The sequence below is a fragment of the Arachis hypogaea genome, chromosome 14 (genome assembly GCF_003086295.3).
Source record: "Arachis hypogaea cultivar Tifrunner chromosome 14, arahy.Tifrunner.gnm2.J5K5, whole genome shotgun sequence".
NCBI classification, from domain to species: domain Eukaryota; kingdom Viridiplantae; phylum Streptophyta; class Magnoliopsida; order Fabales; family Fabaceae; genus Arachis; species Arachis hypogaea.
Window position 1 is genome coordinate 108,881,756 of NC_092049.1, and position 72,089 is coordinate 108,953,844.

General features: G+C 38.5%; 1 protein-coding gene and 1 non-coding gene across 4 annotated transcripts; one reads left to right on the top strand and one right to left on the bottom strand.

Moving 5' to 3' along the window:
• The first annotated feature begins 25,825 nt into the window (after positions 1 to 25,825).
• Positions 25,826 to 25,933, top strand: LOC112745481 (small nucleolar RNA R71). The gene has a single exon (XR_003173408.1). It is a non-coding gene; the product is annotated as a small nucleolar RNA R71 (small nucleolar RNA).
• A 17,568-nt stretch (positions 25,934 to 43,501) lies between these two features.
• LOC112743659 (uncharacterized) lies at positions 43,502 to 48,149 on the bottom strand. Of its 3 annotated transcripts, XM_029292163.2 has the most exons (9): positions 47,718 to 48,069; positions 46,349 to 46,606; positions 45,461 to 45,675; positions 45,201 to 45,293; positions 44,918 to 45,062; positions 44,710 to 44,820; positions 44,532 to 44,614; positions 44,392 to 44,449; positions 43,502 to 43,806 (listed from the first exon to the last, which is right to left on the bottom strand). In XM_029292163.2, exons 3-9 carry the CDS (start codon positions 45,668 to 45,670, stop codon positions 43,727 to 43,729), a joined length of 780 nt encoding a protein of 259 aa, XP_029147996.1. In that variant the 5' UTR covers positions 45,671 to 45,675; positions 46,349 to 46,606; positions 47,718 to 48,069; the 3' UTR covers positions 43,502 to 43,726. The 3 variants fall into 3 exon arrangements, with proteins under 3 accessions (XP_029147996.1, XP_072070599.1, XP_072070600.1); XM_072214498.1 differs by lacking the exon at positions 46,349 to 46,606 and having other exon boundaries at positions 47,718 to 48,149; XM_072214499.1 differs by lacking the exons at positions 44,710 to 44,820; positions 46,349 to 46,606 and having other exon boundaries at positions 47,718 to 48,104.
• Between the last annotated feature and the right edge of the window lie 23,940 nt (positions 48,150 to 72,089).

Genomic DNA, 72,089 nt, shown 5'->3' on the forward strand with positions numbered 1-72,089 from the left:
CACACCCACCAATGATACTAAAACAGTGCTGAAGTTCCTCCAGAAATATATCTTCAGCAGGTTTGGGGTCCCTAGAGTACTAATCAGTGATGGGGGCACTCACTTCTGCAACAAACAGCTTTACTCTGCAATGGTCCGGTATGGGATTCGCCACAAGGTGGCAACTCCATATCATCCACAAACTAATGGGCAAGCTAAAGTCTCTAACAGAGAGCTAAAAAGAATCCTAGAACGGACTGTAAATACCCGTAGAAAGGATTGGGCAAGAAGCTTGGATGATGCTCTGTGGGCATACAGAACAGCATTCAAGACTCCTATAGGGACCTCTCCATACCAACTTGTATATGGTAAGGCATGTCACCTGCCCGTGGAACTGGAACATAAAGCTTACTGGGCAACCAGATTCCTGAACTTTGATGCCAAATTAGCTGGAGAAAAAAGATTGCTTCAGCTAAATGAGCTAGAGGAATTCAGATTCACTACTTTCGAAAATGCCAAGCTTTATAAAGAGAAATAAAAAAAGTGGCATGACAGAAAGCTGTCATCTAGAATCTTTGAACCAGGACAGAAGGTTCTGTTGTTTAACTCTAGACTCAGGCTATTCCCCGGGAAACTGAAATCCCGGTGGAGGGGACCATATGTGATTACAAGTGTATCACCATATGGTTATGTGGAACTTCAAGATATTGATTCTGATAAGAAGTTCATTGTTAATGGACAGAGAATCAAGCACTATCTTGAAGGCAATATTGAGCAAGAGTGCTCAAGGCTGAAGCTAAATTAAAACCTCAGCAAAGTCCAGCTAAAGACAATAAAGAAGCGCTTGCTGGGAGGCAACCCAGCCATGGGGCATCACTTCCTCTAAGCATTTTGCCCTATTCTTGATTTTATTTGTTCATATAAAGTTCATTGATACTAAGGTAAAGAGTCAATTACATAAGTTCACAGGGTTACAGAAGAAATCTGCACACAAAACAGAGAAAAAGAGCTCACTGGCAAGAAAACGCCAGTAAGAGTCTGTTTTGGGCGTTCAACACCCAAAAGAAGCATCCATTGGGCGTTGAACGCCAGTAAGGATAGCCATCTGGGCGTTGAACGCCAGAAAGAAGCTCCTTCTGGGCATTTAACGCCAGATTTACAGCGTCCTGGGCGTTCAGAAAAACGCCCAGTGACAAAGGAGTTCCTGGCGTTCAACGCTAGAAAGAAGCAACAGCTGGGCGTTGAACGCCCAGGAGAGGCAGCATTTGGGCGTTGAACGCCCAAAACATGCAGCATTTGGGCGTTCAAACGCCAGGATGGTGGGGAGGAGGTGAATTCGTTTTTACTTCATATTTTTCATTCTAATTTTAATTTTCATGTTTCAATTCATGATTTCTTGCATAAACATGTTAAGAACCCTGATTTCTAAAATTCCTAATTTCTAAAAACCCTACCTTAAAAATATCAAATGTATCTTAATCCATAAACACAAATTCTTCTTTTCAATCCAATTCAACTCTTTTTCAAATTTTCAAAACAAATCTATATCTTTTCATTCTAAAATCTTTTTAACTAATATCTTTTTCAAATCTCCACATTATCTTTTTCAAAATCTAAATTTATCTTTTTCAAATATCCTTCATATCTTTTTAATCTTAAATCACATCTTTTCATATCATACTTTTTAAATCATATCTTCTATCTTATCTTTTTTAATATTTTCGAAAATCCCACCCCCCTCCCTTTTAAAAACACATTCGGCCCCCCTCCTCAAATCCACTATTCGACACTAGCTCTCCTTCTATTCCTCTCCTTTCTTTTATTTTGCTTGAGGACAAGAAAACCTCTAAGTTTGGTGTGTTTATCCGTGATCACTAAACCATACCCACTAAGATCATGGCTCCTAAAGGAAAACAACCCACTCCAAGAGGCAAGAAAGAGAGTGTTCCAAAACTACTTTGGAATCAAGGGAAGTTCTTAACTAAAGAACATTCAGACCATTATTACAAAATAATGGGTCTAAGATCAGTGATCCCGGAAGTTAGATTCGATCTGAAAGAAGACGAATATCCGGAGATCCAGGAGCAAATTCGAATCAGGAACTGGGAGATCCTAGCTAATCCTGAAACAAAAGTGGGAAGGAATATGGTCCAGGAGTTCTATGCTAATATGTGGCAAACAGACAAGCAAAGACTATCTGGATCTGCTCTCTATGACTATCGGACCTTGGTCAGAGGAAAGATTGTTCATACCCACCCTGACAAGATCAGGGAGATCTTAAAGCTACCTCAGCTGAAAGATGATCCAGACTCCTTCAATAGGAGAATGATGAGAACAGACAAGGGCCTGGATAAGATTCTAGAGGATATATGTATCCCTGGAGCCAGACGGACCACCAGCACAAAGGGTGTCCCAAATCAACTCAAAAGAGAAGATCTCAAACCAATCGCCAAAGGATGGCTGGACTTCATTGGGCATTCTCTGCTGCCCACTAGCAACCGTTCTGAAGTCACTATTAGAAGAGCAGTGATGATCCATTGCATCATGATAGGAAAAGAAGTGGAAGTTCATCAACTGATTTCAACTGAATTTTACAAAATTGCAAACAAAAACTCCAAAGATGCCAGGTTGGCTTATCCAAGCTTGATTTATATGCTCTGCAAGGACGCTGGAGTAAGGATGGGAATAACTGAGTATATCTCAGTTGAGCGGCCAATCACCAAAGCATCAATGGAAAAACAACAAGCACAGGATGACCCCATCAAGAAAAGAACACAGGAAATTCTCCCAGAAATCCCTCAATCTGAATACTGGGAGTATCTTGAAACATCTATTACCAAGATGCAAGAAGCTATGGAACAAATAAAGAAAGAACAGAAGGAACAAAGTAGCATTCTTTGCTATTTGCTTAAAGAGCAGGAGGAGCAAGGGCGTGATTTAAGGGAATTGAAGCGCCAGAAATTATCTCTTGAAGGACCAAGCACCCCGCATATTAGAGGAACATCCACTTCCCAGAACAAAGGTTGTTAAATTCCAATTTTTGCTTTAACTCTGTGATAGTTGTCATTATAGGAGTTTACCTTAGAAAGTAGATATAAGTAGTAGTAATTAGCATACCTATTTTGATCTTAATTTCAATTAAGTTATAATTTATTTTTCTCATCATCAGCAAACATGAATAAAATAGTAAATCTTTAGAATAAGAGGCAATAAATTTCGAGTTTTTAACAAGAAAAATTCTAATTATTTATATGTGGTGGCAATGCTTTCTGTCTCCTGAATGAATGCTTGAATAGTGCATATGTCTTTTGAATTTGATGTTTAAGACTGTTAAATATGTTGGCTCTTGAAAGAATGATGAACATGAGACATGTTATTGATAATCTGAAAAATCATAAAAATGATTCTTGAAGCAAGAAAAAGCAGTGAATACAAAAGCTTGCAAAAAAAATAAATAAAAAAATAAAAAAATAAAAATAAAAAAAATAGAGAAAGAAAAAGAAAAAGCAAGCAGAAAAAGCCAAAGCTCTTAAAACCAAAAGGCAAGAGCAAAAAGCCAATAACCCTTAAAACCAAAAGGCAAGGGTAATAAAAAGGATCCAAGGCTTTGAGCATCAGTGGATAGGAGGGCCTAAAGGAATAAAATCCTGGCCTAAGCGGCTAAACCAAGCTGTCCCTAACCATGTGCTTGTGGCGTGAAGGTGTCAAGTGAAAACTTGAGACTGAGCGGTTAAAGTCAATGTCCAAAGCAAAAAGAAGAGTGTGCTTAAGAACTCTGGACACCTCTAATTGGGGACTTTAGCAAAGCTGAGTCACAATCTGAAAAGGTTCACCCAATTATGTGTCTGTGACATTTATGTATCCGGTGGTAATACTGGAAAACAAAGTGCTTAGGGCCACGGCCAAGACTCATAAAGTAGCTGTGTTCAAGAATCATCATACTGAAATAGGAGAATCAATAACACTATCTGAATTCTAAGTTCCTATAGATGCCAATCACTCTGAGCTTCAATGGATAAAGTGAGGTGCCAAAACTGTTCGGAAGCAAAAAGCTACTAGTCCCGCTCATCTAATTAGAATCTGAGCTTCACTCAAAAACTCTAAGATATTATTGCTTCTTAACTTATTAGTAGTCTATTTTATTTATCTAGTTGCTTGGGGACAAGCAACAGTTTAAGTTTGGTATTGTGATGAGCGGATATTTTATATGCTTTTTGGGGTTAATTTCATATAGTTTTTAGTATATTTTAGTTAGTTTTTAGTTTATTTTCATTAGTTTCTAGGCAAAATTCATATTTCTGGACTTTACTATGAGTTTGTGTATTTTTCTGTAATTTCAGGTATTTTCTGGCTGAAATTGAGGGAGCTGAGCAAAAATCTGATTCAGGCTGAAAAAGGACTGCTGATGCTGTTGGATTCTGACCTCTCTGCACTCGGAATGGAATTTCTGGAGCTACAGGAGTCCAAATGGCGCGCTTCCAATTGCGTTGGAAAGTAGACATCCAGGGCTTTCCAGCAATATATAATAGTCCATACTTTGTGTAAAACCCGGTTAATTAACGGCTAATTAACCCATAAATGAGAATTTATTCTAGAAAGCCAAAAATGTTATTTTTATGGCTAAATGTGATAGAGGAGATTGAGACGAGAATTTCGGTACCAATTTTATAGAAATCGGACCAAGATTGGACCGAACGGGCCAAACCGGTCCAACCGGACCCAAAGTGGGCCCTTGGCCCAACTAAACTAAACCAAAACCCTAGTTTTCAGCACTCTCTCTCCTCATAACACACAAACACACGCTGAAAATTAAGATGGAGGGAGGAAGAACACTCTCTCAAGTTCTCTCCCTTGGTTGATCTTCAAACCACCATAACTTTTGATCTAGAGCTCCGATTGCCGCTTCGTTTGCGGCCACAAGTTCACCGCAGAGAGTTCTACAAAACCCATACAATCAATCTTGAGGTAAGCCACGTTTTACTGTTCGAAATTCCAGCCCTTGATTTCGAGTTTCATGAGCAAAAATGTTGAGATTTTGGGTTCTTTGATGTTATAGGACCCAACTCTCTTGAAGGAGAAGGTTAATCTTGTCTCCTTGGACCTTGGGTGTGGTAAGATTCTCAACCCTAGTATAATTTGTTGTTCCATGTGGTTTGGGTATTGAGATGTTGTGTATGGGTATGAAGATTGTGGCTTAGGTTGTGTATATGTGAATATTGGAGCTTGATTGGTGATTTTGGAAAGCTTGGAAGAGGGTTTTGTGTGATAAAATCTGTTCTTGGAGGTGTTGATACCTTGAGAGCTTGTGGACAAGTGGTTTGGAAGTGCTCCGGTTGAGTTTGGGAAATCGGCTAAGGTATGGTTTCGGTTTCCCGTATCTAATATGTAATGTGGTAGGAAATACTTAGGCTAGAGGCCCTAAGATAGGCATTGAATTGATGATGTTGTTGAATGGTTGAGATATATGATGTGATCATATATGTGATTATGAATATTGATGCCTTGATTGTGTGATATATGAGAAAATGCATGTTGTGATATATGCTTGATGAATGATTGAGGTTGAATTGATGGGTGGTACCATATTGTTGGTGAGTATGATGATGATTATGTATAATGATGGTTGATTGGAAATTGATATTATTGGAAATTGGGATGAGAAGGATGTATGACATGATATTGTGTTTGTCCTTTAGCCATTGATTGAGAAGTGTTAGAATGGTTGGATGTGGTTTTGGGAATTTTGGTAAAATATCAATGTGTGAGTTGAGGATGGCTTGATGTTGATTTTGGTACATTTTGATTGATTTCAAAGAAAAGGGATGAAATTGGCATGTTTTGATTGATTTTGAAAAGAGTTGAAAGTGGCTTGTTTTGAAAATGGCACTTTATGGTTTTGTATGAAAACATGGTTTTTGGGTATACTTTGATGGGACATAACTTGGACTACGGATCTCTGCTTAGTGCCAAATCTGTTTAGAAATGAAATTGGATCCGGGATGTCCATGTCGTTCGAAGAACGGGTGAAAAACGATTTAAAATGAGAAAGTTATGTCCGTCGGAAGATTGGGGGTTGAATCTGTAAATTCTGCAGCTTTTAACTTAGAAAATTTTTTAGCAGAATGACCCTCCGCGCGTAGGCGCACTTGGCGCGTATGCGCCGTTCTTCGAGAAAGCACCATCCACGCGTGCGCGTGGTGTGCGCGAGTGCGTCGATGCGCTGCACCAAATGCCCAGCCAATTTCCAGAGAGTTGTGCCAGTTTTGTGCCTGGGGCGCAAGAGCACCCACGCGTACGCGTGGTTGACGCTTGCGCGTCGTTTGGCTAATTTTCAATCCGTGCGTTCGCGCATATGACGCTTGCGCGTCGATGAGTTTTAAGGCCATCCACGTGTGCGCGTGGAGTGCGCGTTCGCGTGGCCCTGTTTTCTTCCCAAAGTTGATTTTTGAGTTTTAAAAGCCAAATTTCATACTTCTAAACCTCCGATCTCACCACTTATGTCTTGAATCATTATGATATACCTAGCTATGAGATAAAGAGCTAGTGAATGTGGTAACTTGCGAGTGAAGCAAGGGAAAAATGAATGATCAATGAGGATCAAAGATGATTATGTGAGATGTGGAGGATGGCGGTGGAAGTGCTTGTTATGCCATGGGCCGAAGGGCCGTAATTGTAAATAAATTGGCTGGTTATGGATTTAACCGTGAGCCGGATGGCTAGATTATTGCCGTGTTACGGCGGAGCCATGATTATGGCTAAGTATAAATGCATATATGTTGTTGAATGAATTGTGAATGTTTGCACTTCCACCATCGGAGATGAGGGTTTCCCTGGGAGGAAGTAGTGGCTAGCCACCACGTGCTCCAGGTTGAGACTCGAAGCTCTTTTGACCCTATGTCATAAGTGTGGCCGGGCACTGTGAAAGACTCGGATGAGCTCGCCCCCGTAAATATTCACCAGTGAGGGTGATGGATATGGATCATGATTATGATCAAGTTTATGACGAGTATAACTCGAGTTGGGGATGCGCGACAGAGGGACAGTCCAATGGTTAGCTACCAGGACTTGTCGGGTTGGCTCTATAACCGACAGATGATATCATCAGCCACTAGGGACAGGCATTCATCATATGCATACTATATGAATTGTTTGAGATTGCCTATTTGACTGCATATTACTTGCTATTTGTCTAAATGCCTTAATTGTTCTTATTTGTATATCTCTTGTCTGATATAACTGTGTTTGCTATATTACACTCCTACTGGTGGTTGGGAGGTCTGAAGGAATTGGAAAGGGAAGTATTAGTTAGACTGAAGAATCTTTAGTCAGTTGCCACTTACGGTTTAGCTTGTTTATAAGCTTTGATATTATCTGGAGGAAGTTCTAGTATTGCCTTCGGCTTTCCTCTATTATTATGTATTATATATGTGGAAGCTGTTACCATGCTGGGAACCTCTGGTTCTCACCCATGCGGATTTTGTGGTTTTCAGATGCAGGACGCGAGGCTTCTCGTTGAGGCATGCTGGAGACTTCTGGATTAGCGAAGATCCTTCGTTCTCGGGATTCTGTTTTGGGTTATATATCTTGTTTAGATACTCTTATCTCCATTAAATAATACAAACTGTGATGACTCCTCTTATGGGAGGTTTTGGAGAATAGGTTTCTGTAATTGTGTCCCTTTGGGTTTTTCTTGGGGTTTTCCTTATTTTATTATATGTATATATTGCTATGCTCGGACCGGTTATCTTCGCAGCCAGGTTTTGAGTCTTGATATTCCCGTTTTTGACACTCTTTATATATATGATCTCGCGTTGGCTTATCCTTGTTCGTTACGTTATCGATCGAAGTGTTGCGCGTTCGAGTTACGGTTTTTGTTTACCCCTTTTTCTATAAAGGCTCCTAGTTATAATTAATTATTCATACTACTATACGTACTAAAATTTTGTTTTTAGAGGTCGTAATACCTTGCCATCTCTGAATTATGACTTAAGCATAAGTCTCTGTATGGTAGGGTGTTACATTATGGTATCAGAGCAGTTCGTTTCTATAGAGCCTGAGGAATGGACTGACTATGCTTCTGTGCATTCTCTATGTGTGCTATGTGCTATTTGTATATCTGCTTGATATAATTGGCATAAACGTTCATGAGCATGCATTTGGGACTTTGAAGCACTAGACTTCTGATATTGAGAATGATCAACTTAATATCGATTGTTTGGTGTGTATAGGGACCAGATGGCGCCTCGTGTACGCGGTAGAGGTCGTGGGAGAGGTCGTACTAATGCTCGTGTGCCGGAGACTAACCCTAATGACCCGGTGAACTTTATGACTGCGTTGGAGAACATGGCTGCTGCTATGCAAGCCACTGCTGAGGCTCTTGGCCAACAGATGAACAACCATGGTAATGACGGAGGTGGAGTTCAGGGCCCGATGACACTGGCGAACTTTTTGAAGGTTAATCCCCCGAAGTTCAAGGGAACTACTAGCCCGACTAAGGCCGATACATGGTTTCAGGCCATGGAACGAGCACTGCAAGCGCAGGTGGTATCTGAAGGGCAGCGTGTGGAGTTCGCTACCTATTTGCTCACTGGTGAAGCGTCGCATTGGTGGCAAGGAATCCGACGCCTCCTACAGCAGGGTGATGATTATATCACCTGGGACGTCTTTCAAGAGGAGTTCTATAAGAAGTACTTTCCGACTTCTGTCAGGACAGCCAAGGAGCTTGAATTGTTGCAGCTGAAGCAGGGTACTATGTCCGTATCGAAGTATACTGACAAGTTTGAGGAGCTGTTCAGATTCTCTCGTATGTGTCAAGGGACTCCGGTGGAATATGAGGAATGGAAGTGTGTTAAGTACGAAGGAGGACTCCGGAGCGATATTTTCAGTTCAGTGGGACCAATGGAGATTAGGACTTTCTCCGAATTGGTGAACAAGTGTAGGGTTGCTGAGGAGTGTGTGAAGAGGGCAACCACTGAGAAAGTGAGTCACAAAGGATCATTTCCACAAAACTGAGGGAAGAGCTTTGCACCTAGAGGTCCGCCCTTCAAGAGGGGAGGTTCTTTTAGGAGGCCCAACAACAACTACTCCCAAGGGAAAAGGTTTGGGAAACAGCCTCAGAATGATCAAGCTTGTACTAGGTGTGGAAGTCACCATCCGGGAGCACCATGCAAGGCCGGATGGGGTTTGTGCTACAATTATGGAAAGGCGGGGCATAAAGCCGCAAGTTGTCCGGAGAAGCAAAAGCAAGGTGCTGGGAAAGCACAACAGACTGGTCGGGTGTTCACCACCTCAGCTGTGGGTGCAGAGGGATCCGAGACACTCATTCGAGGTAACTGTGAAATGGCTGGTCAAACTTTAAATGCTTTATTTGATTCGGGAGCATCGCATTCATTCATTGTATTTGAGAAAGCCCATGAGTTAGGATTGAAGATCGTAACCTTAGGTTATGACTTAAAAGTGTATAATGCTACCCATGAGGCCATGGTAACTAGGCTAGGATGCCCGAAAGTTTCATTTAGGTTCAAGCAGCGTGATTTTGTCCATAATTTAATCTGCTTACCGATGATCGGTATTGACCTTATCTTGGGATTGGACTGGTTATCTGAGAACCATGTCCTGCTTGATTGCTCTACAAAGTCGGTGTACTTTATGCCGAAAGATACAGAAGGGCCGGTCGTGGTGAATAATTATTACTTGAATTCGATGATGGTGAACTATTCTGGAATCAAATGTCAGGGTATCCTGTTGTTAACCGCTGGTGTTTCGGGTGATGATCAAAGGTTGGATCAGATTCCGGTAGTGTGTGAGTTTCCGAAAGTGTTTCCCGATGATATTGAGGAATTTCCACCTAACCGAGAGGTCGAGTTTGCTATTGAGTTGGTGCCTGGGGCGGGACCAATCTCAAGTGCTCCTTATAGGATGTCACCGTTAGAGATGGCCGAGCTAAAGTCTCAGTTAGAGGGATTGTTGGGTAAGAACTTTATCCGACCAAGTGTTTCCCCGTGGGGTGCTCCAATGTTACTGGTAAAGAAGAAAGATGGAAGTATGCGACTTTGTGTGGATTACAGGCAGCTGAACAAGGTCACCATAAAGAATAAGTACCCATTGCCGAGGATTGATGATCTCATGGATCAGTTACAAGGAGCTGGGGTTTTCTCTAAGATCGATTTGCGATCCGGTTATCACCAGATAAGGGTGAGGGGTGAGGATATCCCTAAGACCGCTTTCAGGACTCGTTATGGTCATTACGAGTATACTGTAATGTTTTTTGGGTTGACGAACACTTCTGCAGTGTTTATGGATTACATGAATAGGGTATTCCGTCCGTTTCTGGATAAATTCATTGCTGTCTTCATTGACAACATACTGATTTACTCCAAGACTGAAGAAGAGCATGCAGAACACTTGAGGACCGTGCTGCAAATTCTAAAGGAGAAGAAACTTTATGCGAAATTGTCTAAGTGTGAGTTTTGGAAGAGTGAGGTGAAGTTTTTGGGTCACGTGGTGAGTAAGAAGGGAATAGCCGTAGACCCAACTAAGGTAGAAGCTGTGATGGATTGGAGGCAACCAACCACAGTAACTGAGATAAGGAGTTTTCTGGGTTTAGCTGGCTATTACCGAAGGTTCATCAAAGGCTTTACGCAATTAGCCTTGCCGTTGACAAAGTTAACCCGCAAGGACACTCCGTTTTTTTGGACTCCTGAGTGCGAGGAGAGCTTTCAGACATTGAAGAAAAAGTTGACCACTGCACCTGTGTTAGCGTTACCTGAGCCGAACGAGCCTTTTGAGGTGTACTGTGATGCCTCACTAAAGGGTCTAGGATGCGTGCTGATGCAACATCATAATGTGGTGGCGTATGCCTCACGACAGTTGAGACCTCACGAAGTTAGTTACCCTACGCACGATTTGGAACTCGCTGCGGTTGTGTTTGCCTTGAAGGTGTGGAGACATTATCTCTATGGGGTTAAGTTCCAAGTCTTCTCCGATCACAAGAGCTTGAAATATCTCTTTGATCAGAAAGAGCTTAATATGAAGCAAAGGAGGTGGATGGAATTATTGAAAGACTACGACTTTGAGTTGACTTACCATCCGGGAAAGGCAAATGTAGTGGCGGATGCGTTAAGTCGGAAGTCGTTATATGCGGCTTGGATGATGCTTCAAGAGGAGAAGTTGCTCAAGGGATTCGAGAGTCTAAAAATTGGTGTTCGAGAAGTATCTGGAACCTTGTGTTTGAGCCGACTAGAAATCTCGAGTGACTTTAAGTCCGAACTCCTAAAGGCTCATGAAAATGATGAAGCGTTATGGAAGGTGTTACCGGCTATCGAGCAAGGAAAACAGTAGAGAGTGTCGGAAGAAAAAGATGGGTTATGGAGATTCAAGGGTAGAATCATTGTGCCGGATGTTGGTACTTTGAGGCAAGATATCTTAAAGGAGGCACACAAAAGCGGATTCTCCATTCACCCGGGAAGTACTAAGATGTACCATGATTTAAAGGCGATGTTTTGGTGGCCAGGTATGAAGAATGATATGGCGGAATATGTTTCAAAGTGCTTAACTTGTCAAAAGGTAAAGATTGAACATCAAAGGCCTTCCGAGATGTTGCAACCTTTAGAGGTTCCGCAATGGAAGTGGGAAAGTATTGCAATGGACTTTGTGTCGGGATTGCCAAGGACTAGGACTGGTTTTGATGCTATCTGGGTGATTGTGGACCGACTAACGAAGTCAGCTCACTTTTTGCCCATTCGGATGAGTTACACCCTTGAGGAGCTAGCTCGGTTATACATAAAGGAGATTGTGAGACTCCATGGTGTACCTGCTACTATAATCTCTGACAGGGATCCTCATTTCACTTCGAGGTTCTGGGGTGCATTTCAGAAAGCTTTTGGAACCCGATTAAGCTTGAGTACAGCTTACCATCCTCAAACAGATGGTCAATCCGAGAGGACGATCCAAACACTAGAGGATATGTTGAGAGCTTGTGTTTTGGACCAACCGGCGAGTTTGGATCGGTATATGCCGTTAGTGGAATTTGCATACAATAATAGTTACCATGCGAGCATCGGAATGGCTCCGTATGAGGCATTGTATGGGAGAAAATGTCAATCTCCGCTATGTTGGTATGAAGCTGGAGAGAAAGGCTTGTTGGGGCCGGAAATGATAGCTGAGACCACTGAACAAGTCAAGAAAATCCGAGATAGGATGCTTACGGCGCAGAGTCGCCAAAAGAGTTACGCCGATCAGAGGCGGAAGCCCTTGGAATTTGAGGAAGGAGATCATGTTTTCCTTAAAGTTACTCCGACCACAGGGGTAGGTAGGGCGATTAAAGCGAAGAAGTTGAATCCTCGATACATTGGTCCATTTCAGATCCTGGAGAGGGTTGGACCGGTGGCGTATCGAATGGCTCTACCACCTCATCTTTCGAACCTGCACGACGTGTTTCACGTGTCGCAGCTTCGTAAGTATACTCCTGATGTTAGCCATGTGTTAGAACCTGAATCGGTTCAGTTGAGAGAATATTTGACGCTTCCAGTGGCTCCAGTTAAAATTGATGATACTAGTATCAAACGGTTGCGTGGAAAAGAGGTTTCATTAGTCAAAGTAGCTTGGAGTCGAGGCGGTGTTGAGGAACACACTTGGGAACTTGAGTCGGAGATGCGTACGGATTATCCACACTTATTCTCAGGTAATTTGATTTGAATTTTGTGGGCAAAATTCCCAATTAGGTGGGTAGAATGTAAAACCCAGTTAATTAACGACTAATTAACCCATAAATGAGAATTTATTCTAGACAGCTAAAACTGTTATTTTTATGGCTAAATGTGATAGAGGAGATTGAGACGAGAATTTCGGTACCAATTTTATAGAAATCGGACCAAGATTGGACCGAACGGGCCAAACCGGTCCAACCGGACCCAAAGTGGGCCCTTGGCCCAACTAAACTAAACCAAAATCCTAGTTTTCAGCACTCTCTCTCCTCACAACACACAAACACACGCTGAAAATTAAGATGGAGGGAGGAAGAACACTCTCTCAAGTTCTCTCCCTTAGTTGATCTTCAAACTACCATAACTTTTGATCTAGAGCTCCAATTGCCGCTCCGTTTGTGGCCACGCATTCACCGCGGAGAGCTCTACAAAACCCATACAATCAATTTTGAGGTAAGCTATGTTTTACTGTTCGAAATTCCAGCCCTTGATTTCGAGTTTCATGAGCAAAAATGTTGAGATTTTGGGTTCTTTGATGTTATAGGACCCAACTCTCTTAAAGGAGAAGGTTAATCTTGTCTCCTTGGACCTTGGGTGTGGTAAGATTCTCAACCCTAGTATAATTTGTTGTTCTATGTGGTTTGGGTATTGAGATGTTGTGTATGGGTATGATGATTGTGGCTTAGGTTGTGTATATGTGAATATTGGAGCTTGATTGGTGATTTTGGAAAGCTTAGAAGAGGGTTTTGTGTGATAAAATCTGTTCTTGGAGGTGTTGATACCTTGAGAGCTTGTGGACAAGTAGTTTGGAAGTGCTCCGGTTGAGTTTGGGAAATCGGCTAATGTATGTGATGAGTGGATAATTTGTACGCTTTTTGGCATTGTTTTTAGTATGTTTTTAGTAGGATCTAGTTACTTTTAGGGATGTTTTCATTAGTTTTTATGTTAAATTCACATTTCTGGACTTTACTATGAGTTTGTGTGTTTTTCTTTGATTTCAGGTATTTTCTGGCTGAAATTGAGGGACTTGAGCAAAAATCAGATTCAGAAGTTGAAGAAGGACTGCTGATGCTGTTGGATTCTGGCCTCCCTGCACTCAAAGTGGATTTTCTGGAGCTACAGAACTCAAAATGGCGCGCTTCCAATTGCGTTGGAAAGTAGACATCCAGGGCTTTCCAGAAATGTATAATAGTCTATACTTTGGCCGAGTTTAGATGACGTAAAAGGGCGTTGAACGCCAGTTCTACGCTGCTGTCTGGAGTTAAACGCCAGAAACAAGTCACAAACCAGAGTTGAACGCCAGAAATACGTTACAACCTGGCGTTCAACTCCAGAAAGAGCCTCTGCACGTGTAACATTCAAGCTCAGCCCAAGCACACACCAAGTGGGCCCCGGAAGTGGATTTATACATCAATTACTTACTTCTGTAAACCCTAGTAACTAGTTTAGTATAAATAGAACTTTTTACTATTGTATTAGACATCCTGAGTTTTATCTTTGGACGCCTGGTTCTTAGATCATGGGGGCTGGCCACACGGCCATGCCTGGACCTTTCACTTATGTATTTTTAACGGTAGAGTTTCTACACTCCATAGATTAAGGTGTGGAGCTCTACTGTTCCTCAAAGATTAATGCAAAGTACTACTGTTTTTCTATTCAACTCAACTTATTCCGCTTCTAAGATATCCATTTGCACTTCAACCTGAATGTGATGAACGTGACAATCATCATCATTCCTTATGAACGCGTGCCTGACAACCACTTCCGTTCTACCTTAGATTGAATGAGTATCTCTTAGATCTCTTAATCAGAATCTTTGTGGTGTAAGCTAGAATGATGGCGGCATTCAAGAGAATCCGGAAAGTCTAAACCTTGTCTGTGGTATTCCGAGTAGGATTCAATGATTGAATGACTGTGACGAGCTTCAAACTCGCGAGTGCTGGGCGTAGTGACAGACGCAAAAGGAGGGTGAATCCTATTCCAGCATGATCGGGAACCTCAGATGATTAGCCGTGCCATGACAGGGCATCTTGGACCATTTTCACAAGAGGAGGGGATGTAGCCACTGACAATGGTGATGTCCTTGCATAAAGCCAGCCATGGAAAGGAGTAAGATTGATTGGATGAAGGCAGCAGGAAAGCAGAGGTTCAGAGGAACGAAAGCATCTCTATACGCTTATCTGAAATTCTCACCAATGAATTACATAAGTGTTTCTATCCCTATTCTATGTTTACTTATTAATTAATTTCGAAAACTCCATAACTATTTTATATCCGCCTGACTGAGATTTACAAGGTGACCATAGCTTGCTTCATACCAACAATCTCCGTGGGATCGACCCTTACTCACGTAAGGTATTACTTGGACGACCCAGTGCACTTGCTGGTTAGTTATGCGAAGTTGTGAAGATATGTTTAGACCATGGTTCTGTGCATCCGTTTTTGGTGCCATCGCCAGGGAATCAATTTCGAACAATAATTCACAACCTGAGTAACAATTTCGCATACCAGTATGGTTTCGATTTCCCGTATCTAATATGTAATGTGGTAGGAAATACTTAGGCTAGAGGCCCTAAGATAGGCATTGAATTGATGATGTTGTTGAATGGTTGAGATATATGATGTGATCATATATGTGATTATGAATATTGATGCCTTGATTGTGTGATATATGAGAAAATGCATGTTGTGATATATGCTTGATGAATGATTGAGGTTGAATTGATGGGTGGTACCATATTGTTGGTGAGTATGATGATGATTATGTATAATGATGGTTGATTGGAAATTGATATTATTGGAAATTGGGATGAGAAGGATGTATGACATGATAATTGTGTTTGTCCTTTAGCCATTGATTGAGAAGTGTTAGAATGGTTGGATGTGGTTTTGGGAATTTTGGTAAAATGTCAATGTGTGAGTTGAGGATGGCTTGATGTTGATTTTGGTACATTTTGATTGATTTCAAAGAAAAGGGATGAAATTGGCATGTTTTGATTGATTTTGAAAAGAGTTGAAAGTGGCTTGTTTTGAAAATGGCACTTTATGGTTTTGTATGAAAATATGGTTTTTGGGCATACTTTGATGGGACATAACTTGGACTACAGATCTCTGCTTTGTGCCAAATCTATTTATAAATGAAATTGGATCCGGGATGTCCATGTCATTCGAAGAACGGGTGAAAAACGATTTAAAATGAGAAAGTTATGTCCGTCGGAAGATTGGGGGTTGAATCTGTAAATTCTGCAGCTTTTAACTTAGAAAATTTTTTAGCAGAATGACCCTCCGCGCGTAGGCGCACTTGGCGCGTATGCGCCGTTCTTCGAGAAAGCACTATCCACGCGTGCGCGTGGTGTGCGCGAGCGCGTCGATGCGCTGCACCAAATGCCCAGCCAATTTCCAGAGAGTTGTGCCAGAGTTGTGCCAGTTTTGTGCCTGGGGCGCAAGAGCACCCACGCGTGGCTGACGCTTGTGCGTCGTTTGGCTAATTTTCAATCCGCGCGTTCGCGCGTATGACGCTTGCGCGTCGATGAGTTTTAAGGCCATCCACGCGTGCGCGTGGAGTGCGCGTTCGCGTGGCCCTGTTTTCATCCCAAAGTTGATTTTTGAGTTTTAAAAGCCAAATTTTATACTTCTAAGCCCCCGATCTCACCACTTATGTCTTGAATCATTATGATATGCCTAGCTATGAGATAAAGAGCTAGTGAATGTGGTAACTTGCGAGTGAAGCAAGGGAAAAATGAATGATCAATGAGGATCAAAGATGATTATGTGAGATGTGGAGGATGGCGGTGGAAGTGCTTGTTATGCCATGGGCCGAAGGGCCGTAATTGTAAATAAATTGGCTGGTTATGGATTTAACCGTGAGCCGGATAGCTAGATTATTGTCGTGTTACGGCGGAGCCATGATTATGGCTAAGTATAAATGCATATATGCTGTTGAATGAATTGTGAATGTTTGCACTTCCACCATTGGAGATGAGGGTTTCCCTGGGAGGAAGTAGTGGCTAGCCACCACGTGCTCCAGGTTGAGACTCGAAGCTCTTTTGACCCTATGTCGTAAGTGTGGCCGGGCACTGTGAAAGACCCGGATGAGCTCGCCCCCGTAAATATTCACCAGTGAGGGTGATGGATATGGATCATGATTATGATCAAGTTTATGACGAGTATAACTCGAGTTGGGGATGCGCGACAGAGGGACAGTCCAATGGTTAGCTACCAGGACTTGTCGGGTTGGCTCTATAACCGACAGATGATATCATCAGCCACTAGGGACAGGCATTCATCATATGCATACTATATGAATTGTTTGAGATTGCCTATTTGACTGCATATTACTTGCTATTTGTCTAAATGCCTTAATTGTTCTTATTTGTATATCTCTTGTCTGATATAACTGTGTTTGCTATATTACACTCCTGCTGGTGGTTGGGAGGTCTGAAGGAATTGGAAAGGGAAGTATTAGTTAGATTGAAGAATCTTTAGTCATTTGCCACTTACGGTTTAGCTTGTTTATAAGCTTTGATATTATCTGGAGAAAGTTCTAGGATTGCCTTCGACTTTCCTCTATTATTATGTATTATATATGTGGAAGCTGTTACCATGCTGGGAACCTCTGTTCTCACCCATGCGGATTTTGTGGTTTTCAGATGCAGGACGCGAGGCTTCTCGTTGAGGCATGCTGGAGACTTCTGGATTAGCGAAGATCCTTCGTTCTCGGGATTCTGTTTTGGGTTATATACCTTGTTTAGATACTCTTATCTCCATTAAATAATACAAACTGTGATGACTCCTCTTATGGGAGGTTTTGGAGAATAGGTTTCTGTAATTGTGTCCCTTTGGGTTTTCCTTGGGGTTTTCCTTATTTTATTATATGTATATATTGCTATGCTCGGACCGGTTATCTTCGCAGCCAGGTTTTGAGTCTTGATATTCCCGTTTTTGACACTCTTTATATATATGATCTCGCGTTGGCTTATCCTTGTTCATTACGTTATCGATCGGAGTGTTGCGCGTTCGAGTTACGGTTTTTGTTTACCCCTTTTTCTATAAAGGCTCCTAGTTATAATTAATCATTCATACTACTATACGTACTAAAATTTTGTTTTTAGAGGTCGTAATACCTTGCCATCTCTGAATTATGACTTAAGCATAAGTCTCTGTATGGTAGGGTGTTACACTTTGCTCAAGGATAGACGACGTAAACTGGCGTTCAACGCCAGTTCCATGTTGCAGTCTGGCGTCCAGCGCCAGAAACAAGTTACAAGTTGGAGTTCAACGCCAGAAATAGGTTACAACCTGGCGTTGAACGCCCAAAACAGCCCATGCACGTGAGAAGCTTAAGTCTCAGCCCCAGCACACACCAAGTGGGCCCCAGAAGTGGATTTCTGCACCATATATCATAGTTTACTCATTTTCTGTAAACCTAGGTTACTAGTTTAGTATTTAAACAACTTTTAGAGATTTATTTTGTATCTCATGACATTTTAGATCTGAACTTTGTACCTTTTGACGGCATGAGTCTCTAAACTCCATTGTTGGGGGTAAGGAGCTCTGCTGTGTCTCGATGAATTAATGCAAGTATTTCTGTTTTCCATTCAAACATGCGTGTTCCTATCTAAGATATCCATTTGCACTTCAATATGAATGTGATGAACGTGACAATCATCATCATTCCTCCACGAACGCGTGCCTGACAACCACTCACGTTCCACCGTAGAATGAATGAATATCTCTTAGATCTCTTAATCAGAATCTTCGTGGCATAAGCTAGGTTGATGGCAGCATTCAAGAGAATTCGGAAAGTATAAACCTTGTCTGTGGTATTCTGAGTAGGATTCAGGGATTGAATGACTGTGACGAGCTTCAAACTCGTGAGTGCTGGGCGTAGTGACAGACGCAAAAGGATAGTAAATCCTATTCCAGTACGATTGAGAACCTGCAGATGATTAGCCGTGCGGTGACAGCGCACCTGGACCCTTTTCACTGGAAGGATGGATGGTAGCCATTGACAACGGTGATCCACCAACACACAGCTTGCCATAGGAGGACGTGCGTGCGTGAATCAGAAACAGAGGAAAGCAGAATTTCAGAAGACAAAGCATCTCCAAAACTCCAACATATTCTCCATCATTGCATACAAGTATAATTTGTGTTCTGCCCTTTTATTCCTTGCAATCAAATTTAATAAGTGAATTATTTTATTGTCTTCCTGACTAAGAGTTACAAGATAACTATAGATTGCTTTAAGCCAATAATCTCCGTGGGATCGACCCTTACTCACGTAAGGTATTACTTGGACGACCCAGTGCACTTGCTGGTTAGTTTTGCGAATTTGTGAAGAATTGTGATTTCCAATTTCGTGCACCAATTACCTATGTGCGAAAACAGTTGATTCTTTGCAAAAAGTCTTTATTTGTCCTACTAACAGGGTATTTTCCCTTCCAGTCAAGTGTCCTTCTGGTATCTAGCTTAGAGCTAGTTGTAGTAGATTTTTTTGGCCCCGCTTTGACTGCTAAGACAAGTTTGCTAGTCCATATAGGAATAAAAAGCATGTTTTTTTATTCCTATAAACATCTTTAAAATTCCCATAGACAAAAGTCGCATAAGTGACAAAGTGACGCACTCTCACACTGAATAACCATTTAGAGCTATGCTTGGGTTTGCTACTGCTAGCTACATTCTTCATCCCGTTTGGCTTTTCTGGTGCCGATGAGAGGCGGGTTTACAAGCGGAGGATCCTCTCGACCACATGAGCCACGCATAAACCCACACACAGAGGGAGAACCTGTCGACAAAACTTTGAAGAATGGTAGGCCCTCTAAAGAAGGCCATGTGTTCAGTGGAGGCAGAACTCTTATCCCAATGGTGGAAGACTGGGCGAACGAGGAAATGGAAGCACTGAATGCTTGTCCAAATGCCTTAAAAGCTTTTTATTAAAATTTTGGTCAACTTCTTGAATTCAATGCTTATTTTCCTCTTGTTATACCTAATTGCATTGAGTGAACGTGTTACACCTTTAATTGACCAAAATGTCTTAAAACTTTAATTGCTTGAGGTCTGCCTAATTCTACAAGATTGACAAATTTTAGCCTATGTGACTCATCTCGTTCACTATGTTATGCTTAATTGGTTGGGTTGCATTAGGAACAAACCTCATATTTATATACCAATATTGTGATTTTAGTGTTGGAAAGCATATTGATGTTAGAACTTGCTATGCTTGTTTTGTGAACATTATTTTTTCTTATTTCTTACATCAATTGTTTATGCTTATGCCTTGATGACATATTGAATCTCATTTGCTTAACTATGTGGGCTACACATACTTTAAGCCATTCATTTTGGCATAATGCATGATTTGTGAAGTTGGATTGTGAACTTGTCTATTCTTATCCTTCTAAAAATTCTCAAGTTCTAAGGATCTTGTTTGTTATGTTATCTGACAACTAACTCTTTCCACTAACCTCTTTTCTTTCCTAAGTACATAACAACCATGCTTCCTTACTTTTTGGTCAAATAGGCAATGCGAATGATTTTGATTAATTTTATTGATTGGAGTGTGATCTCTGCATGGTTTTGTGGTGCACGAAATTGTGATCTCCAGGCTCGAACAAATCCTGGTAATGGCTCCAAAGCTTGGTGCTCTAATCTTAATTCATAATTGTCACAACTTCGATACAACTAACCAGCAAGTGCACTGGGTCGTCCAAGTAATACCTTACGTGAGTAAGGGTCGAATCCCACGAAGATTGTTGGTATGAAGCAAGCTATGGTCACCTTGTAAATCTCAGTCAGGCAGATATAAAGTGATAATGGTGTTTTCGAATATTAATTAATAAAATAGGGATAGAGACACTTATGTAATTCATTGATAGGAATTTCAGATAAGCGAATGGAGATGCTTTCGTTCCTCTGAACCTCTGCTTTCCTGCTATCTTCATCCAGTCAGTCTTACTCCTTTCCATGGCTGGCTTTATGTGATACATCACCACTATCAATGGCTACTTTCGGTCATCTCTCGGGAAAATGATCCAATGCCCTGTCACGGCACGGCTAATCGTCTGGAGGCATCACCCTTGTCAATGGCTTCATCTTATCCTCTCAGTGAATAATATGCTCACGCACCCTGTCACGGCACGGCTATTCATCTGTCGGTTCTCGATCATGCTGGAATAGGATTTACTATCCTTTTGCATCTGTCACTAACGCCCTGCAATCGCGAGTTAGGAGCTCGTCATAGTCATTCAATCATTGAATCCTACTCGGAATACCACAGACAAGGTTTAGACCTTCCGGATTCTCTTGAATGCCGCCATCATTCTAGCTTACGCCACAAAGATTCTGGTTAGGAGATCTAAGAGATACTCATTCTAGCTTATTTCATGTAGAACAGAAGTGTTTGTCAGGCACGCGTTCATAAGGGAGAAGGATGATGAGCGTCACACATAATCATCACCTTCATCACGTTCTTGGGTGCGAATGGATATCTTAGAAGCGAAATAAGAAGAATTGAATAGAAAACAGTAGTACTTTGCATTAATCTTTGAGGAACAGCAGAGCTCCACACCTTAATCTATGGAGTGTAGAAACTCTACCGTGTGAAAATACATAAGTGAAGGTCCAGGCATGGCCGAGATGGCCAGCCCCTATGGTCTAAGAACAATGCGTTCAAAGATGGTCCTAAGATCCTAAGATGATCAAAAGATACCTAATACAATAGTAAAAGGTCCTATTTATAATAAACTAGTCACTAGGGTTTACATGAGTAAGTAATTGATGCATAAATCCACTTCCGGGGCCCACTTGGTGTGTGTTTGGGCTGAGCTTAAGTGTAGCACGTGCAGAGGTCATTTGTGGAGTTGAACGCCAGTTTCTGTGCCAGTTTGGGCGTTCAACTCTGGTTTTGGATCCTTTTCTGGCGCTGGACGCCAGATTTGGGCAGAAGGCTGGCATTGAACGCCAGTTTACGTCGTCAATTCTTGGCCAAAGTATGGACTATTATATATTGCTGGAAAGCCCTGGATGTCTACTTTCCAACTCAATTGGAAGCGTGCCATTTCGAGTTCTGTAGCTCTAGAAAATCCACTTTGAGTGCAGGGAGGTCAGAATCCAACAGCATCAGCAGTCCTTTTTCAACCTCTGAATCTGATTTCTGCTCAAGTCCCTCAATTTCAGCCAGAAAATACCTGAAATCACAGAAAAACACACAAACTCATAGTAAAGTCCAGAATTGTGAATTTAACATAAAAACTAATGAAAACATCCCTAAAAGTAACTAGATCCTACTAAAAACATACTAAAAACAATGTCAAAAAGCGTATAAATTATCCGCTCATCACAACACCAAACTTAAATTGTTGCTTGTCCCCAAGCAACTGAAAATCAAAATAGGATAAAAAGAATAGAATATACTATAAATTCCAAACTATCAATGAAACAGAGCTTCAATCATATGAGCGGGACTTATAGCTTTTTGCCTCTTGAATAGTTTTGGCATCTCACTTTATCCATTGAGGTTCAGAATGATTGGCATCTATAGGAACTTCAGATTTCGAATAGTGTTATTGACTCTCCTAGTTCAGTATGATGATTCTTGAACACAGCTATTTTATGAGTCTTGGCCGTGGCCCTAAGCACTTTGTTTTCCAGTATTACCACCGGATACATAAATGCCACAGACACATAATTGGGTGAACCTTTTCAGATTGTGACTCAGCTTTGCTAAAGTCCCCAATTAGAGGTGTCCAGGGTTCTTAAGCACACTCTTTTTTTGCTTTGGACCTTGACTTTAACCGCTCAGTCTCAAGTTTTCACTTGACACCTACACGCCACAAGCACATGGTTAGGGACAGCTTGGTTTAGCCGCTTAGACCAGGATTTTATTCCTTTAGGCCCTCCTATCCACTGATGCTCAAAGCCTTGGGATCCTTTTTATTTCCCTTGCCTTTTGGTTTTAAGGGTTATTGGCTTTTTGCTCTTGCCTCTTGGTTTTAAGAGCTTTGGCTTTTTCTGCTTGCTTTTTCTTTTTCTTTCTATATTTTTTTTTTCGCCTTTTTTTTTTTTCACCAAGCTTTGTTCTTTGCTGCTTTTTCTTGCTTCAAGAATCATTTTTATGATTTTTCAGATTATCAAATAACATGTCTCCTAGTCATCATTCTTTCAAGAGCCAACATATTTAACATTCTTAAACAACAACTTCAAAAGACATATGCACTGTTCAAGCATACATTCAGAAAACAAGAAGCATTGTCACCACATCAATATAATTAAACTAAGTTCAAGGATAAATTCGAAACTCATGTACTTCTTGTTCTTTTGAATTAAAACATTTTTCATTTAAGAGAGGTGATGGATTCATAGGACATTTATAACTTTAAGACATAGTTACTAACTACTAATGATCATGTAATGAAGACACAAACACAGATAAGCACATAACATAGAAAACGAAAAACAGAAGAAATAAGAACAAGGAATGAATCCACCTTAGTAATGGTGGCGTTTCCTTCTTGAGGAACTAATGATGTCCTTGAGCTCTTCTATGTCTCTTCCTTGTCTTTGTTGCTCCTCCTTCATTGCTTTTAGATCTTCTCTGATTTCATGAAGGATGATGGAGTGCTCTTGATGTTCCACCCTTAGTTGCTTCCAATAATTGTGTGGAAGAAAATGTATCCCCTGAGGTATCTCAGGGATCTCTTGATTTGCAGTCAAATGTTCTACCACTGAGCTATAGACCCTTGATGGAAGCTTTTGTCTTCCCTTTCCTCTTTCTAGAGGTTTATCTGGCCTTAGGTGCCATCAATGGTTATGGAAAAAACAAAAAAGCTATGCTTTTACCACACCAAACTTAGAATGTTGCTCGCCCTCGAGCAAAAGAAGAAAGAATGAAGAAGATATGGAGGAGATGGATGGGAGTGTGTATTCGGCCATATGGGTGGGATTGGGTGGGAGAGAGATGTTGAATTTTTGAAGGTAGTGGGTGTATGGATGTGAGTGGTAAATGGAAAACAGAAGGTATGATCATGAATGGAAAGAGAGATGATGAGGTAGGTGGGGATCCTGTGGGGTCCACAGATCCTGAGGTGTCAAGGCATTTACATCCCTGCACCAATTTAGGCATGTAAAATGCCCTTGCACACAACTCTGGGCATTCAGCGCCAGGTTGGTGCCCATTTTGGGCGTTCAACGCCCCTTTGCTGCCATTTCTGGCGTTGAACGCCAGAACCATGCTTGTTCTGGGCGTTCAGCGCCAGGATGCTCCCATTCTGGGCGTTCAGCGCCAGAACTATGCTCTGTTCTGGCGTTTGAACGCCAGACAGATGCTCCTCCAGGGTGTGATTTTTCTTCTGCTGTTTTTGATTCCGTTTTCAATTTTTATATTTATTTTTTGACTCCTCATGATCATGAACCTATAAAGACACATAACTAAGAAAAATATAGTTAGATAAATAAACATTGGGTTGCCTCCCAACAAGCGCTTCTTTAATGTCAATAGCTTGACAGTGGGCTCTCATGGAGCCTCACAGATGTGCAGAGCTTTATTGAGACTCTCCAACACCAAACTTAGAGTTTGACTGTGGGGGATCTGGTTGACTCTGCTTGGAGAGAAGCTTTTCCTGCTTTCTCTCCATGGTTGCAGAGGGAGATCCTTGAGTTTTGAATACAAGGGAGTTCTCATTCCATTGAAGGGATATTTCACCTCTGTCAACATCAATCACAGCTCTTTCTGTGGCCAGGAAAGGTCTTCCTAGGATGTTGGATTCATCCTCTTCCTTTCCAGTATCCAGGACTATGAAATCAGCAGGTATGTAAAGGCCCTCAACCATTACTAATACATCTACTACTTGTCCATAAGCCTGTTTTCTTGAGCTGTCTGCCATCTCCAGTGAGATTTTAGCAGCTTGCACCTCATAGATTCCCAGTTTCTCTATTACAGAGAGGGGCATGAGGTTTATTCCTGAACCAAGGTCACACAGAGCCTTAAAGATCATGTTGCTTATGGTACAAGGTATTATGAACTTTCCAGGATCCTGTCTCTTCTGAGGCAATGTCAGTTGATCCAGATCACTTAGTTCATTGATGAACAAGGGAGGTTCAACTTCCCAAGCATCAATGCCAAATAATTTGGCATTCAGCTTCATGATTGCACCAAGAAACTTGGCAGTTTGCTCTTCAGTGACATCCTCATTCTCTTCAGAAGAGGAATACTCATCAGAGCTCATGAAGGGCATAAGGAGGTTCAATGGAATCTCTATGGTCTCTAGATGAGCCTCAGAGTCCTTTGATTCCTCAGAGGGAAGCTCCTTATTGGTCACTGGACGTCCCAGGAGGTCTTCCTCCTTGGGATTCACGTCCTTTCCTCTCCTCACAGGTTCGGCCATGGCGCTTATGTCAATGGCCTTGCACTCTCCTTTTGGGTTCTCTTCTGTATTGCTTGGGAGAGTACTAGGAGGGATTTCAGTGATCCTTTTACTCAGCTGGCCCACTTGTGCTTCCAGATTTCTAATGGAAGACCTTGTTTCATTCATGAAACTTACAGTGGCCTTAGATAGATCAGAGACTAGATTTGCTAAATTAGAAGCATTTTGTTCAGAGTTCTCTGTCTATTGCTGAGTTGATGATTGAAAAGGCTTGCTATTGCTAAACCTGTTTCTTCCACCATTGTTAAAGCCTTGTTGGGGCTTTTGATCCTTCCTTGAGAAATTTGGATGATTTCTCCATGTTGAGTTATAGGTGTTTCCATAAGGTTCACCTAAATAATTTACCTCTGCTATTGCAGGGTTCTCAGGATCATAGGCTTCCTCTTCAGAAGATGCCTCTTGAGTACTGTTGGATGCAGCTTGCATTCCATGCAGACTCTGAGAAATTATATTGACTTGCTGAGTCAATATTTTGTTCTGAGCCAATATGGCATTCAGAGTATCAACTTCAAGAACTCCCTTCTTCATAGGCGTCCCATTGCTTACAGGATTCCTTTCAGAAGTGTACATGAACTGGTTATTAGCAACCATGTCAATGAGTTCTTGAGCTTCTGCAGGCGTTTTCTTTAGGTGAATGGATCCACCTGCAGAGGTATCCAATGACATCTTAGATAGCTCAGATAGACCACCATAGAATATATCCAGGATGGTCCATTCTGAAAGCATGTCAGAAGGACACTTTTTGGTCAACTGTTTGTATCTTTCCCAAGCTTCATAGAGGGATTCACCTTCTTTCTGTCTGAAGGTTTGAACATCAGCTCTAAGCTTGCTCAGCTTTTGAGGAGGAAAATACTTGGCTAAGAAAGCCGTGACCAGCTTATCCCAAGAGTTCAGGCTGTCTTTAGGTTGAGAATCCAACCATAATCTAGCTCTGTCTCTTACAGCAAAAGGGAAAAGCATGAGCCTGTAGACTTCAGGATCTATTCCATTAGTCTTAACAGTATCACATATCTGCAAGAATTCAGTTAAGAACTGAAAAGGATCTTCAGATGGAAGTCCATGAAACTTGCAGTTCTGCTGCATCAGAGAAACTAATTGAGGTTTCAGCTCAAAGTTGTTTGCTCCAATGGCAGGAATGGAGATGCTTCTTCCATGTAAATTGGAATTAGGTGCAGTAAAGTCACCAAGCATCTTCCTTGCATTATTATTATTTTCGGCTGCCATCTCCTCTGCCTGTTCGAAAATTTCTGAAAGGTTATCTCTGGATTGTTGTATTTTAGCTTCTCTTAATTTTCTCTTCAGAGTCCTTTCAGGTTCTGGATCTGCTTCCACAAGAATGTTCTTATCCTTGCTCCTGCTCATATGACAAGGAAGAATGGACAGAAAAATGATAATAATAATAATAGGGATTCTCTTTACCACAGTATAGAGGTTCCCTTATGTGAGTAGAAGAAAAGAGGAAGAAATTCGAACACAGATAGAAGAGGGGGTTCGAATTTGGTGATGATGTGAGGAAGAGATGTTAGTTAATGAATGAATAAATAGAATAGGATGAGAGAGAAGGAGGGAATTTTCGAAAATTATTTTTGAAAAGGAGTTAGTGATTTTTGAAAATGGTTTTTGAAAAATTGTTAGTAATTTTCGAAAATTAAGTTTTAAAAATTGAAATAATTAATAAATTAAAAAGAAATTTTGAAAAAGGTGAGAGATCTTTTCGAAAATTGAGAGAGATAGTTAGTTAGGTGGTTTTGAAAAAGTTAAGAAACAAACAAAAAGTTAGTTAGTTAGTTGAAACAAATTTTGAAAAGATAGGAAGTTAGGAAGTTAGAAAAGATATTTTGAAAAGATATTTTTGAAAAAGATAAGATAAGAAGATATTTTTGAAAAGATATGATTGAAATTAGTTTTGAAAAAGATTTGATTTTTAAAATCTCAATTAATGACTTGATTCATAAGAAATCACAAGATATGATTCTAGAACATAAAGTTTGAATCTTTCTTAACAAGCAAGTAACAAACTTCAAATTTTTGAATCAAAACATTAATTGATTATGTTATTTTCGAAAATGTGGTATAAAAATGAGAAAAAGATTTTTGAAAAATATTTTTGGAATTTTCGAAAATAACTAAGAAATTTGAAAAAGATTTGATTTTTGAAAAAGATTTTGAAAAAGATAAGATTTTCAAATTGAAAATTTGATTTGACTCATAAGAAACAATTTGATTTTAAAAATTTTTGAAAAAGTCAATCCAAATTTTCGAATTTGATGAGAGAAAAAGGGAAAGATATTTTTTTGATTTTTTGAATTTTTATGAAAACATGAAAATTATGCAATGCATGAAATTTTTAGATCAAAACAATGAATGCATGCAAGAATGCTATGAATGTCAAGATGAACACCAAGAACACTATGAAGATCATGATGAACATCAAGAACATATTTTTGAAAAACTTTTAATGCAAAGAAAACATGCAAGACACCAAACTTAGAATTCTTTAATGCTTACGCACTAAGAATTCAAGAATGCATATGATAAACATGAAAAGACACAAAACAAAAAATCATCAAGATCAAACAAGAAGACTTACCAAGAACAACTTGAAGATCATGAAGAACACTATGAATGCATGAATTTTCGAAAAATGCAAGATGTATATGCAATTGACACCAAACTTATGATATGACTCAAGACTCAAACAAGAAACAGAAAATATTTTTGATTTTTATGATTTTTTAATTTTTTTTTGGATTTTTTTCGAAAATTATATGAAAAAGGAAAATAAGGATTCCAAAATTTTTAATATGAATTCCAGGAATCTTGCATTCTTAGTCTAAAGCTTCAGTCCAGGAATTAGACATGGCTCACTAGCCAGCCAAGCTTTCAAAGAAAGCTCCAGTCCAAAACACTAGACATGGCCAATGGCCAGCCAAGCTTCAGCATGTAATTCAGACATGACATGCCTGACATACCCTACAGTCGTGTAAGAGCTGATGGTTGGAAGCCTCAGTCCAAAAGAATTTAGACATGGCTTTACAGCTAGCCAGGCTTCACATGCTTCATGAAACACTATAATTCATTCTTAAAAATTCTGAAGAAAATTTTTGAAAACATTTTTATTTTTTTCGAAAACAGATGAGAGATTTTTGAAAATATTTTTGAAAAATTTTTGAAAATAAAATAAAAAGAAAATTACCTAATCTGAGCAACAAGATGAACCGTCAGTTGTCCAAACTCAAACAATCCCCGGCAACGGCGCCAAAAACTTGGTGTTGTTGCCGGATCAGACTTGGCACTGATGTTACCGGACCAAAAGCTTGCCGAAAACTCAAACAATCCCCGGCAACGGCGCCAAAAACTTGGTGTTGTTGCCGGATCAGACTTGGCACTGATGTTACCGGACCAAAAGCTTCCCAAAAACTCAAACAATCCCCGGCAACGGCGCCAAAAACTTGGTGCACGAAATTGTGATCTCCAGGCTCGAACAAATCCTGGTAATGGCTCCAAAGCTTGGTGCTCTGATCTTAATTCATAATTGTCACAACTTCGATACAACTAACCAGCAAGTGCACTGGGTCGTCCAAGTAATACCTTACGTGAGTAAGGGTCGAATCCCACGGAGATTGTTGGTATGAAGCAAGCTATGGTCACCTTGTAAATCTCAGTCAGGCAGATATAAAGTGATAATGGTGTTTTCGAATATTAATTAATAAAATAGGGATAGAGACACTTATGTAATTCATTGATAGGAATTTCAGATAAGCGAATGGAGATTCTTTCGTTCCTCTGAACCTCTGCTTTCCTGCTATCTTCATCCAGTCAGTCTTACTCCTTTCCATGGCTGGCTTTATGTGATACATCACCACTGTCAATGGCTACTTTCGGTCATCTCTCGGGAAAATGATCCAATGCCCTGTCACGGCACGGCTAATCGTCTGGAGGCATCACCCTTGTCAATGGCTTCATCTTATCCTCTCAGTGAATAATATGCTCACGCACCCTGTCACGGCACGGCTATTCATCTGTCGGTTCTCGATCATGCTGGAATAGGATTTACTATCCTTTTGCGTCTGTCACTAACGCCCTGCAATCGCGAGTTAGGAGCTCGTCACAGTCATTCAATCATTGAATCCTACTCGGAATACCACAGACAAGGTTTAGACCTTCCGGATTCTCTTGAATGCCGCCATCATTCTAGCTTACGCCACGAAGATTCTGGTTAGGAGATCTAAGAGATACTAATTCTAGCTTATTTCATGTAGAACAGAAGTGTTTGTCAGGCACGCGTTCATAAGGGAGAAGGATGATGAGCGTCACACATAATCATCACCTTCATCACGTTCTTGGGTGCGAATGGATATCTTAGAAGCGAAATAAGAAGAATTGAATAGAAAACAGTAGTACTTTGCATTAATCTTTGAGGAACAGCAGAGCTCCACACCTTAATCTATGGAGTGTAGAAACTCTACCGTGTGAAAATACATAAGTGAAGGTCCAGGCATGGCCGAGATGGCCAGCCCCTATGGTCTAAGAACAATGCGTTCAAAGATGGTCCTAAGATCCTAAGATGATCAAAAGATACCTAATACAATAGTAAAAGGTCCTATTTATAATAAACTAGTCACTAGGGTTTACATGAGTAAGTAATTGATGCATAAATCCACTTCCGGGGCCCACTTGGTGTGTGTTTGGGCTGAGCTTAAGTGTAGCACGTGCAGAGGTCATTTGTGGAGTTGAACGCCAGTTTCTGTGCCAGTTTGGGCGTTCAACTCTGGTTTTGGATCCTTTTCTGGCGCTGGACGCCAGATTTGGGCAGAAGGCTGGCGTTGAACGCCAGTTTACGTCGTCAATTCTTGGCCAAAGTATGGACTATTATATATTGCTGGAAAGCCCTGGATGTCTAATTTCCAACGCAATTGGAAGCGCGCCATTTCGAGTTCTGTAGCTCTAGAAAATCCACTTTGAGTGCAGGGAGGTCAGAATCCAACAGCATCAGCAGTCCTTTTTCAACCTCTGAATCTGATTTCTGCTCAAGTCCCTCAATTTCAACTAGAAAATACCTGAAATCACAGAAAAACACACAAACTCATAGTAAGGTCCAGAATTGTGAATTTAACATAAAAACTAATGAAAACATCCCTAAAAGTAACTAGATCCTACTAAAAACATACTAAAAACAATGTCAAAAAGCGTATAAATTATCCGCTCATCATTTTGCTTTGTAATTTTCTTCACACATCCAATCAATTCCCTTTTCTCTTTCCGCTTCACAAATACTTGGTTACTCGTCTAAGTTCTTATGCTTCTTGTTGATTGTTTGTTGCTTTAACTTGCATATTTATCTTTAAAGCATCTTAGGCACATTAAAATAAGTGAGTATATGTGTTTTGGTATAGTTGTGACATAACTTTTAAATGCTAGTATGTGAGTTCTAAATCGCGTGCAACTTAGAATTCACATACTATTTTCATCAATGCCCCACGCTGATTAACTCACTTCATTTTAGTGATTGTTACCTCATTCTAACAATCTATGCTCATGTGTCTGAGAATTTTCTTGTCTTAATATATTTTGTTTTATATTTTTTCAGGATGAGTAATCATTAGCAACAAGGGAAGCAGAAGAAAGAACATGCAGCAGCCGATTGATCCACAAGTTGAAGGTGGCGATCCGTGAAGTCTCCGTACCCCCTTGCTTATCTTTGAATGTATGGAGGATCGTGCAAACGTTTAAGTGTGGGGAGATCGGTGACTGATCTTTGGGTGAAAACCTTCTATTCCAAACACTTGTACCTTTATTTTGTTTACTTTAAATTCTCTTTCAGTAGTTACATTTTTCTTAGTTTGTATATATATCTTTTTTTTTGTATGTGGATGAATATTGGATAATATGATCTAAGTAATTTTTGCATGAGATGATTGAGATTAGTATAGAATAGGGAAAAAACTTAGAATTTTGATTTTCATCCAACCACTCCTTGAAATGTTTTTTTGTATATATGTATAAATAAATTGTTGTCCACTTAGTTAAAATAATAGAATCCCAAAATTATTTCTTTATAGGGCATTCCAAAATTGATTTGAGTTAAAATATTTTTCATTGAAATTGCTTGAATTATATTTTGGAACAAAGATTAGAGCTAGAACACATAACCAAGTAAGATTTGAGCTTTTATGTGTGGTTGCATCATATATATTAACCATTATTTCATTCTTGTGTATGTTATTTTCTTTCTATAATTGTAATCTTTGATTTGTTTGATTCTTTATATCTATTATTCTGTGTATGAATCCATTTACATGATTGAGGCCTTCATTTTATTTTGAGCTCACCTTTTCATATGACCCTACCCTGTGCATCTACCATTGTAACCAAATTTGGGCTTGATTAACCCCCTTGGTTCTTAATTTTAGCACATCATTAACCATAAGCAAAAAATAATAGATGTCTTGATTTGAATTCTTGATTAGCTTAGACTAATGAGTGTGAATGATCTAAGTGTGTAGGGGGAGTTTTTTAAAAAAAAAAAGGAAAAAACGGTGGTAGAGAATAAGAAATTTTTCATTTTGGGTTTTCATTGAAAATTTTGAAAATTGGATACATATTCATGCATTAAATACTTAAACCATATGCATTACTCTCTTGTGTATATATTATGTTATATAAATAAAGAATAAAGAAAAAATATCAATATAAAAGAAAAAAACACGAGAAAAAAAGAAAAAAATGGACAAATGTCCCAAAGAGAAGTAATAAGAATAATACATATGGGATGTGAATTGAAAAAAAATGTATTAGTAGGTAAAAAAAATAAATAAATGAATGAATAATGGGTAGCTAGGAGTGTGCCTTAGGGTTGAAAAGATTGTTGTAGGTTAGGTAGGAGTCTAAGCTAATCAAGAATTTGATTTTCAAGTCCACTTGGCCAAATATAATCTCACCTTGTCCCTAGCCCTATTACAACCCTCAAAAGCCCTATTGATGATTGTATTCATGCATAGAACACTTGTTGATTGTTAGAAGAAAAACAAGTCTTAAAAATAAGGTTAGAAGAGAATTGAGTGAATCAACCATAAACACTAAAGAGTTTAGAGCGTATGCACATCCAATGAGGGTTCGATTGTTCAATTCTATGTTATCTTTGCTCTTGAAGCTTTATCTTGCAAGTTCATTAAACTTTTTAAGACTTGAATCAATTGTGGAGTTGATTTGACTATCATTATTTTTGTCCTTCTTGCTTATCAATGCTCTCGGACTTTGATTTATTTTTTACTAAGTAAGTTTACATAGGATATAGACGGTAAATTGCATTTAGTTAGATTGCATATAATAAGTATGATATTCCTTGATCATGTCTTTCTTGATACTTAGCATAAGGACATGCTATCATTTAAGTGTGGGGAGGTTGATAAACTCATATTTTAGGGTGAATTTTGGGTTGAAAAGAAGAGAATTTATTAACTTATCTTGCAATTATTCATTGAAATAGCATTTATGAATTTCTTTTAATTGTGCTTAATGATTAAAAACATGCTTTTTAGGCCCTTAAATGCTAAATTTAATTCATTTATATTCCATTCGATGCCTTGATGTGTTTGTTGAGTATTTTAGGCTTAGAAGACAAGGATGACTTGAAGAAATGAAGAAAAAGCATGTAAAAGTGGAGAATTCATGAAAAAATAAAGTTTTGGAAATATGCCCAGTTGCGCGTACGCATGCCTCATGCGTATGCATGACTATCAACACGTGATTTACTTAAGTAAACACATGGGTCGCAATTTTAAGGCTTTCTTGGGCCCAATCTAACTCATTTCTGAAGCATTTGAAGGCAAGACTAAGGGAAGATCAACCAAGTAGTCATAGAATAGTTTAGAATCATGTTTTAGGATAGAATTCTAGAGAGAAAAGCTCTCTCTTCTCTCTAGAATCTAGGGTAGTTTTAGGTTAAACTCTCTTAGATGTAGATTTTAATTCTTGTTCTTGAGTAGTTCTCTTTACATTTTCTTGTTCTATTGTCTCAATTTTCCTAGTTTCTCTTGTTAGCTTCTTTATTTTGTCTATTTTAGTTTATGAATAATTGTTGAATTTCACTTCCATTTGATGCAATTTTATGTTTTCATATCCTCTGATGTTTGCTTTAGTTGCTATTATCGTTATCTTGTTTTGGTAGTTTTAGATTTTATTATTATTGCAAATTGTCATGTTTTACTTTTATGCATCCTAAGTATTTGATGAAATGCTCCTTTTAGTTTTAGAGTAGATTTTTGTATTCTTGGCTTGGGTCGGTAACTTGGGTGACCTTGAGTTACTAATATCCAAGTTGATTGATAATTTGGAGATCTTAATTAGTCTTGTTTCCATTGACGCTAATCTAATTCAATTAGTAAGTTGATTATAACTTATGGATTAGGATTAATTAAACCCATTTAACTTTCCTCTGATAATGGGGATGAAGAAGTGGGCTTGCTCTTTGTAATTATCATGTTGTGGTTAGTAACAAGAAAAGTGATCCTTAACCATCAACCCTTGCCAAGATCTTTTTACAATTGAATTTTCTTTCCATTGCTTTAATTGCTTTTAGTTTAATGCCTTTCATGCTAATTTAATTTCTTGCTTTTTACATTTCGTGTTTATTGCTATCAACCCTCGATTTTTCTGATAGCCAATAATTGAGCACTTGATTGCAAGTTCTAGGGAGAACGACCCGGGATACTACTCCTGGTTATTTTGATTTGAATTTTGACAATCATTTAAACTTTGATTAGAGTCATTTGTTAGTTTGAAACTATACTACTAACGAAGAAATTTTTTCTTTTTTTGAGAAATTCTAAACCGACTGATGGCTCGCGTCACTTCCCTAACAGCAACTAATACAAATCAACAAAACAATTAAAAAAAGTGATAAATTCTGAAAACCCCTAACAACAAACGGCATTACCAATACAGATCAATAATAATCATGCAAGTAATTCATTTAAATAAAACCATAAACCCTAAATAAAAAACAAACAGATCAATAATAATCATGCAAGTAATTCACGAACAACACTCACCAATCACTAACAGAACAATTCAAGAACAACACTCACTAATCACTAACAGATCAAAATAATGACTAATAGAACAATTCACTAATAAAACAACTCACTAACAACACTCAGTAATCACTAACAGGGCTCCCTAATCACTAACAGAACTCACTAATCATGCAAATATACAGAGAATCCATATCAATAAATAGAATATATTAACTCACTAAAATCCTTAAATATAGTAGGCACCTTTTGCATATCTGACGTGAAGTTAAATCCATTTGCTCTAAAATCTCCAAGGTCCTCTTCTAGTATCTCTAAAAACATTTCCACCTGGCTTTGTTCTCGGATTCTACAATGGCATAGGCAATAGGGTGTATATAGTTATTTGCGTCCTGTCCTATGGCTGTAAACAATTGACCCCCGTAGTATCTTCTGAGAAAAGTCCCATCTAACCCTATAAGTGGTTTGCATCCTCCAAGAAATTCCTTTTTACAGGCATCAAAACCTACATAAATTATGAGGAATAGAGGATTTGAATCAGGTTGTGGATTAGTATGTATCCTCGTCATAGACCCCAGGTTAGTCTTCAGTATCTCATTTGCATAATCATGGAGCCTAGCATACTAAGCAATCTTAGAACCTCTATTATCTCCTTTTCTTTGACCATCGATCTGTAAATTTTTCTTTCATTAATCAGCACATCATACTCATTTCTGAAGAATTGGTCAGCCTTCCTTACTATCATATTTGGTTGGACTCTTATTCTCTCATCTAATTTATCTACAACCCATTTTTCATATTTTTTGTCTGCTGACTTACAATGGTTGTCTCTGTTGTAGGTGTGTTCATTGACAAACGTCTTGACCTAATAGCTCAGGAAAAATGACCTCTTAGTACAGTATATTTGCCACAGGAATTCCTCATCATAGCAAAATGCCTTGCTTCTGGTTGAATCACATCGAAGGAAGAATATGCTCCGTCAAATATTGATGTTAAACTTCCGAAATACCTTTTTGAAATGATTGTGGTTCAAACTCCATCTCCAACTCCAACCGGACTTGGCCAATAGGAGCATCAATATTGTTTTGAGGAAAGACTGAAGGTTGATCAACATCTTCATCACTTGCTATGCTTCTCAATTCTTTTGACTCATAGCAATGATATCCAGCATTTTCATTCGAGAATTCTTCCATGTCAATAGGGACATAGATGGATGGAGGCTTTTTAGGATCGGAGTTGGGTATGAAAGATTGTCTAGTAGGGGGAGACCTCTTTGCTTATCTTCTATTGTTCACCTTAGGCCTTTCCTTAGCTTACTCATCAAGGTTGGTCTGGTTGTTCTGAGGAGTACTGTTAGTATTAGAGGGTGGAATTGCATATGATTCAGGGTTTGATTATGAAAGTGAATTTCTATATGGCTGTGGAATGTACTGGGTTACTTATTCAGTTTCTTGGGCTTCATTTTCACTAGATACTGAGGCAAAAACTGCACTTGGAGATGTTGAACCAGTAGTATGTATTGGCTACTACTCATGCTCATTGGGATGCTATGAAGATTGTGATTAATTAGAATGTATGTGGCTCATCTGGTTATACAGGTATTGTGGGAGGCTGAGACATTTGTTTTGCTGGAGATCTTTGTTGGGACACATTGCCACCATCCTCCTTTTGGGCCTTAACTTCAACCTGATTGCTTGCTTCATGGGCTTTTTCCCTATTATAGCCTCACCTCTACCATGGGCCTCCTTCAAACTTGTACATGACCCACTATTTTAGCATCATTATCATCCTCAACAACTATAATTCTTCTTCTTGGAGTCTTCTTTGGAATTGGATTCCTCTTAGCACAAGTATTCAATCTCATCTTTGTTGGAGTAATATTCTCTTCAACCATAACAGGATCATTTACAGGGTGTTCTATGTATAAGTCAATTATGTTACCATTCTTCACGGCAGCCTGATATAACTTAACTATGTCCATATAAGCCCTTAACAATTTCAGCCCATTATCAAGCTCCTTACCAGGTTCTAGCCAATAAAAATAAGTAATGGACATATACCCAATGTCCTTCAGTAAATCATTTATGAAAAATCCATTGAAGATATCCACATTAATCCTCTCAATATTACTTTCCTACCAACATACACAAGCTTCCCACATGGACCTCGCTTAAATCTTTCTCTATGATTAATACACAAAGTAATATGGACAGTGGTCATCCTTGCAAGCAATACAGTATAATCTAAAGTACCATTCCATGTAATTACAGATAACAACATAGCAACAAAAAATCTAACCCTAACCCAAATGACTAACATTTTTCAAACCCATAAAAAATAATCAGAATATCCGAGAAAGTCGCAGAATCATTCTAAGATGGTAATGAGATATCTTTGTTCTTCGTGGAGCAACAATGATGGGCTATAGGTAGTGGATGGTGAGATACTTTCAACGATGGTGGATTACGGGTAGTGAAGCAACAACTTGATTAAACTGGGGAACTGTCTCTGTCGCAGAATGGAGGTGCTCTGATCTTCTTTTCCGATTTGGGATGGTAGTGGTGACAGCAATAGAGCTCTACTAGGGCACAGAGGGGTGTGAAAAGTTTTCTTTCCCTATTTCTTAAGAAAAAAAAAGTTGGATTACACATAGATAGGCTTGGAGGGATTTTGCTACCACGTAGATTCGGATATTAACAGACCAAGTGCGTAACCAACGTCATGGCACTTCTGGCACATGGAGGTCATCTGTGATTACAAGGTGAGTTTCCTTCTTCCATGGGTACATTTGTAAGTATTTGCATCTTTTATAGGTACAAATGGTCATTTATTCTAAAATTATAATTAAACTTTAGGAGTTATAATAATTTATCCGTAAGATAATGATTCTTAAATCAATACTTTTATCTCATTTTTCTAATCATATTTACAAAAAATTATATCATATCTCTAAAACCTTTTGTAAAGGAAGGGGGAAAGTTTGGAGAATTGGGAAAAGAATAGTAATTTTTTTTAACTTTAGTGTTTAAAGACTTTTTAAACAAAACAAAAAAGCCTTTTTTTTTCCTTTTTACTTTAGCGCTTAAAGATCATATTTAAAACTAAAAAATAGGATAAACAACCATTAGTACCCATTAATTTTACGAACGCTGACAAAAGTACCCATCAAACAAGAAAACATTATACACATGAAAGATGGGTTCTGTACAACGAAAGTATCTAAAGTTTAATTTTTTTTTTACTTTTTAATAAAATTTCTAAATTAACCCAACCCTTTTCTCTTTCCCAAACTTCAACATTAGCAGTACTTCAAAAAATTCCATCCATCAATGGCTACAGTTTCAGCACTTTTGTTTTTTTTCTCCCAAATCTTCTTATTCTTTTCAAAATTTACCAAAAAAACACTCTTTCAGATATAAGAGAATGATAACCAGAATCAGAACCTTAACATGGCTAAATCTACAACAACTATTCTCACTGTCGGTTACCACTCTCTCGCTGTCAGCACGTCATCGTTGCCGTGTCTTGCATAACGCTTGTTCAACAGCATCGTCGCCTTTCCCTCCACACTCGTTCGTCATCGTCGCGGCCTCCTAATTGACTTCCTTGTCATTGCCGCCTACAGCAGAATCGTCACTGCCATTAGTAACATCCTTGCCACCTCTAGTAGCCTCTTCGTTGCTCATCGTCACCGTGGAGTTGTGGTTGAAGATGAAAGATGAGTTAATTTTGTTGTAAAATAAATAAATAAATAAATAAGGAAGAGGTAATAAATATAAACTAAGGAAGTATAATTAGATAAAAATATTCACCACAATTACTATCTCAATATAATAGAGATAATTAATATATTTATTAATATTAAATATAAAGAGTGAGAGAGAGAAGATTATTATTGTTGATGTATGTATTGCCTGAGGCTTTAGCCTCCTATTTATATATGTACAAGAGGTCACTTTTTCAAGCTCAATTAATTGTAATCTCTCTTGATATCCTGATTAACATAGAGAAATAGGCATCCACCTCATATCCACTTCACACTTATCACACCACCCCCCTTAGATGACCATTTAGGATTATGCCTCGTTAAAACTTAACTAAAGAAAAATCCAATGGGAAATAACTTTAGTGAAGGAAAAAGAGTACAAAATCCTTTGTGATGGGGACTGCCTCATTAAAAATCTTGTCAAGAAAAATCCAATGAGAAAAAACCTGACCAAGGGAAAAAGAGTACAGTCTCCCCCTTTTGTCGACATCATTTAATGTCTCGAAATCGGCGCATCCCATTCTGATGTACCAATTTTTCAAAGGAGAATTTTGGGAGTGACTTTGTAAATAAATCTGCCAGATTATCACTTGAGTGGATCTGTTGGACATCAATTGTTCCTTAGTTTTGAAGATCATGAGTGAAGAAGAATTTGAGAGAAATATGCTTTGTTCTATCACCTTTGATGTATCCACCTTTAAGTTGAGCAATGCATGTTGTATTATCTTCAAACAGAACAGTTGGAGCTATCTTATGATCAATCAGTCCACATGATGACATTATATATTGGATCAAACTCTTGAGCCAAAAATACTCGCGACTTGCTTCATGTATCGCTAGTATTTCAGCATGATTAGAGGAGGTTACTGCTATCGTCTGTTTCGTGGACCTCCATGATATAGCTGTATCACCATACGTGAATAGGTATCCTGTTTGAGATCTCCCTTTGTATGGATCAGACAAGTATCCAGCATCAGCATAACCAACTAATTGTGACTTAGATCCATATGGATAGAACAATCCCATATCGACCGTTCCATGAAGACATCAAAAGATTTGTTTGATTCCATTCCAATGTCTTCTAGTTGGAGAAGAACTCTACCTTGCTAATAAATTCACAGCAAATGATATATCAGGTTGTGTATTATTAGCAACATACATTAGCGCTCCAATGGCGCTAAGATATGGTACTTCAGGACCAAGGATATCTTCATTTTCTTCTTTAGGACGGAATTGGTCTTTTTTCACATCCAAAGACCTTTTGATCATTAGGGTACTTAATTGATGTGACTTATCCATATAAATTCTCTTCAAGATCTTTTCTGTGTATGTTATTTGATGAATAAAAATCTCATTTTTTATATGCTCGATCTGCAGGCCGAGACAAAATTCAGTCTTTCCAAGATCTTTCATCTCAAGCTCTTCTTTTAGAGTTTTTATAATTGTTGGAATCTCTTCAAGAGTTCCAATGATATTTAAATCATCAACGTACACAGCAATTGTAATGAATTCGGATGCAGATTTCTTTATGAAAACACACGGACAGATATCATCATTCTTGAATCTGTTTTTGGCCAGATATTCAGTAAGGCGATTATACCACATTCGTCCAGATTGCTTTAAACCATATAAAGATCTTTGCAATTTGACTGAGTATAACCCTTGCGAATATTCATTTGATGGTTTATATATCTTTAGTCCTTTAGGGACTTTCATATAGATATCACGATCTAATGAGCCGTATAAGTAGGCTGTTACCACATCCATTAAATACATATGTAGTTTATGATATGTGGATAAACTGACCAAATAACGCAATGTTATTACATCCACTACAGGGGAACGTGTTTCTTCAAAATCTGTACCGGGCCTTTGTGAAATGCCTTGTGCCACAAGCCGAACTTTGTAGCATACAACTTCATTTTTCTCATTTCGTTTTCTCACAAATATCCATTTGTATCCAACAGGTTTTACATCTTCTGGTGTACAGACTACAGGTCCAAAGACTTCACATTTTGCAAGTAAGTCTAACTCAGCCTTCATGGCTTCTTCCCATTTTGGCCAATCATTCTTTTGTCGACATTCTTTGACTGTTCTTGGCTCAAGATCCTTACTTTCATGCATGATATTTAATGCCACATTATATGCAAATAATTCATTGACAATTGTCTTATTTTGGTCCCATTTTTCTCATGTAAAGACATAATTTATTAGATCTCGTCATTTTTACAATTTTCAGGTACCTGAACGTCTTCTGGCGTTAAAACTATATCAGAATTTTGGACAACTGCAGGTGTCTTTACTATGTCTTTTTCAACAGGAATAATATTTACCTCTTTTCTTTTTCGAAGATTTTTGTCTTTGGAACCGACAGGCCTGCCACGCTTCTGGCGTGAATTTGTTTCGGTGGCTATTTATCTGAATGGGACCTCAATTCGAATTGGAGCATTTTCAGCTGGTATATAGGATTTGGTTATCCTCTTTGTATCAGAAAATGCATCAGACAATTCATTTGCTATTCTTTGCAAATGTATAATCTTTTGAACTTCTAGTTCACATTGCCTTGATCGATGCATCAAGGATGATGCATTCCAATTAAGTTCCTTTTCAGGAAGCTTATTCTTTCCCCCTAATGTTGGAAATTTTGATTCATCAAAATGACAATCTAAAAATCTAGCTTTAAATACATCTCCAGTTTGTATTTTAATATACCTCACTATAGAGGGAGAATCATATCTAACATATATCCTAATTTTCTTTGGGGTCCCATTTTGGTGCGAGAAGGTGGTGCAATGGAAACATATATCGCACACCCGAATATTCTTAAATTGGAAACATTTGACTGCTAGCCAAAAGCTAATTGCATAGGAGAGAACTGATGATAACTTGTTGGCCTCAAACGAATAAGTGATGCAGCATGTAAAATACCATGCCCAAGCCAAAGTTGGGAGATTTGTTCTCATAAGTAAGGGTCTAGCAATTAATTGGAGGCGTTTAATAAGTGATTCTGCTGCTAACTCATTTTGTGTGTGAACATGAGATACTGGATGTTCAACACTTATTCCATTAGCCATACAATAAGCATCAAAAGCTTGGAAAGTAAATTCACCAGCATTATCAAGACGAATTGCTTTGATTGGATTTTCTGGAAACTGTACTTTTAATCGAATAATTTGAGCTAGTAATCTCGCAAACGCCAGGTTGCGAGAAGACAATAAGCACACATGTGACCATCTCGAAGATGCGTCTACAAGAACCATAAAATATCTAAAAGATCCACATGGTGAATGAATAGGTCCACATATATCGTTTTGAATCCTTTTCTAGGAATTCAGGGGACTCAAATCCAATATTTACTGGTGATGGCCTTAAAATTAACTTTCCCTAAGAACATGCAGCACAACAAAATTCACTTGGTTTAAGAATCTTCTGGTTCTTTAGTGAATGTCCATGGGAGTTTTCAATAATTTTCCGCATCATAGTTGTTCCCAGATGACCCAATCGATCATGCCAAGTTATGAATTCATTTGGGCTAGTAAACTTCTGGTTTACAATGGCATGTGATTCAATTGCACTCATCTTGGTATAATATAACCCAGATGAAAGTGAGGGTAACTTTTCTAATATAACTTTTTTATTTAAATCATGAGTTGTGATACATAAGTACTCATGATTTTTCTCATTCATTGTTTCAATATGATACCCATTTAAGTGAATATCCTTGAAACTCAATAAGTTCCTTAAAAACTTAGTAGACAATAGTGCATTATTTATTCTGAATTTTGTTCCTCCAGAAAACAAAATTATAGTTCTTCTAGAGTCTTCTATCACATTGCCTGAGCCAATAATAGTATTAACATATTCTTTTTTTGACACAAGATGGGTAAAGTATATATTAATTTTGAGAATGGTGTGCGAACTTGCACTATCCGCAAGGCATACATCTTTATTATATATCATTGCCATTTTCTTCAAAGACGAATAATAATAATAAAATGAGAAGAAATATATGTGTAGTAAAATTATTTTCTTGATTGAAAATATTTTGTTCTAAGTATAGTATATTCTAAAAATTTTATTATTATTATCTTGGCATATTCAGTAATTTTGAAATTCATAAATATCATATTTGAAATTCATATGCATAAAAATAAAACTTAACAATAAGTTTCTTACATTATTTATTTACATAAATACTTTAACAATCTCACATATTAAACTATTCCATCATTGATCAAATGGCCAATATTTCCTTCAAGATCCTCAAAGAAATCAGATACATCATAATAAGTGGTGAAATTTTCATCATCATTTGAAACAAAATTTGTTTCCTTTTCTTTGTCGTTTTTTTTTTTTCAAAGATGTTTGATAAAGATCGACTAGGTGCCTTGGTGTCCGACAGGTACGCGACCAATGGCCTTTTCCAGCACAACGGAAACACTTATCCTCTGCTAAATTATTTTGCCCAGTGTTTCTTTCTTTATCCCACTTCTGGTGAGATCCTTTCTTGTGAACATAATTCTTTTTTCTTCCATAATTTTTCTTGTTACCAAAACCTTGCCATTTACCTCTTCTGGGGTAATGATTTGCCGCATTTACTTCAGAAAACAGGGCGATGCCAGCTAGGCTCGCTTCATGATTTTTTTTAAAGGCAACTCATTGTTGCGTTCAACAACAAGAAGACAAAAAATTAACTCAAAATATTTTTTAAATCCTTTTTCTTGATACTGCTGCTGTAGGAGCACATTCGAGTCATGGAAGGTCAAGAAAGTTTTCTCTAACATATCATTATTATTTATCTTTTTTCCCACATAATTTCAATCGTGAGGTGATTCGAAACATTGTTGAATTATATTCATTTTTCAATCCTTCGTCAAGATGACGACGAAGGAGGATCATGACTTTGGCTTTATCCTTCTAGGATAATTATTTTCAACCTTAATGGTATCTCCAAGATCCATTGAATCAAGATGGATTTCAGCATCTAGTATCTATGATAAATAGTTGTTTTAAGAGCATTAAATTCAAGATGAGAGTATTTCAACATAATGAAAATTTATTACCTGAATTTTCGTAAAATTTGATCAGAATCTCGTGCTAATAATGTGTTGTAAAATAAATAAATAAATAAATAATAAATATAAAATAAGGAAGTATAATTAAATAACAATATTCATCACAATTACCATCTCAATGTAATAGAGATGATTAATATATTTACTAATATTAAAGAGTGAGAAAGAGAAGAATATTATTATTGATGTATGTGTTGCCTGAGACTTTAGTCTCTTATTTATATACGTAAAAGAGGTCACTTTTTCAAACTCAATTAATTATAATTTCTCTTGATATTCTGAGTAACAGAGAAATGGACATCCACTTCTTATCCACTTCACACTTATCACAACAAATTTGTAAATTTTGATAAAAAAAAATCAACAAAAATATTAAGATTTTGATACTTTTGCCGTACGAAACCCATCTTTCATGAGTACTTTAATTTTCTTGTTTGACGGATACTTTTATCAGCGATCGTAAAGTTGTTCATGGGCACTAAACTACTAATGGTTGTGTTTCCTAAAAAATAAAAAAGAGTAGCTGAGAGTACTAATGCATTGGGAGAGCATGTAAATGTACAAAAAATGAAAAAATAAAAAATAGCTGACTATCTGTAGCTAAATAGTTAGAGACGATGGCACTCTTTACATTAAATAACAAAGGTAAAATTAGCATTTTGACTCATTTATAATTTTACTTGGTAAAATTAGCATGTTGACTCATTTATAATTTTACTTAGAACCCTTTCTGTAACTCATTATTTCAGAATAGCTTCCATTTTTGCTCCAATGCATCACAGATAAGGCCTACGCAGCATTTAGCACCAAGTGGATAATCAGAAACTGCAAAGTAAACGAAAAGATAACATTACTTTTCTCTATTCTCAAATCAAAACATGGTTCGAACAAGTTTCTTGAAATTAGAAAAGATTCAAAAATCCATCAAAAGGAACTTCCACTCCATTCCACTGTCATTCTTGATTCTCCAAAACAAGGGAAACTTTGTTCCGTTTCTTTTCTTTTCCTTTTGGCCCATTTTAATTAGTTCTATTCTATTCCATTAATGAAAAGACATACACATAATGTTAGCAAGACTAATTTATTCTCCCTATCATTTAGCATAAAATCCTTTGTAATCTTAGTACCCAAATAAAATTATAGGCTAAACAATCTACTCAAAGTTTCAGTCACATTGGAAAAATCAAGACCCATATAGATCTTATAAATGAAATATCCAAAATAAAGATATCCACCCTAAAGAACTTTCACATTTTCTTAATTTAATACAAGTTCCTCCTTAATTATTAGAGCCTATCAACCGAAAATACATAGACATATATAATTTAGAGATGAAGTATGTATAAATGAAACAAGTTAAATTAGATCTAAGAAATTAAACATATTTCAAATTTTAATTTAATTTAATACCAGAAATATAATCATGTGTGTGGTCTTCTTTTACTTTCCCATTTACCATTGCACCCACCTGAAAATAGATAAGAATCTATCATCATAATTAAAACACAAAGATCAAAGGCTTTCTATTTCACTAATAAAATAAATTATACCACAAAAACAGGCGTCATATGATCACTTAGGGAAGAAACATAGTCATCTATGTGGACCACCTTCTTTGAATTATAAGAGAGGCCTGCATGTTCCATAATAACATTGTTTTTTCAAAACCAATGTTTGTCTAAACATTAACAAAACCTAAAATGAGATCTAAACAGCTATACAACCAACCTACTATATGAGAATTGACTGGTAAATGGCGCATTACAGGCTCTTCAACAACACGAATAAGTACTTCATTTGTATCTTTAGCACAAACACGAGACTTTCTAAGCAAATCCACTACATATTTCAGAAACAATTTTAGTGAAAGTTAAAAAAAAAATATAGTTCTTAGTATCTAAAAATAAAAGAATGAAAGAAAAAATAGATGACTTACCTATGAGACCACAGAAACGTTTACAAGTTCGAGGAATGCGAACATGTGGCTTGATTTCAAATAGGGCTCCTCCATCAATTTTCACAAATATAGCTTCCACCAAACCATATTTATTAAGTGGACTATCAATAACACTACGGAGTGCCTGAAAAAGTATAACAAGTAAGAATCACTTATTCTTAGGATTTTACTCTTGCAGTCTATTCTGTAACATTCATTGTAAAAAAAAAAAAAGAGTTTAAAGAAGCTATGAGATTGAGTAGTTAGTGTACAAAGTACAAACCTCAAAAACAATGTCTGGTCGATAATCATTAAGACTCTTATTTTGCTTCAACAGAAGATTGGCATCATCATGTGAATTGAGGATTTTCCACTCCTGAAACAAAATCCACAAATTGAATTAAGAACTAGTTTATTTCCTATATACAGGAACAATGTATATATCGTCATTTCATCTATTAATTCTCAAAGAAAGTGATATACATTTATCTATCAAAACACTATAAAATATATGTACAATCAATGTAGAAAAAGAAAAATAACCTTTTTAACGAGTCCTTTCTTCAGCGAAGCATTTTCCAATATAAATATGGCACCCGACCTAACATTAGGATCCTGTGGAGAACCAAGCACCCTATCAACTTTTCCAATTTTACTATCAAGTTCTCTAGGCTCTTCTTTCTCTTCACTGCATTGGGTTTGTGTCTCAAGCATCTTACGCTTCAGCCTACTGTTTGCACTTGGAGTGAGCATATTGTCTACAATAACATCCACAAATTGAGAAGAATCCATCCATCAGAAAAACAATACATACTTAAGGTTATGTTAAAGCAGAAAAAGCATGCCCTATGACAGCTCAAGAATCAATGATACATCATACATGACAAAACATGACACAATACAATACAACATTGATTATGAAGAGAAAACAAGTATATGTGTTCTTTTATGTTCTATTATAACTGGGATTGACAATATAACAATGCTCTTCTATGTTCTTTTATAACTCTTATGTCACAGTATTTAGACTCACGTAACAGTTACAAATAAAAGTGTACCTTCTTAAAGGCTTTGAAACTTGAAATGTATACCCATCTATAAATCAATACTTCAATGGTTGTCAAACAGGCAAGTCCAGTTAAAATCGTAGAGCTCTGCTAGACTAGACTCACCGAGTTAACTCGCATAGTTTATTATTCACTACTACAAGCTACAGCCAATTTCAACTAAAAATTGGAAGAGTTAGCATCCAAATTTAACATTCATCCACATAACATATATAAAATTCATGAGCAGTTAATAATTTGACCAACAATTAACTTAACACCAGCAATTATATTATGTAGTTTTAAGATTCAACAATTCAATCTAACACGTAACAAGTGGTTTAAATTATCATATACTAATGAGCAGAAAGCCAGAGCCACTGACACGGGTTGAGTAAAGCAAGGAGTGGCGAAGGAGCAGTGCAGTGCAAGGCAGCGGCTGACGGCGTTAACGGCGGACCGGGAGGCAGTGGGCCAGGGAGAGAGAGACACGGAAGAAAAAAAGGAAAAGGAATGGCAGAAACGTGAAGGAGCAGAGGTGAGCCAGGCGACGGAGCACAGCACTGGCTGACAGCGGCGACGTCTGACGTGACAGAGTGGAAGCGGGGCAACCGGCGGCGCAAAACAGTGGCTAGCAGCGACACTGAAGGAAGACTGAAGAGTGTAAATCTTTTAACCTACTATTTTACATAGTTGTCATTACCGAATCGGTGATCGAATCGATCAGGTTACCAGGTCACTGAGTCATTGGTTCAACCGGTAGGTCACTTATTGAACCGGTTGATTCGGTCTCACATAAATAAAAAAAACATAAAATAGTCAAAAATTTAAAATTTGAAATACATATTGTCAGTTTGTCACTAACATTTTAACAACAATTGTCTCAACTTCTAAAAATAACTAATTCTGCCAAATCATTATTTGTCAAAGACGTGTACTGCAGATAAAGGGGATAGAAGAAAGCAATAAAGTTTCAAAAATTTGAAACTTTACACGAAAAACTTAAAATTTGAGAAGTGCCAAATACTTCCAAGCTATCAAAGATTATGCAACAGAATAAACATGAGCAGAACAATATAAATTAACAAAACCTATCCACTATCCAAAACAATATAAACAAAACAGCTCAATTCACAAAATCTATCCACTATCCAACAATATAAATTCACATAACAATATATAAACAACAATATAAAAACAGCCTCTCAATTCACCATAACGATATAAAAACAGCAACAAATCAACCCTAAACACTAATAATCAGAAAAACAAAAGCATCAATCAACCACTAAACCTACATATATTACAATGTATCAATAAAATTTGAATGATCTGCCAACAAAATTTGGGAGGATGGTTTTTCTGATGGTGTATTTGATGAAGCCATCTAGAACAACAATAATATAAAACAACAATATATTACACTATTGAATTATCTGCCTGAATCAACAAATTACAATCAACCAAATATAATCAACAACAATGAAGAATCTGTTAGTGCACAGCAGAATTGCTTGACTCCAAAACAAGAAAAGCAAGATTGATATGTAGAAATTGGTTAGAAATTGGTTTGATAAGTTACAGGTCTGGTTAGCTCCCATCTCAACGTTTCTTATCATACATTGTAAAACCCTTACAAAATCGACAGATTCAGTTAATCAACGTCATTAATCAGTTCCTCAGTTAATCAAATTATAACCCAATAAGGCAATAAGTCAATAACTGAATAAATAAATTAAAAATTAAAAATATACCTGAGAAGAGGGAGACCAAGCACGGCGAAGCAAAGTCTGGCAAGGGGAAGGCAGCAGCGACGGTGAGCCACGCCGGACGAGGACGCGAGACGCTGTCACGCAGAGGAGGCGACGAGCCAGGAAGGAGATGCACAGGGGCCGACGCGAGAGTCACGAGACGAAGCAGAGTAGCCCGGCGGTGGCGGTGGCGGTGGCGGTGGGCGTGCTTTTTTGGGAGTGTGAGAGTCAGAGGCTCTCCTTCTTGAGTGAGATTGAGAGAGGGAGGGGGATGGGGCTGCTGCTGCTCGAAGAGAGAGAGGGTAGCTTTTAGTTTAGGGTTTCACTTTTTTCCCTCCAGAAAGCCAAAAACGACGCTGTTTCGTTGGGGAGAGGGGAAAAAATAAAAAATGCAACGAACCGCTCCGAGTTTTAACCTGATCAGTTCACCGGTTCTAGTCAAACACGACCAGTTCAAATCGAATCTTGTCGGTTTTCTTCCTTATCCGGACCAACTTGATCACCGGTTCACCGAATTTTCGGTCCGACCGAACAAGTCAGTTGGATTCTGATAAAACTGCTATTTTAATTATCTTTTCAAATAAATTAATTAAAAAATCAAATTTATTATTTACCAGTATATATTTTTAAAATTATTTAGTTTTTCATGATATTACGCGTATACAAATTCGTTAATATGGTATACGATTCGTATATATGAATACGAGATAAGTAATAAAATTATTCGGTATCTAATTTATTGTGTAAAAGATACATGCCTAATTACCTATAGATTCAGCTATTAGACAACAACAAAAAAAAAAAAAAAAAAAAAACCCTTTTACACTTCAGTTTGAAATTTCGAATTGATTTAGAAATAAAATCGATAGAACTCATTGCAATTTCGTACCAATTTGATTTTTTATTTATCAATAATCTATTCAATTTTATAAGCAATCTTTTCATAAACGATTTCTAAAAATTTTAGCGTTTAGCGTTAGCAAATTTTACTATATTACTCTATATACTATTTTTAGTACTACCATATTGGTAACTTTTTAACATCAATATCAACTAAACTATAAATCCTTGATTCTATTTTTTGATAATTTAAATCCTATAATGCAGGCACGTTCACATATATTCTTCTATATGTGTATATTTGTGTTGTCAAAAAGTAGTGTGACAAATATTTAAAAAAAATAATTAAAAAGATAAAATTTGACATGTTGCAGATAAAATATAGTACATTTTATCTTATGTAATATGTAAATGATGTATTGATTAAATAGGCTAATTATATTTATGTTAATTAATTATTAAAGATAATATTTGGTCTTGTATAATTTTTTTATCTTTGAACTTTTTGAATGTATGCTCTCTCTCTCCAAAAATATTAACTTTACATACAAAAATTTATTAATATTTATTTATTTTAATATATACCTTTTTTCTTTTTTAATGACTTACATATATTCAATTTCACAAATATAAAAATGTATCTACATATTTTAACCAGCAAAAAAATATATAACTTTACATATTTACATACATTTAAATTAACAGTAACATTTATATATATTTAATTTAAATATTATATCAATATATCTATTAATATTGCTTGGGTACATATAAATATTTAAAAAAAATATTATTCAAACACCACATATTCTTGACATCTTATAAAAATAGTTTGTTATTAATTATTTATATATTTAAATTATTTTTTAATTAATAAAACAAAAAAAATTATATTTAGTTGTTTAATAAATATTGATGTCAAAACAGTATTTGTAATACTGCCATTTTTATGGTGTAGAAAGAGAGAATATATGCTTTGGGAGAGGTAATTTTTTTTAAGAATGAAAATTGTAACAAAAGACTTTGCTTTTTGTTATAAAGGGAAATTAAAAATAAATTTAATTTTAATGCAGTGTTAGTATAAAATAATTTTATATTTACATCTAATGACGTAACATTTCAATACATCAAAATTGAACTCACTAAAAATACGCGCACCCAAAATTTGTATAATACCAGGCATATAGAAAAATATGGTAGACACCAAGAAAAATATAAGAAAACATGGTTATTTTTTCAATATTATGTAGACACTGTCTTGTTATTTTGTTTGCATTAAAATATCTATTTACAGTTGTTTATAAAAAATAATTAAAAGAAAATTTTAAATACTAAAAAACAAAAAATCTTTTAATAATTGATATTTCAAAAAAAAATTTGTCTAAAAAAAATTAAATACTTCAAGTTATAATTGGAACATTTTAGATGCAACCTATTATTTATAATTAAATTATTAATTTTTTACAATGAATAAACTATGTTATTGAGTGAATATTTAATATTTGTTATTTTATTAAACGAAAAAAATATATCTGAACAGATTTAACAAAATTATATGATTAGTTTCTCTTTATGACGATAGAAGTGTGTTGAAGAATGATGATAATTTTTCTAATATATATTATACATTTATTAATTTAATTTAAACTAAATATTAATCAATTTTTGTGTGTAAAAATTAATTTTTCAGATGATATTTATTATGTAAATAAAAGTAATTAATTGAATTTTCTTTTTCAAGTAACATGAGTTGGAAGAAAAATTATTAACTTAGATTTCTTTTTATATTAACTTTAGCTTAGATTTATTGGTTCAAAAATTTTCTTTTCAATTGTTACTGTGATATGGGGAGAGAGAGTGTACATTTAAAAAGTTCAAAAATGAAAAAAAATTATACCAGGCACAACATTATCTTTAATAACAAATTAATATAAATATAATTAACCTATTTAATTAATACATCATTCACATGTTACATAAGACAAAATGCACTACATTTCACCTGCAATATGTCAAATCTTATTTCTTCAACTACTCTCTTTCTAAATACTTGTCACACTACCCTTTTGACAACACAAACATACACATGTAGAAGAATCTTTCTTTCTACATCATAGAATTCACGAGTTAAACCCCAAAGTAGTTTCTAAAATTCACAAAATGCACCGATTTGGTCCCTGATTTTCCAATTGCACTATTTATGTCCTCGAGATTGGAAAAAATGCACCTAGTTGGTCCCTTCCCCTTTTTCCGTCCAAACTCCTTTCCGACGGCAGTGATGTGGCAATTGATTGCCACGCTGGAGTGTCTAACGGTTACATGACGTGGCAATCGAAAGTGTGTAACCCAATGTGGTCTCTGAGCCTCTTTTTAACCCTAACTGTTAATGGAATAGCATACCATTCTTCTTCTTCCTCCTCCTCCTCCCTGTTCGTTTTCTTCATCGTTGCTATGCTGGTTGGACGTGCAATTGAAGGAGACGGGAGTTCTATTCGATCAACGACAAGGACGCCTAGTCACAGCAGAGCCTCGCGAGTGCCAGAGCGGTGTGGGTGTGGGAAACGCCCTGTGCTCCGATAGTTTGGAACGGATACCCACCCAGACAAGCCGTTCTTTGGATGCCCGAATTATAACGTGAGTTTGTCTTTAAGAATTATTGTTGAATTTTTTTATGCATACTCTGAAATCCTTAAATTTACTACTCACAGAGTAGTGAAAAAAGGTGTTGTGGATTTTTCCGATGGACAGACGTTGTAGAAGATGATAATGGAAATTTTGAAGATGCTGCGGCATATAACAATGAAGAAATGAGCGTGAGTCTTGCTTTGAGGATTGGCAATTTGGAGGCTAAATTAAGGACCCAGAAATATATAATACAAATGTTAGGATTGTTGGTTTTTTTTTCTTGTTTGTTGTTGTACTAGTTGTGATTGTAAAAACGTAACAACTGTGTATTGTTTAAATGTATGGGCAGTGTTTGGATTATTGGTGTGATCTGTGTAAATAGATTACAACGATAATATCGAAACTGAATAAATAGAATAGAACAAGTAAATTGATAATAGCATATTTTGATTATAATTAACACATTGTCAAACACTGTCAATGGAGTAGCTCCTAATAAACACCATAATACAGCCACCAAAAAAGAACACAATAAGAACGCCAAGTTTAAAGGTTTATAACTACCAAAAGTAAAAATAAACCATACAATCTGATTATGTGTTATTCCTGAATGAAAATAACAAAAAAAAAATAACTAATGCCTAAATTCCATATGTAATCAATCAAACAGAAACAGCTAGTACATCCAATTATTTAGTGTTTTGCTTCCTTGGTGCTTTGAACCCTGGAGTTGGAACAAACTTCAGAAGGCTTGCCAACCTAAAAGATGTTGCTGCACTTGCTCCTTGCATGGAATCAACAGAAGCAGTTACTGGTTGTGGTGAGTTTCTCCTTTTGGTTGGTAATTTATGTGGCCTTTTTGTTGGTGGTGGTGGTGGTGGTGCCTGAGTAAAGTTAGGAAACTAATGTGAAAAAGGAACAATTACAAAATTGTCAAAAATAAATGATAGAGAAAATTTTTACCTCATCTTGTGTTCCACCAAAGTTTGGTTGGGATAAGTCAATCTCGGCAGTAGCCGCTGGTGGTGGAAGGTTGTCTGTAACATTCACATGAGGAGGATTTTGGACACCAAGACCAGGAAGAGCTTCAACTACTTGTGGTGCCTCATTGGTGGTGTTGCTTGCTTCAGCTGCAGGTGTACTCCCAGTTGGAGTAGTTTTGGACTTGGCAGCCGCCACAGCAGCTGCTGCAGCTACAAGCCCAGCAGCAACCTCATCAGCTCTCTTTTTTTTACATCCCTTCTTGGTATGGCCCTTTACTCCACAATATGTGCATGTGAACGGCTTCAGCTGTCTCTTTAGAGTAATGGTTGGCTTAGCTTTCTTGTTTCCACTAGTACCCTCATCAGCATCCTTTCTTCTTTTGGTTGTCAGTTTTCCTGGTTTTCGTTTAATGTTAGGAGCTTGTGGCTGATGGTATACTGATTTTTTCCACAGGAATTGGCCTGGAAGAGGATTGATATGATGTTCATATGTCTTCTTGTATGACTCCATGGTGACCAAGGGATGACAAAAATCCTCGGGTCTCTTGTTCACTGATAAACCCATATTTCATGATGTATTTTGTGCTCAATTTAAGTAATTTATTCAATCCTTCACCCACTTATTCATGTGAAATTGCATGGTTTTACTTTTCCTTCCTTATTATGTGATATATGTGAAAAACATGTTTCCTATGCTTTAAAAATAATTATTTTAATTACCTTTTATTACCATTCGATGTCGTGATTTGTGTGTTGAGTAATTTCAGATTTCCTAAGGCAGGAATGATTTAAAGGATGGAAAGGAAACATACAAAAATAGAAGGAAAGCACAAAATGGAGTCTTTGAAGAAACTGGCAGCGACGCGAATGCATGGACGACGCAGCCGCGTGCCTAGCGCGAAAAGGCAGTGACGCGAACGCGTGACTGACGCGTACGCGTGACCGAAGCAAATGCGTGACAAGGAAAACTCCCAGATGACGCGACCGCGTGACCTATGCGGACGCGTGACAGACGCCACGCACCAAAAACTGCAGAAAACGCTCCCAGCGATTTCTGGAACCCTTTTCGGCCCTGATCCAAGTCCAGAAAGCACAGATTAGAGGTTATAAAGTGGGGGGATGCATCCATTCATGAACAAGTCTTCAATTATTCACTTTTCATAATTTAGATGTAGTTTTTAGAGAGAGAGGTTCTCTCCTCTCTCTTAGGATTTAGTATTAGGATTCCTCTTAAAGGATTTAAGATTATTTCTTCTCAATTTCCAGGTTTAATGTTCCTCTTATTTATTTTCTATTTTATTATATACCTTTAATTATTATTTATCTTTCCAATTTAGCTTATGCTACATTCATGTTATGATTTTCTTAATTAATATTATTTGAGGTATTTCAGTTTATGATCGTTTTATTCTATTTATGAATGCTTTTAATTTAATTTAGATATTTTCTTCCTTTTGGCTTTGGTTAAGTAATTGGTAACACTTGAGTTGTCAAACTCAGCAGTGGTTGAAATTGGCAGATTACTAATTGATCTAGATCGCTCTAAAGCTAGTCTTCTCACAGGGATTGACTAGAACTTGAGGATCAAACTAATTAGTCCACTTGACTTTCCTTTGCTTTAGTAAAGGTCAACTAAGTGGGATTAAAACCCAATTCTCATCACATCTGATAAGGATAACTAGGATAGGAATTCTAATTCTTATACCTTGCCAAGAGATTTTATTTTTGTTAATTTATTTTACTTGTCATTTAAATTACCTGTTCCTTACTTTCAAAACCCCCAATTTACAAGACTCATAACCAATATTAAGAACACCTCCCTGCAGTTCCTTGAGAAGACGACCCGAGGTTTGAATACTTCGGTTATCAATTATAAAGGGGTTTGTTACTTGTGACAACTAAAACGTTTGTACGAAAGGATTCTCTGTTGGTTTAGAAGCTATACTTACAACGCGATCATATTTTTGTATTTCTTTACCGATAGAAAAACCAATCGTCAAAATGGCGCCGTTACCGGGGAACTGCAAACGTGTGCCTTATTATTGGTTATTGTAAATATTTTTCTTTTAATTATTTATTTGTTTTTGTTTTTCCCTTTTTATTTCTATTAGCTACTATGAATTCTCACCCCTCTCGCTTTGAGTTTGGTTCTAAATTTGTTGAAAGGAATAGAAGCTATAACAGGAATATGCATCAAGGTCTAAGCAATCAAAGATGGATGGAGCCAAGAGGCCCTGATCAACCCTTTAGGCAATAACACCCTCCAAGATATCATGGGCAAGGACCGCTCTACAATGCATACCAAGCTGATAGACATGGTGGACCCCCTTGTAATTACCAACAAGCCCCACCATGTGCTTATAGACCATCCTCTCAACGTAGCTTTGAACCACCACGCTCACAAGTTCCTTTTCACCATTCACCACCGTATGACCCTTATCCACCACAATCCCAATCTAATTACTCCCAAGAACCACCACATTCTTATTTTGAACCCTCTTTCCCAACCAACGAACCCTCATACCCACCCCAACCTCTAGTGAATGACAAACTTCGTGTTCTTCTTCAAGGGCAAGCAAAGATTGAAAGGGGCGTACTAAAACTCACTACTGCCTTAAATGAGGTAGTAAATATAATAGCTTCCCGACATTTGAGCACTCAAAGTACTCCCATGGCTGCATGTGGAGAATCAAAAGAAGAGCGTAGCATGAAGGAAACACTAGAAACTCCGGTGGACAATGAGGAGCATGGCTTTGTATTAGAACAAGTGGAGGAAGCCATGATAGTTGTAGAGGAAGAAGTGGTTGAAGATTTAGGAGATGCTGAACCTCCATGGGAATCGAGAACTGTAAAGGATTATGCTGAGAAGTTCGAAATTGATGCTAAAGAGGACAGTGCACAACCTACAAAGCATATATCTTGTGAAAAATTGGGCGGAACAGACCAAGAAGTTGATTCCATCGGCAGTGATGATCATGCATCAAGCTCTCCTAATCACGAACTCAATTCCGCAATTGAACTCCTTGAGCCTGAAGAACCTTATCCAAGTGAATACGAAGATGATGTCGAAGTAGATTTCTCTCAACCTCCAACATATGACTTGAGTGACGATGAAGACATAGAAGACTTTGATCAGGATGCAGTTGCAGCTGAAAAATTTTGCAAAGAAGTGGAGGAATTCACAGAGGAATACAAGGGAGTAGAGCTTGCAGAACCACTGGAAACACCTATCCCAAGGCCATTACCACCTAACACAAGCTTCAAGTGGGTACAATCCTTAACCTTTATCTTTACTTTTCCACTTGAATATGGTTTGCTTGAAACAGATGGCCAGCTTAGAGCTCTCTGCGGCTTTAAGAGTAAGAGAGAAATGGCTCGTACTCAGAGCTGGTGTGCAAGATTCAATAAGGTTCCACGCTTCAATTCGAAGTACACGGATTGGTACCAAGTTCAATTGAATGGGTCTCGGAAGACGTTTGGTCATCTTGGTGAGAATACAATTTCTAAACCGCCCGGATGGAAGAATACAGGTCAAGACAAAGGTGGATTTAAAAGCAAGGTTTGGGATCCTGGAATCTATTCTGACATTCGTCACCCCGGGAGCCTGAGAATCTGTTTGAAGCTGCTCAAAAGCTTTACATGCCTAGTTTGGGACCCCGGAGGCTGTTGGCATTCCAAACATCGGTGGAGATTTCTAGATGAATTTAAGCATAAACCACCATAACAGGAAGCTCATCCAATGTCCAACTTAAGGACTTTAACTAAAAGTGCTAGGTGGGAGACAACCCACCATGGTATGGTCGTTTCATTTTCAATTTTATTTCGTGTTGTTTGTTTTTATATTATTTTATTTTCATTGAATCTGAATATCATTCATTAGCATTGCATACTGCATAATTGCATAATTGAATAAAAAAAACCTCTCACGCGTTCGCGTCAATCACGCGAACGCGTGATCTGGAAATCGGCGTAAAAATCCAACGCCCAGAAATCTGGGCTGGAATCGTGCGGCTGGTGTGCGTTTAGCATAAAACGGCCTACGTGTTCGCGTCCCTGACGCGAACGCGTCACTTGAAAAACACCCATTCCATGCGAAAGCGTGAGCGACGCGTCCGCGTCGCGTGGATAGCTTGGCACCCTAAATGGAGACAGGGAGTTGCGCTGAAACGACGCTGGAAGTGTGCGTCTAGCACAAATTTCAGTGACGCGGTCGCGTGCCTCACGTGTCCGCGTCATCCATCTTGTACCCAACCTGCGCGATCGCGTCAGTCACGCGACCGCGTCAACTCCATTTCACCCTAGTCACGCGATCGCGTGCTCCACGCGTTCGCGTGGATTCAAAATCACTAACCCCCTATCACGCGAAACCCTACCCGTCACGCCCCCCATACCCCCCTTCTTCTTCCTCTCTTCTCTGCAACCCTCTCTGCTCCCCACCCAAACACCACCACCCCCAACCACCACTCCGACCACCGCACCACCGTACCACCCCCAACCACCCAGACCCACCGCGATGCCCACCCCCCTCCTTCTTCCTTCTTCCCCCCTTCTCTTCCCTTCTCTTCTCTCCCCTCCGCCACTGCCCCCCCCCCACCGCGACCAGCCACGACTTCCCCGCCACCAGCGCCGCCTCCCACCATCACCACCCTCACCCCCTTTCTTCTTACCCACCTACCCCTCCACCATTAAACCCTATCCGAACCCCCTGCCACCGAACAGCCGCCCACCGCCGCACCAACCGCCCATCACCGCCGCGTCCGCACCACCACCACCACACCCCCGCCATCTCTCTGATCCCTACCTTAGTTCATACGCATACCAGGTTCCGCCAAACGCCACTTTTTTTTCATTCATAGTTAGTTGCATATTTTTCAGTTTATGTTCAACTTAGGATAGTTAGAGATGCATGTTGTAGTGGATTCTAGGTGGTTAGGTAGCTAGGATGTGGTTAGTGGATTTAGGCCTGATAATTGCGCCGTACTTGTTGCTTATTATGCACTTTTAATCTGGCTGTGATGTTCATACTGTTCATATGCTGTTCTTTACTGTTTCATGTTGCTGTTACACTGCTCTTTCATGTTCATATTACTTATGTGTATTTGCAGCTTTATTTTAATGAACTGTTCTACTTGCTGTTTATTACCCGGGAACATCCAATTTTAGCCGGAATGCTGCCCAATTTTCTGCAAATTGTTTCATTTTTACATTCAGGAATTGGTTTTGGCAATTTTCAATTTTGCACTACTTAGCTACAACTAAACTAATTCATGAATGCACGGACCAGCATTCTTTTTCCTTTCAATTTGCTGGTTCATAAATTGCACTTTTGATTATTCGATTTCATTTTTTTTGCTATTTCTATATCTATAAGAATCATCATCAACCTGATTTCCTTGCTTGAATATGAGTTGACTGTTGCTTAAAATTGTGAAATTCTTGTTACTTAGAAACCGATCATCATGCCACTTACTCTGACTTTCTTTTTACTAACACACTGATTTCCACTTTCTCACCTCCTTTTCAATCCTAACCGATCTAACTTTCAAACTTCTCTTTTTGGTTTTTAACTATTTACTTTAACTTTCTAACTCACGGCATGATTATGATTTTTCCTAATTAACATGAATTCTACTTCTATTACATTTTGGATTGTGATTTTTTCATCTCGGATTTCTAACTCAAATACAATCCATAATGCACATATACTTACCTCATTTCATAATTCTACTGCTCTTTTGCCACTATGTGCTTCAATTGTTGTTATTCTATTTGCCTACTTGTTTTCCTACTTTTGTTCTTTCATTATATCCTGCAATTTCTACTTTTTAGGATGTCTGACCCTCAGCGCAAAGGAAAAGGCAAAGCCACCACTGGCAAAAGGAAAAGAGGCGAATCCTCTATGTCTATCCTGGACATTATGCATGATGACTCCTGGCGGGAAAAGCACTTTACTCCGCAGGAGAAGGCTGACCAGCTCCTCCCTGCCAATGATCCAGTAAAATTCGCAAACAGATACTATGAGCTGAAGTATCCGGTGTTTGCCACCTCCAGGAACCTGTACCTGGAGAGAACTCTGAAAATTTCAGAAGAACTACAGCAGTACACCTCCGATCGGATCAAACAGAGAGGCTGGTTCTTCTTAGAGAGAAACTTGACAGAGGTCAATACTTCCTCGGTAAGAGAGTTTTACTGCAACTATTTCAAGACTTCCCTGGATGCAGTGCACCTCAGAGGGAAACAAATACTGGTCACTGAGGAAGCTATTGAGGACATCCTCCGCCTTCAGCCTAAGTCAGATCAGCCTGACGGTTACCAAAAGGTTGAAGAGGATATGAGGTTTATGCGATTTCACTGGGATGCTGTCAAGTAGAGGATAGCCCTTGATCCTACTGTCCCATGGGTCATGGGGAAGAACACAGCGATGCCTAAGGTATCAAGCTGATGTATCTGAATGATAAGGCTCGGCTCTGGCACCAGATCCTGAGCAACTTTGTTATGCTGAGCACTCATGAGACGGAGCTGCCTGCTGCTATGATCACCCTCATCTGGTGTGTGATGGAGGGTAAGGACTTGTATCTTCCATGATTCATCCGGTATTACATGGCCAGGGTCCATGTCAGAGGCACTCTTCCTTTCCCATATCTGATTACCCAGCTCGGCCGTCGAGCTGACGTGCCTTGGGAGCTGGCTGATGCAAAGCCGACTGCTGCAAACTGCAAGAAGATCATTCCTCACAGCAGGAAGTTTCAGGCTATAGGCTACAGACCTCCATTCCTTACCGCTTCTGGTGAGGCGGCCACATCTTCAGCTACTCCTTCTTCTTCCACTGCTGCACCAGCCCCACCCACTGCACCTCCACCTGCCTCAGAGCCCGTTTACCACCTCGTGCACCGCTTATTTCAGCAGCTGGACCAGATGGAGCGCCGCAATTGGCGGCGATATGAGAGATCTAAGCGTCACAACAAGCGACGCTATGAGCACCTCAAGTTGATGATCTGATGTGGCAGCGACATCTCCTCCGAGCCTGACACACCATCAGAGCCATCCGAGGAGGAGGCGGGCGAGCATGAGGATGAGACACATGCACAGAGAGAGGCTGAGCAGGAAGGACCGGAGCAGGCTGCGCCACAGCAGGAGGAGCCACACCAGATTCAGGCTGCAGACCCAGAGATTCCTATACAGTTAGAGCCTCCACTGCAGCAGAGAGATCCTCCTACCCTCATCTAGTCTGCAGATCCTCAGGCCACCACAGAGACTCCCGCAGCCCATCCTTCCAGTGATGACACTCCTTCACACCCAGCTTGAGTAAGCATCGAGGACGATGCTTTATTTTAAGTGTGGGGAGGTCGCCATCCCTGGCGTATCTTTTTGGTGAACCACTACAGACTCTTTTATCTTATTTTGTTTATTTTTCTATTTTTATCTTTATTTTTATTTTTATTTTTCAGTACTTATACATTATTCTTTTCATGTATTTTTACTTTATTTCCACATTTTGCACTTTAGTTTATATTTCAGACATTTAGTTTAGTTGGCAATTCTAAACTTATTAGTTATAGAATATGTGGATTAGTTAGTATAAAGTTTACCCTTTTAGCATATAATAGTTTGATTTAATTGAAAATAAAAGGAGTAAACTAGAAATCTTAGTAAATTAAAACAATCCACACACCTTGTATATATAGCATTACATGTTAGTTAGTTAACAACATTTCATCAAGGAACAACACTAAGATTTTAAGGGCCACCCTAAGATTTACATTGAGAATAATGGGAACTCTTAATTTTTACTTGCATGACATGTATAACTGATATATGATTTTTGAGTTAGAGAACACACAGCCTGTGAGTTTTGAGCTTAATTGTATGGTTGCATTCAGACCATAAATTTCATTCCTGTGTGTTTTACCCTTCTTTTTTATTCTAATGTTCTTTACTTTGTTTTAATCTATATGTCCAATTATAGAATATAGATACATACCAAGAGATGATTGAGGCCATCATTTGAATTTTTACTCACTTATCCCAAATTAGCCTACCTTTTATATCACCCTTGTTAGCCCCCTTGAGCTTTTTAAATCCCCTTCTGTTCTATAACCACATTACTAGCCTTAAGCAGAAAAACAAAATAAAAATCCCAAGTTGAATCCTTGGTTAGCTTAAGATAGAAATTGTGCATTATTTAAGTATGGGGAATTTTTATGGGAACATGGGATGATAGAAATAAAGTAGGAATTTAAAAAGAATAAGTTGTTTCAAAAAAATAAAATTTGGGAAGCATGCTCATGTAGAAAGAGTAAGTCAATTGAATTACCATGTGCATTGAAAAAAAAAGAGAGAGAGAAGATTTTCAAGTATTTAAATAAAGGGGATACAAAAAATTCCCCAATTGCAAAATAAGTCAATGCACATGGGTCAAAAATTTCAAATTTAAAATTAATACTTGAGTTTGCAAAACAAAGTGAGAAAATTTGGGTAAATAGGTAAAGGAACCTTAAAATTATATAAAGTATGTATGTTAGGTGAGATCTTAGACTAATCAAGGATTCACTTATTAGCTCACTTAGCCCTATACATATACCCTTACCTTTACCTTGGCCCCATTACAACCTTGGAAAAGACCTCATGATTTTTGTATGTCTGTATTCCATATTTGTTGATTGGTTAGATGAAGAACAAAGTTATAGAAAGTAAGGATAGAAAAAGAATAGAGTGATTAACCCAATAAACACTGAGTGACTAGAGAGTAAACACAAAATCCAGTGAGGGTTCAATAGCTCATCACCATATATCTCTGCTTAAATTGTTAATTGTCTTGCAAGTCTGTAAAATATTTTTACCCATCTCAATTGTAAAAGTGCTTTAACATTATCTAAGGTTTGACTATGCATATATGATTCCTTGAGGATATGAATTAATTTAACTACATGTAAGCTTTATATACAAGTGAATAACAATTAGAATTGCATGATTCATTTAGGTAGTTGCATTTAGAATAGATTGCATTGCATGAGATTCCACCACTTTAACCTTACCTTATTCTTCATCTTGGATTTAGCATGAGGATATGCTATTGTTTAAGTGTGGGGAGGTTGATAAACCCATATTTCATGATGTATTTTGTGCTCAATTTAAGTGATTTATTCAATCCTTCACCCACTTATTCATGTGAAATTGCATGGTTTTACTTTCCCTTCCTTATTATGTGATATATGTGAAAAACATGTTTCCTATGCTTTAAAAATAATTATTTTAATTACCTTTTATTACCATTCGATGCCGTGATTTGTGTGTTGAGTAATTTCATATCTCCTAAGGCAGGAATGATTTAAAGGATGGAAAGAAAACATATAAAAATGGAAGGAAAGCACAAAATGGAGTTTTTGAAGAAACTGGCAGCGACGCGACCGCATGGACGACGCAGCCGCGTGCCTAGCGCAAAAAGGCAGTGACGCGAACGCGTGACTGACGCGGACGCGCGCCTTGAGCAGAACGCAGATGACACGTACGCGTGACCGAAGCGAACGCGTGACAAGGAAAACTCCGAGATGACGCGACCGCGTGACCCACGCGGACGCGTGACAGACGCCATGCACCAAAAACTGCAGAAAATGCTCCCAGCGATTTCTGAAACCCTTTTCGGCCCAGATCCAAGTCCAGAAAGCACAGATTAGAGGTTATAAAGCGGGAAAATGCATCCAGTCATGAACAAGTCTTCAATTATTCACTTTTCATAATTTAGATGTAGTTTTTAGAGAGAGAGGTTCTCTCCTCTCTCTTAGGATTTAAAATTAGGATTCCTCTTAAAGGATTTAAGATTATTTCTTCTCAATTTCCAGGTTTAATGTTCCTCTTATTTATTTTCTATTTTATTATATACCTTTAATTATTATTTATCTTTCCAATTTAGCTTACGCTACATTCATGTTATGATTTTCTTAATTAATTTTATTTGAGGTATTTCAATTTATGATCGTTTTATTCTATTTATGAATGCTTTTAATTTAATTTAGATATTTTCTTCCTTTTGGCTTTGGTTAAGTAATTGGTAACACTTGAGTTGTCAAACTCAGCAGTGGTCGAAATTGGCAAATTACTAATTGATCTAGATCGCTCTAAAGCTAGTCTTCTCACAGGGATTGACTAGGACTTGAGGATCAAACTAATTAGTCCACTTGACTTTCCTTTGCTTTAGTAAAGGTCAACTAAGTGGGATTAAAATCCAATTCTCATCACATCTGATAAGGATAACTAGGATAGGAATTCTAATTCTTATACCTTGCCAAGAGATTTTATTTTTGTTAATTTATTTTACTTGTCATTTAAATTACCTGTTCCTTACTTTCAAAACCCCCAATTTACAAGACTCATAACCAATATTAAGAACACCTCCCTACAGTTCCTTGAGAAGATGACCCAAGGTTTGAATACTTCGGTTATCAATTATAAAGGGGTTTGTTACTTGTGACAACTAAAATGTTTGTACGAAAGGATTCTTTGTTGGTTTAGAAGCTATACTTACAACGCGATCATATTTTTGTATTTCTTTACCGGTAGAAAAACTGATCGTCAAAATGGCGCCGTTGCCGGGGAACTGCAAACGTGTGCCTTATTATTGGTTATTGTAAATATTTTTCTTTTAATTGTTTATTTGTTTTTGTTTTTCCCTTTTTATTTCTATTAGCTACTATGAATTCTCACCCCTCTCGCTTTGAGTTTGGTTCTAAATTTGTTGAAAGGAATAGAAGCTATAACAGGAATATGCATCAAGGTCTAAGCAATCAAAGATGGATGGAGCCAAGAGGCCCTGATCAACCCTTTAGGCAACAACACCCTCCAAGATATCATGGGCAAGGACCGCTCTACAACCCTTTACAAACTTAATCCCCCTACCCTCCTGTATGGTAAACTCTCGCACAGCATCCTTGAACTCTTGTTTGGTATTGAACTTCATGCCCACTTGAAGTTTCAGCTTACTGAATCTCTGGCCCTCTTGGAGGATGGGAAAATCATCCGAATCCCCATCAGAATCCAACTCATCCTCCGAATTAGGAGGAGTTTTCATCTCCTCCAAGTGCCACAAGTTGGCTCCATCAGATTCTGCACGAGGGTCAAGAGCTTCATACAAAATTCCTTCCCCTGGAGTTTCTAGAATACTGAGGTCCACCTCTACATATGATAAATCCTCAACAATTGCATCATAAGCTTGCATAATAGTATCTTTTTCTATCTTCTCCTTTCCTTTAGCCATGCCTGAATTCTTTTGAACCTTGATGACCTCTTTCCTAATTGGTTTCGAATTCTTGCAACTAATTCATCATCATTGCTAGAGTTGGCCTCCTGCACTGGGACATAAGATGTATCCTCTAAGCTTCCATCATCACTTGTTGATTCATTTGTAGTTAAATCTACATGAAGAGGTTGCTTGCCTTTGTTAGTACTCCATCCCTTTGCCTGAGATCTTGTAATTCTTTTAGGTGGGTTAAATTTGGGTTTGGGTTTGAAAGTGAACTTAGACTTGGACTTTAGTTGAGTTTTGTTGGGCTTCAAAATGTGCTTGGGCTTTGGAATTGGCTTTTGATTATGTTTCACAATGGGAGCTGGGTTGGATTTTTGGTGCACGAATTGTGAATCACACTTTTCACAACGCGTACCACTAACCAGCAAGTGCACTGGGTCGTCCAAGTAATACCTTACGTGAGTAAGGGTCGAATCCCCCGGAGATTGTTGGTTTGAAGCAATCTATGGTTATCTTGTAAATCTTAGTCAGGAAGTCAATTATGTTTATCAGTTGAATTGTGAATAACCAGTAGAGCATAAATTAAAGGTTACTTGTTGTGCAGTAATGGAGAATATGTTGGAGTTTTGGAGATGCTTTGTCTTCTGAATCTCTGCTTTCCTCTGTCTTCTGATTCACGCACGCACGTCCTCCTATGGCAAGCTGTGTGTTGGTGGATCACCGTTGTCAATGGCTACCTTCCATCCTTCCAGTGAAAACTACGCTCACGCGCTCTGTCACAGCACGGCTAATCACCGGTTGGTTCTCGATCCGGTTGGAATAGGATTTACTATCCTTTTGCATCTGTCACTAACGCCCAGCCTTCAGGAGTTTGAAGCTCGTCACAGTCATTCAATCCTTGAATCCTACTCGGAATACCACAGACAAGGTTTAGACTTTCCGGATTCTCATGAATGCCGCCATCAGTTCTAGCTTATACCACGGAGATTCTGATTAAGGAATCTAAGAGACGCTCATTCAATCGTATATAGAACGGAGGTGGTTGTCAAGCACACGTTCATGAATTGAGGAAGGTGATGAATGTCACAGATCATCACCTCTATCACAGTTAAGCGCGAATGAACATCTTAGATAGGAACAAGCGTGTTTGAATGGAAAACAGAAATACTTGCATTAATTCATCGAGACACAGCAGAGCTCCTCACCCCCAACAATGGGGTTTAGAGACTCATGCCGTCAGAGAATACAAAGTTTAGATCTGAAATGTCATGAGATGCAGAATAAGTTTCTAAAAGTTGTTTAAATACTAAACTAGTAGCCTAGGGTTACAAAATACGAGTGGACTATGATGGATGATGCAGAGATCCACTTCTGGGGCCCACTTGGTGTGCTGGGGCCCACTTGGTGTGTGCTGGGGCTGAGACTTTAAGCAATTCACGTGCAGAGGCCATTTGTGGAGTTGAACGCCAGTTTTTATGCCAGTTTGGGCGTTCAACTCCAGTTTTTTATCCTTTTCTGGCGCTGGACGCCAGAATTGGGCAGAGAACTGGCGTTGAACGCCAGTTTACGTCGTCTATCCTTGTGCAAAGTATGGACTATTATATATTGCTGGAAAGCCCTGGATGTCTACTTTCCAACGCAATTGGAAGCATGCCATTTCGAGTTCTGTAGCTCCAGAAAATCCACTTTGAGTGCAGGGAGGTCAGAATCCAACAGCATCAGCAGTCCTTTTTCAGCCTAAATCAGATTTTTGCTCAGCTCCTTCAATTTCAGCCAGAAAAATACCTGAAATTACAGAAAAACACACAACTCATAGTAAAGTCCAGAAATATGAATTTTTCCCAAAAACTACTAGAAATAGACTAAAAACTAACTAAAACATACTCTAAACTATATGAAATTATCCCCAAAAAGCGTATAAAATATCCGCTCATCACAACACCAAACTTAAACTGTTGCTTGTCCTCAAGCAACTAGACAAATAAAATAGAAGACTAATAGGTTGAGAAGCTCAGATTCTAATTAGATGAGCGGGACTAGTAGCTTTTTGCTTCTGAATAGTTTTGACATCTCACTTTATCCATTGAAGCTCAGAGTGATTGGCATCTATAGGAACTCAGAATTCAGATAGTGTTATTGATTCTCTTAGTTCAGTGTGATGATTCTTGAACACAGCTTCTTTATGAGTCTTGGCCGTGGCCCTAAGCACTTTGTTTTCCAGTATTACTACCGGATACATAAATGCCACAGACACATAACTGGGTGAACCTTTTCAGATTGTGACTCAGCTTTGCTAAAGTCCCCAATTAGAGGTGTCCAGAGTTCTTAAGCACACTCTTCTTTTTGCTTTGGACCTTGACTTTAACCGCTCAGTCTCAAGTTTTCACTTGACACCTGCACGCCACAAGCACATGGTTAGGGACAGCTTGGTTTAGCCGCTTAGACCAGGATTTCAGTCCTTTAGGCCCTCCTATCCACTGATGCTCAAAGCCTTGGGATCCTTTTTAATTGCCCTTGCCTTTTGGTTTTAAGGGTTATTGGCTTTTTCTGCTTGCTTTTTTTTTTTTTTTTTGCTGCTTTTTCTTGCTTCAAGAATCATTTTGATGATTTTTCAGATTATCAATAACATGTCTTATGTTCATTATTCTTTCAAGAGCCAACATATTTAACGGTCTTAAACAACAAATTCAAAAGACATATGCACTGTTCAAGCATTCATTCAGAAGACAGAAAGTATTGCCACCACATTTAACCAATTAGAATTTGTTTTATTTAAACTCGAAATTTTATTGCTTCTTATTCAAAAGATCTACTACTTTATTCATGTTTAATGATGATGAGAAAAATAAACTATAGCTTAATTGGAGATAAAATCAAAATAGATACTAATTACTACTATATGACTTCTAAGGTACTTTTTTATAAGGACACTGTCACAGAGTTGAGGCAGAAATTGGAAATTAACAACCTTTATTCTGGGGGTATGGGGGTTCCTATGATCCTTGGGAGGCTTGGTATTACAGAAGATTTTTGGCGCTTCAGTTCCCTTAAGTCACGTCCCTGCTCCTCTTGTTCTTTAAGCATATGGGTCAGCATTTGACTGTGTTCATTCTGTTGTTTTATTATTTGCTCCATAGCTTCCTGTAGCTTGGTGACAGACGTCTCAAGATATTCCCAATATTCCGCTTGAGGAATCTCTGGGAGGAATTTCTGTGCTCTCTTCTTGATATGATCCTCCTGTGCTTGTTGTCTCTCCATTGATGCTTTGGTGATTGACTTTTCAATTAGGATATATTCAGTTATTCCCATCTTGACTCCAGCGTCCTTGCAGAGCAGAGAAATCACGCTTGGATAAGCCAACCTGGCCTCTCTTGAATTTTTGTTAGCAATCTTATAGAGCTCTGTTGAAATCAGCTGATGAACCTCCACTTCCTTTCCCATCATGATGCAATGAATCATCACTGCTCTTTTAACTGTGACTTCAGAACGGTTGCTGGTGGGCAACAGAGAACGCCCAATGAAGTCCAGCCATCCTCTGGCAACTGGTTTGAGATCCTCCCTCTTGAGTTGATTTGGGACGCCCTTTGTGTTGGTGGTCCACCTGGCTCCAGGAATACAGATGTCCTCTAGAATCTTATCCAGGCTAATGTCTGCTCTCATCATCCTCCTGTTGAAGGAGTCTGGATCATCCTTTAGCTGAGGTAGCTTTAGTATCTCTCTGATCTTGTCAGGGGTGGTATGAACAATTTTTTCCCTGACCATGGTCCGAAATTCGTAGCAGGCAGTTCCAGATAGTCTTTGCTTGTCAGTCTGCCACATATTCGCATAGAACTCCTGGACCATGTTCCTTCCTACTTTCGTTTCAGGATTAGCTAGGACTTCCCAGTTCCTGATTCGAATTTGCTCCTGGATCTCCGGATATTCGTCTTCTTTCAGATCGAATCTAACTTCCGGGATCACTGATCTCAGACCCATTACTTTAAGATAATGGTCTGAATGTTCTTTAGATAAGAACTTCCCTTGATTCCAAAGTGGTTTTGGAACGCTCTCTTTCTTGCCTCTAGGAGTGTATTGTTTCCCTTTGGGAGCCATGATCTTAGTGATCTCGGAAAAACACACCAAACTTAGAGGTTTGCTTGTCCTCAAGCAAAAGAAAAGAAAGGAGAGGGATAGAAGGAGATTGAGTAGCACTTGTTGATGAAGGAGGGGGGAGGCCGAGCCCAATTTAAAGGGGTGGGGGGTGGGTTTTCGAAAAATTGGAGGAGATAAGATAAAAAGATTGAGTTGAAAAAGATAAGATAGAAGATAGAGATTAATTTTGAAAAGATATGATAGATTTTTGAAAAAGATAACTCTGAATTTTGAAAAAGATAATATGGATATTTGAAAAAGATATGGATTAGTTGAAAAGATTTTTGAGTGAAAAAGATAGATTTGTTTTCAGAAAAGATTTTGAAAAGAGTTGGATTGAATTTGGAAAGATGGATTTTTAGAAATTAGGGATTTTAGAAACCAGGGTTCTTGATATGTTCATGTAAAAATCATGCATTGAAGCATAAAATTTTGAAATTAAAATGGAAATACGTGTGGGATTACTGGATTTGGCTCCTCCCTGTCCTCCTGGCGTTTGAACGCCCAAACACTGCCTGTTTTGGGCGTTCAGCGCCCAAATGCTGGTCTCCTGGGCGTTCAGCGCCCAGTTGCTGCCATTCCTGGCGTTCAACGCCCAGTGGGTGGCCATTTCTGGTGTTGAACGCCCAAATGCTGCCATTACTGGCGTTCAGCGCCCAGTGGGTGCCCATTTTGGGCGCTGAACGCCCAAAATGCCCCTTTACTGGCGTTTTCTTGCCATTGAGCTCTTTTACTCTGTTTTGTGTGCCGAGGTCTTCTGTAAATGATTATTTACCTTGTTGTCAATGAACTCTTATATAAAAAATAAAGATAGAAATAGGGCAAAATGCTTAGAGGATTGTTGCCCCATGGCTGGGTTGCCTCCCAGCAAGCGCTTCTTTATCGTCTTTAGCTGGACCTTGCTGAGCTTTTAATCTAGCTTCAGCCTTGAGCATTCTTGCTCAGTGTTGCCTTCAAGATAATGCTTGATTCTCTGTCCATTGACAATGAACTTCTTATCAGAATCAATATCTTGAAGCTCCACATAACCATATGGTGACACACTTGTAATCACGTATGGTCCCCTCCACCGGGATTTCAGTTTCCCGGGAAATAGCCTGAGTCTAGAGTTAAACAACAGGACCTTCTGTCCTGGTTCAAAGATTCTAGATGACAGCTTTCTGTCATGCCATTTTTTTTATTTTTCTTTATAAAGCTTGGCATTTTCGAAAGCTGTGAATCTGAATTCCTCTAGCTCATTTAGCTGAAGCAATCGTTTTTCTCCTGCTAATTTGGCATCTAAGTTTAGGAATCTGGTTGCCCAGTAGGCCTTATGTTCCAGTTCCACGGGCAAGTGGCATGCCTTACCATACACGAGTTGGTATGGAGAGGTCCCTATAGGGGGTCTTGAATGCTGTTCTGTAAGCCCACAGAGCATCATCCAAGCTCCTTGCCCAATCCTTTCTACGGGTATTTACTGTCCGTTCCAGGATTCTCTTTAATTCTCTGTTAGAGACTTCAGCTTGCCCGTTGGTTTGTGGATGATATGGAGTGGCCACTTTGTGGCGAATTCCATACCGAACCATGGCAGAGTAAAGCTGTTTATTGCAGAAGTGAGTGCCCCCATCACTGATTAACACTCTAGGGACACCAAACCTGCTAAAGATATGTTTCTGGAGGAACTTCAGCACTGTTTTAGTATCATTGGTGGGTGTGGCAATAGCCTCAACCCATTTTGATACATAGTCAACTGCCACCAGAATATAAGTGTTTGAGTATGATGGTGGGAAAGGTCCCATGAAGTCAATTCCCCATACATCAAACAACTCTATTTCCAAGATTCCTTGTTGAGGCATGGCGTAACCATGAGGCAGATTACCAGCTCTTTGGCAACTGTCACAATTACGTACAAACTCTCGGGAATCTTTATAGAGTGTGGGCCAATAGAAGCCACATTGGAGGACCTTGGTGGCTGTTCGCTCACCTCCGAAATGGCCTCCATATTGAGATCCATGGCAATGCCATAGGATTCTCTGTGCTTCCTCTCTGGGGACACACCTACGGATAATTCCGTCTGCACATCTCTTAAAGAGATAGGGTTCATCCCACAAGTAGTACTTTGCATCAGTAATTAGTTTCTTCTTTTGTATTCTATTGTACTCCTTGGGTATGAACCTTGCAGCTTTATAGTTTGCAATATCGGCAAACCATGGTGCTTCCTGAATGGCAAATAGATGCTCATCAGGGAACGTCTCAGAGATCTCAAGAAAGGGGAGGGACGTCCCTTCCACTGGCTCTATCCGGGACAGATGATCAGCTACTTGGTTCTCTGTCCCTTTTCTGTCTCTTATTTCTATATCAAACTCTTGCAGAAGCAATACCCATCTGATGAGCCTGGGTTTTGAATCCTGCTTTGTGAGTAGATATTTAAGAGCAGCATGGTCAATATACATAATCACTTTTGATCCTACTAAGTATGATCTGAACTTGTCAATGGCGTAAACCACTGCAAGTAGTTCTTTTTCTGTGGTTGTGTAATTTTTCTGGGCATCATTTAGAACGCGACTGGCATAATAAATGACATGCAGAAGCTTGTCATGCCTCTGTCCCAATACTGCACCAATGGCATGATTACTGGCATCACACATTAACTCAAATGGCAATGTCCAGTCTGGTGCAGAAATGACTGGTGCTGTGACCAGGTTAGCTTTCAGCGTTTCAAACGCCTGCAGGCATGCTGTGTCAAACACAAATGGCGTGTCAGCAGCTAGCAGATTGCTTAGAGGTTCTGCGATTTTTGAAAAATCCTTTATAAACCTCCTATAGAATCCTGCATGCCCCAGAAAGCTTCTGATTGCCTTAACATTGGCAGGTGGTGGTAATTTTTCAATTACCTCTATTTTTGCTTGATCCACCTCTATTCCCTTGTTTGAGATTTTATGCCCAAGAACAATTCCTTCAGTCACCATGAAGTGACACTTTTCCCAGTTTAAAACTAGGTTGGTTTCTTGGCATCTTTTCAGAACAAGTTTTAGGTGATCAAGACAGGAGCTGAATGAGTCTCCATATACTGAGAAGTCATCCATGAAGACTTCCAGAAATTTTTCCACCATATCAGAGAAAATAGAGAGCATGCATCTCTGGAAGGTTGCAGGTGCATTGCATAGCCCAAAGGGCATCCTTCTATAAGCAAACACTCCGGATGGACATGTGAATGCTGTTTTCTCTTGATCCTGGGGATCTACTGCAATCTGGTTATAGCCTGAGTAGCCATCCAAAAAGCAGTAGTAATCATGACCTGCTAGTCTCTCTAGCATCTGGTCTATGAATGGTAAAGGAAAATGATCCTTTCTGGTGGCTGTATTGAGCCTTCTGTAGTCAATACACATGCGCCACCCTGTAACTGTTCTTGTAGGAACCAGTTCATTTTTTTCATTATGAATCACTGTCATGCCTCCCTTTTTTGGGACGACTTGAACAGGGCTCACCCAGGGGCTATCAGAAATGGGATAAATAATCCCAGCCTCTAGTAATTTGGTGACCTCTTTCTGCACCACTTCCTTCATGGCTGGATTTAGCCGCCTCTGTGGTTGAACCACTGGTTTGGCATTATCCTCCAATAGGATTTTGTGCATGCATCTAGCTGGGCTTATGCCCTTAAGGTCACCTATGGACCACCCAAGAGCTGTCTTGTGTGTCCTTAGCACTTGAATAAGTGCTTCCTCTTCCTGTGAATTTAAAGCAGAGCTTATGATCACTGGAAAAGTGTCACCTTCTCCTAGAAATGCATATTTCAAGGATGGTGGCAGTGGCTTGAGCTCTGGTTTAGGAGGTTTTTCCTCTTTCAGAAGAAAGTTCAGAGGCTCTTTCATGTCCCCTGAATCCTCCAAATCAGGCTGAACATCTTTAAAGATGTTTTCCAACTCTGATTCGAGACTCTCAGCCATGTTGATCTCTTCTACCAAAGAGTCAATAAGGTCAACTTTCATGCAGTCTGTTGATGTGTCTGGATGCTGCATGGCTTTGACAGCGTTCAACTTGAACTCGTCATCGTTGACTCTCAGGGTTATTTCCCCCTGCTGGACGTCAATGAGGGATCGTCCAGTTGCTAGGAAGGGTCTTCCTAGAATGAGAGTAGCACTCTTGTGCTCCTCCATTTCCAGCACAACAAAGTCAGTGGGAAAGGCGAATGGCCCAACTCTGACAATCATGTCCTCAATCACGCCTGATGGGTATTTAGTGGAACCATCAGCAAGTTGGAGACATATCCGGGTTGGTTTAACTTCTTCAGTTAAGCCAAGCTTCCTGATAGTGGATGCAGGTATCAGGTTGATGCTTGCCCCAAGATCGCATAAAGCTGTCTTGGTGCAATCACCTTCTAATATGCATGGTATCAGAAAACTCCCAGGGTCTTTAAGCTTTTCAGGAAAGCTTTTCAGAATGACTGCACTGCATTCTTCAGTGAGGAGAACTCTTTCTGTTTCTCTCCACTCCTTTTTATGACTCAAGATCTCTTTCATGAACTTGGCATAAGAAGGTATTTGCTCAAGTGCCTCTGCAAATGGAATCTTTATTTCA

Coding starts and splice junctions, on each gene's coding strand:
- LOC112743659 (XM_072214498.1), bottom strand. CDS start 45,670: ATGCTCACTCCAAGTGCAAACAGTAGGCTGAAGCGTAAGATGCTTGAG. Junction 44,615..44,709: donor AGTCAATTCTCATATAGTAG/GTTGGTTGTATA, acceptor TGGAACATGCAG/GCCTCTCTTATAATTCAAAG. Junction 44,450..44,531: donor ATATGACGCCTGTTTTTGTG/GTATAATTTATT, acceptor ATCTATTTTCAG/GTGGGTGCAATGGTAAATGG.